This window comes from Trichosurus vulpecula, chromosome 6 (assembly GCF_011100635.1).
Source record: "Trichosurus vulpecula isolate mTriVul1 chromosome 6, mTriVul1.pri, whole genome shotgun sequence".
Taxonomy (NCBI): Eukaryota; Metazoa; Chordata; class Mammalia; order Diprotodontia; family Phalangeridae; genus Trichosurus; species Trichosurus vulpecula.
Window position 1 is genome coordinate 235,310,919 of NC_050578.1, and position 72,089 is coordinate 235,383,007.

General features: G+C 39.4%; 2 protein-coding genes across 2 annotated transcripts; one reads left to right on the forward strand and one right to left on the reverse strand.

Moving 5' to 3' along the window:
- Positions 1–39,424: 39,424 nt before the first annotated feature.
- FANCF (FA complementation group F) lies at positions 39,425–40,880 on the reverse strand. The gene has a single exon (XM_036765603.1). The coding sequence runs from the start codon at positions 40,878–40,880 to the stop codon at positions 39,699–39,701; it is 1,182 nt and encodes a 393-aa protein (XP_036621498.1). The 3' UTR covers positions 39,425–39,698.
- A 2,116-nt stretch (positions 40,881–42,996) lies between these two features.
- Positions 42,997–43,416, forward strand: LOC118854938 (60S ribosomal protein L21-like). The gene has a single exon (XM_036765117.1). The coding sequence runs from the start codon at positions 42,997–42,999 to the stop codon at positions 43,414–43,416; it is 420 nt and encodes a 139-aa protein (XP_036621012.1).
- The last annotated feature ends 28,673 nt before the right edge of the window (positions 43,417–72,089 follow it).

A 72,089-nucleotide genomic window follows, 5' to 3' on the forward strand; every position in this document is an offset into this window, starting at 1 on the left:
AGTTGGAGGATCATAGGATATGGAGCTGAAAAGCACCAGCTTAGGCTTATCTAGTCCAACATCCTCATTTGGCTGATTGACCTCAGAGACTGAAAGTGACCTGCCCAATTAGGCACTGGAACCTGGATTCAAAATCAGGTCCTTCCATTTCAAATGTAGTATTTATTCCAGGTCACCATGTTACCTCCCCACATACTTCACTTTAAATTGATATATGTCCATTTTGAACCAGGAACAAAGGTCCAAGACTTAGGCATATCTCATTCTCTATCAATGAAGTTAGACTCTGCCACTAAATGTAGAACAAGAAGGTCCATAGTTTCCTTTATCGCCCAACCATGTTGTAATCCACTTCAGAATTTGAAGAGGTCCTTTTTTGACAGTAATTTAGCTGGGACCCAAACTATTCATAAGGCTGTTGTGAGTGGTGTAGTGCCGTGGAAAGAATGATGAATATGAAGCCAGAGGATCCAAATTGAATTCTTACCTTGGATGCTTACTCCCCTCTGTGTGACTGTGGGGAAATCATTTAAAGTCCTCGGGCCTCGGTTTTATCTTCTGTAAGATGAGCTTTAAAGAGATGTTTCTAAGACTGATGAAACTTGAACATCATCAGGGCCATTCAAAATAGTTTTGAGATGCTTTCTCATGCCTTTCGGAGAGGGAGGAGCATGTGTTCCTGTGCCTGCACTCTTCTTCACTGGATTATGTATGTAGCCTTGGATAAAATCACCTAATTTAAACATTAGAGGATATGCGGAGGATTCTTTTTAAACTTTCAAAGCCCTTTGGTATTAACTTTTGATCCTCTAAATCCTAGGATTTAGGTAGGGCAGATATTATCATTTCCATTTGGCAGATGAGGAAATAGAGGTACAAGTAATTTAAGAAATTTAGGATCCAAGGATTAAGGATTTTGAGCTAGAAGGGACCTGGGAGAATATCTAGTTCAACTCCTCATTTTTCATGTCACCAGCTCATTTACTGAGAGTTAGAAGGAACCTCATTGATCATCTGGCATCTCCCTCTCCTCTCTCCCCATTTTACAGATGAGGAAACAGACCGAGAGAGGTTGAGTGAGTTGTCCAGGGTCTCACAGGCATTATGTCAGGACTTCCTGACTCTAAGCCCAACACTCCTACTCACTGTGCTGCCTAGCTGCTAGGATTCAGACCGAGACCCTCGGTCTCCAACAAACCTTGGCGCCTCTCTGAAAAGGGTCCAAATTTAGCAGGCCAAGATAATATGTGGTGAGCCTCTGGCTCTCTTTATATATCTTTCATCTTTCCCATTCAACTCACATCATTCCGGCTTCATAAATCCAACACAGAGGGGCTGTACTGGGATGTTCTACCCCAGTCCTGTCCCTGTAGGCATTGCCCTAACCTCCACAAGCCCTCTCCCATTAACATGGATCCATTTGTCTTAAAATCTTTTTCCTCATGGACCTTCTCTATTAATGAGATGATGTGGTAATTCATCTTAATGAATTAATGTGACCTTTCTTGGGTCAAGTTAAGTCAACAAACATTTGTTAAGACACTATGGTAAGTGCTGGTGACACAAAGAAAGAACCAAAACCATCCCTGCTCTCAAGAAGATCATGATATAATGGGGGAAAGAACATCCCAACAGCTATGTACTGGTGAGATATATACATGACAATGAGATAATCTCAGAGGGAAAGCACTGAGATTAAGGAGAGCTGAAAAAGGCTTTGTGGACGTTAGAACTTTTAGCTAAGATTTGAAGGAAGTCAGGGAAGCCTGAAGGTGGACATGAGGAGGGAAGAAGAGTGTCCAGGCATGAAAGACAGCTAGTGAAAAGGTTGGGAGTCAGGAGATGGATCATCTTGTCCTAAGAAAAAAGCAAAGAGGCCCCTACCATGGACGACAGTTTTTATTTTTATAGGGACCTTGTAGTGCCATATTGCAAAAGAATACATCTAATGGTATAACTTCAGAGACCAAGGCATGACAGTGAGGAATTTTTAAATTTTGTTTTGTTTTGTTTGCAGGTCAATATACCCCCTTTTAAAATCACACCAATGAACAAGCAAAGCCTAAAGTGGGTCTTTCATGCAAATGTCTACGGTAATATCTGAAAAACTACTAGGCTTCCATCTATTCCCTATATGAGAGGCCACAGAGGAAAAAGAATGTCCAAAAGCTATACAGGAAACTCCTATTCAGAGAGACCCACAGCCTTGAAAAATCTCTTCATAGCCCTCAGTGAGGATGCATGTGTCTTTGAAGTTGTTTGTTAAATCTCAGGCCTACTCTTGCCAAGTCATTTGGTATTTCTTTTTCCTTAAAAAATTGGTAGTAAATGTATGAAGCCCATACATGGCTGGAGGATCTGCTGGAATAGTTCAAAGTACAAAACTAAGGAAAAAACAAAGGAGTATGTGTGTGGAGTAGTGCTGGGTTATGATGTGGGCTCCATGTTGGAAGATGAGGTTATTCATAGGAGTACAAGGAACAAGCAAAGGCTAGAGATGAACCAAAAGGAACGTTCTATTAAAGAGAAAGAGGAAGTATGAATGAAACACAGCAATGACATGTAAAATGTTTGCCATCTACGTATCTATGAGCGTAGTGCTGCAAGGTGGTCAGCCTGGTATGGTGAAAGAGTCCCATACAGGGAGTCCAAAGAGTTGGGTTGAAGTCATGGCTATGCTGCAAACTACCTTGTTAACCTTAAGCAAATGGAAAATAAGCACTGGGAAGGAAAATTTAGTAAGTGGTTACAGAACTGATTAAAATTCAGTATACCATGCCAGATGTGAGAATGTTTAAATGATGAGTCAAAATACAAATTAGTAGACACTATTGTTTCTTACAACATTAAAAAAATAAAACTCAATCCACCCACGTAAAATACTGATTAAAGGAATTATTTCTAATTTTCATTGTTCCATACCCTTCTTCTCCTACCCTCTACTCCACCCAACTGGGCACCACTAAATACCAGGACTGGATCTCCTCTTTCTTTATATGATGCTTCTGTGGCAGATGGCATGGTGCCTATTACATAGAGCTCTGGAATCTAGCAAAGAGTTTGGCCTAAGCATCCACATGGAAAAAAGCCCAAGTGTATGGATAATATCTCTTGGTCAGACAATGGTATGCAGGCCATAGGGAGGCCCAAATTGCCTATACTCTGTAGCTTGGATAGATGCTATGGACCAACCATGAACTGGTCCCAGCTGAATAAAAGAAGTGCGAAATGGATCACATTTGGGTAATTGCTGGGTGCTTTTAAAACTCGCAAGCTTCTCCCAAAAATAAAGTTCTGTTTATTTGTTTTTGTTTTGTTTAACCTCAAAGTTCTTCTAAATGACGCCACATGGCTATATGGAATCCTATAGTCTTTGAAGATTTAAAGATTGAGGTGACTCAACAAACAATGGAACCCTCTGTAGTGGCCAGAGCTTGGGATCAACAAGGATTTATTAAGGAGAAGCAATGTAAAAGATACTATAAGAGAAATGCATGCCCAGAAGAAGTGGGATGGTCTTGTTGGGAGATGGAAGAATAACCAATGGATAGTTCATGTGCATTCTATTGGCATATAAGCAATGTCTAGAGCCTTAGAGGAAGGCTTCTAGCCAAATTGTATGAGGGTGGGTGGGGGGATGGAAAGGGTAAATGGCAGTCTGGAAGATTTATGGGAAGACATGGTCAAGATCTACCTATGATTGGGGCAGCTAGGTAGCATAGCGGATAGAGCACTAACTCTTAAGTCAGAAGGACCTGAGTTCAAATCTGGCCTCAGACACTTACCAGCTATGTGACCCTGGGCAAACCATTTGACCCCGATTGCCTCAAAAAAAATCTACATAGAGCCAGAAAGATCTGAGTTCAAATTTGACCCCCAGACACTTAATAGCTACGTGAATCTTGGACAAGTCACTCAACTTCTGTTTGCTTCATCTATAAAATGGAGAGGAGAGTAATAGCACCTACCTCCCAGAGTTGCTGTGAGAATTACATGAGATAATATTTGTAAAAGGCCTGGCACATAGTGGGAGCTGCTAGCTATTATCCTTATTATTATTATATCACATCAATGAGATTGCAGATCCATAGAAGTTGCAAAATATACATAAATATATATTCAACACACATTTTATTTTCCATATAAACTTTCAAAATGTGATTTCCAAAATGCCACCAAAAAGTAGAGAGCCTAGTATTTGACAATGATAGTTCATATTCGTATAGTGATTGATGTTTTGTGACTTACTTTACATATATTGTCCAGCTTGACTTCTGTTACAGGTCAGGGATTATTTCAGAGCAGATACTTAAATGATTGTTGATTGAATAACTGATCTTCACAAAAATCTATTATTCTCATTTTACAGCTGAGGAAACTGAGGCACAGAGGAGTTTCATATAATCATAGATTTAGAATTGGAGGGACCTCAGAAACCAATCAGTATGACACTCTCATTTTATTGATGAAAGAAGTGAGGCTCAGAGAAGCTTGATACGATTATAGATTTTGAGCCTTAAGGGACCTCAAATATCTTCATTTTATAAATGAGAAAGTTGACGCCTCAAGAGCTTAATCGCTTTGCCCAAATTCACCCAGGTAGTAAGCATCAAAGGTAAGATTTGAACCCAAGTCTTCTAACTCAAGATTCAGTGTTCCTTCTACTGTATCATGTTGGTTAAGTGTCTTGTGTAGATTCATAGAGCTAAAAGAAGCCTCTGATGTGGGATTGGGACTCGGGGCTTCCTGACTAAATGCAACATTCTCTCTACTATGTTACACCCTCTACATCTAGGGAGCAATAACCACCCCCAAAAAATTATAAAAAGATCCCAATTCACACACATCTGCCAAACATAGGAACCTGCAGTCAAAGAATTACAAAATTTTAGAATTTCAAAGGCCACCTCATCCAACTCTGAAACAGTAAGGTAATAAACACAACATCAATGATGATCATGAATATGCCTATGTAGTTCTGTATCTCAAGGCATGAGAGACTCTCCATAGAGAAGGTAAAAGAAGTATAACATTTATTCAGACACCAGGAAACCACATCCCATAACCAAATGTTCAGCTCCCATAGCCAGTCAGCCCACTTTATCATAAGAGCAAGGAACTTAGAACACCATATGACAGCCTGTAACCTGGCCATCCCAAAACCTCTCTGACCCCCTGCTGGGGTCTTCTCCAAAACAAACTCACAGTACAGCTAAGTCAGCCTGTTCAGTTCTAACAATCACGAAGGTGGCCATTAGCAGCCATTGGCAGTCATAACTGCGCTCTCTCTCTCTCTTTCTCTCTCTCTCTCTCTCTCTCTCTCTCTCTCTCTCTCTCTCTCTCTCTCTCTCTCTCTCTCTTTCCTGTGACATAACTTCTTTTTCCTATCAGGAAGCTCCTCCTACCACATATAACTTAGGCTTCCTGTAACATAAGCAGGTCACATGGCCTATCAATGGGTGGGAAAGATCTTCAAATCTAATTGTTACTACAAACGCATACCCAAAAAGGAACCACCCTATAATATACCCAGCAAATGGTCATTGAGCTTCTACTTCAAAACCTTCAAGAAGGGAGAACCAATTGCCCTTCAAGGCAGCCTTTCCTGCTTCTGAAAATCTCTAACTGTTGGGAAGTTTGTCTTGACATCAAGCATAAATCTGCTTCTTTGCAGCTTCCATCCTTTGCTCATGGTTCTTTCATCTGGGTCCAAACACAACAAGTGTGATCTCTCTTTAACACAACAAACTTTCAAGTGTTTGATGACTGCCAAGTTGTTCCCCTACTCGGGTCTTCTCTTCTCCAGAGTAAATAACTCAAATCCTATAGCCAACACATATGGATGACCTTTATCACTCCCATGCTCTCCTTGGGACACTCTCCAATTTATCAATGTCTTCAATAAAGAGTGGCACTCAGAACTGAACACAATACTCAATATACTGTCTAATAGTGTTGAATATTGAGGGAAGGGAAGTTAGGTAGTGACATAGTGCTTAGAGTGCCTGGCCTGGAGGCAGGAAGACTCCTCTTCCTGAGTTCAAATCCAGCCTCAGACACGTACTGGGTAGGTGATTCTGGGCAAGTCACTTAACCCAGTTTGCCTCAGTTTCCTCATCTGTAAAATGAGCTGGAGAAGGAAATGACAAACCACTCCATCCTCTCTGCCAAGAAAAACCCAAATGGGGTCACATGGAATTAGACATGAATAAACTAACTGAACCACTATCAACGAAATGGCACCACCTTATTCCTGAAAGCTATGTCTCTCTAAATTCTGGTGCTTTGTCACATTTGGACTCATATTGACCTTGCAGCTCCACCAAAACCCACAAACCTTTTTCAGAGTATGGCTGTCTAATAATGCCTCTCCCATTTTGTATTTGCAAAGTTAATTTTCTTAACCCAAATGAGAGACTTTACATTTTTCATCTCATTAGGTTTAGCTCAATGCTCCAGCCTTTCAAGATGTTTTTGGATTCTATCACCTGGCATGTTAGCTATCCCTCTTAGCTTTGTTGTTATCTGCAGATGTGATGAGCATTTCATATGCACCTTTATTTAAGACATTGATAAAAATCTTAAACAGCATTGGGCCAAGCACAGATCTCAGAGGCGACCTACCGGAGGCCTCCTGCCATGATGACATTGAACCCAGAATCCATCTCATTTCATTATTGCCTTGCTCACAGCTTTTCATCTTTTTGACAAGAATAGTGTGAGATACTTCATGAAACACTTTGCTAAGACCCCAGTAAACACGGGCTGTGAAAAAAAGTAAATGAAGCATTTTCTATTCACTGAGTTGTAGGACTAAACTCGGGATAAGAAGGCCTGAGCTTGACTGGGGGGTAATGGGAAGAATTCTGGATCTGGAAGCAAAAAAGCTGAGTCTGACTCTTAGCTCTATGATGTGCCACTTTTAGGACTTAGGCAAATCACTGAAATGTTCTAGGTTTCATTTTCTTCATCTTTAAAGGGAGCTCATAGAAAATGATTTTTAAGGATTTACCCAGCTCTAAATCCTGTGAATCTCTTGCCTGAAAATGACTTGTTGGAGGTACACTAGTGAATAATTTACTCTCTGGACCTCAGTTCTATTATCTTTAAGAGATGGATAATAACACTTTCAATACCTACTTTATTGCGAGAAAAGTAATTTGTGACTTAGGGAATACTGTGAGAAAATAATTTTGATAACTTTTATGTGCCACAAAAATGTGAGCTATTTCCTATGGATTGTGTTAGATATCCTCTCAAGTGATTTCTGACCCTGAGATTCTATGATACTATGAAAGCAAAGGAGTCATTAAGTACAAGTTATGTAATCTTTAACTACCAGAAGGCACTACTGACCACTAACACTATCCTATTCCCAATATGATCTAGGTACTGCAAAGTTATGTACTTATACTGACCTTTATGTGATTTCACTGAACAAGAGGCAGGGTGGGAAGGAGAGAGAGAGGGAGAGAGAGAGAGAGAGAGAGAGAGAAAGAGAGAGAAAGAGAGAGAGAGAGAGAGAGAGAGAGAGAGAGAGAGAGAGAGAGAGAGAACTCTTTAGTATTTATTTTGATGTGTATACACTGGCAGTTTTTTCTGTCCCATCTTTTAACTAGTTACTAATTAATTTTACTAATTAATTTTAATTAATCTCTCCCCCTTTCATTAGACATATAAGACATATACATGGCAACACATCCTTACTGGTCTTTGTTTGCTCCGCTCCATCTTTGGCCAGGAGGCTATCGTACCAGTATTCTAAACCATGGTCAAGAAATGATGAATCTCAGCAGCCAAGGTATTGGTGACCATGGAGATTTCAAAGATAGAGAAAAGGAGGTGAGCAAATGGAAATGAAAACATACATCTTTAAAAATATTTGTTAATTGGAAACATAATAAACTCATCATATAAATTCATACATGTTAACATAAATAACAGATTCTATAAAAATAATTATATTTTCCAAAACAAAACAATTTTGTGAGAAGAGCGGCATTGTTTTACATATTTCTGCAAATGTCTGCAATGTCTGAATTAATAGAAGATAGCTGGATTATTAGAACTCCTTCTGCATTCAATCAGTTGTTATGTATTGTTTTAAAAAAAGTTGAAGTACCTGAAGAAAAACTAGCCTGACAGTTATGTAGCTGAAAAACAGAGGAGTATGTGAACAGGTAAATAACATATAAATGTTATTATGAAAATAATTTTGACCTCATGGACCCACTGAAAGAATCTTGGGGATCCCAGGTGTCCTCAGATGGCACTTTGAGAAAGATTTGTCTATATAATAGCAAACATGTGAAAGAGAAATGAAAAAAAATCAATCTATCATCTGGTTTTTGGTGTTGCACAACCAGAACATGGAGCATGATAGAGTGAAACAGAACATTGGGCTTGGAGTCAGTAAGGCCTGACTCTCATACTTTCCAGCTGTGTAACTAAGCCTCATTTTCTCTGTCTGTAATATAAGGATGATAGTACTTGAAGTATTTATGTCACAGGAAAGCAATGTGTAATACTTGAAATGCTATGTCACTGTGAATTATTGTTATGACAAAACAGCCAATTACTGAATATTGCACTTGTCATTAAGATGACACTGATTTACTCACTTATATTAGGTACTTATTAGTGCATACTATTTAACCAAATAATAGTAATGAAGGCTTCCTTTTTTCTTTCCTTCATATCAATGCTGTATTTTATCTGTAGAGATGCTCGTGATAACTGAAGGGAACATTACAAGAAGTACATTAACCAAGAAAATGCTTTCTTTGTAACTAAAACATAATTTTCTTTGTTAGGCATGGTGTGGTGCCAGCCATACAGAAGGATAGTTAATGATTCACACATTTGTTTGTTTGCTTGTGTTTTTTTAAATATCTTTACTACATTAAAGTAATTTTTTAAAGGAACTTGACTTATAGCTTTGAAGCCAGGAAATTCAGACTTGAGAGCAAAACATCATCTTTAACTCACCCAGTTGTGCCTAATTATTATAGACCATGTGTCATGTTGGATCATCTGCTGCTGTGAGGCCCTAGTAGGGAAACATATAGTTTGTAATACAACAGTACAAAAGGCAGAGTTAAATACCAAGTTTCTGTTCTAAATCTGCATATTCTGGCTTGTGTCATTTTAAAACTAGACCAAATCATTGCTTCTTATCACATTTTGTGCTTGTCTCCTTTTTCCATAATTCTCTACAGTGAAAAATAGAAGACTTTTGAATAAAGTAAGTAGGAATCACATTCATATATTATATTTACCTTCCAAGTATAAATTGCTGGCATGATGCTTAAAATGTATGAATATTAATTCTGAAAAGATAACAAATTGAGATTTCATTAAAGTAATATCATTAGTTATAAGAAAATAAATAACTGGATAAATATATTCTGTATGCTAAATAATCAACAAATTTGTGGCCAAGGGTCCTGTCTATACTTCTCATGTCAAAACTAATCATTTGTTTGAGTGTCTATCTAAATTAAAGCCATTGCTGTTATTGTTCTATCATTATTCTAAGTATAGATCTATTATAATATTAGTAGAAGGAACTCTTTAAGAGAAAACCCTCTGCCAGTGTAGACCGTCAACTATTTTGAAACCTAAAGTTCTAGGGAGTTGCCTGGGGTGCTCTGACCTTAAGGGACTAGTCCAAGGCTTTAAATATCAGTATACCATCTCTTCAAATGATGCTCAACTCTATATTTCCATCCTCAACTGTCTCCCTAAGTTTCAGTTTTTCATTTCCAACATTTTCAATTGGATGACCACAGACTCAACAGAGGAAAACATAATTCCTCACCTTCCCTCCCAAACCTTCTCTTTCTTTATTAATGACAAAGGTATTCTCCTAGTGACCCAGGGTCAAAACCTCAGAATCATCTTTAATCGCCATCCCCCAATCCCCACATCTAGTTATAGTTTCCAAGCTGGGTTCAACCTCTGCAAAATTTCTCGAATCTATGCCTTCTTTCCCACTCTCACTTCCACCATCTGAGTTCATCTCTCATCTAAATAACTTCTTTATTATTCCTCTTGACTCCATTCTTTCTGGTCTTAAATCTATACTGAAAATCATTGCCCTAGTTATTTTTTTAATGTGCAGATCTGTTCATCCTTCCTTTCAGAATTCTATTGACTAGAGGAACAAATACCCACTTCTTACCCCAGTAGCCAAGCTCCACTGTAAGCTAAGTCCAACACACCTTACATAAAATTGCAATCTCAGAGCTAAAAGGGAACTCAGAAGTCACCAGGCCCAAACAAAAATAGCCTCTGAGACATCTTGAATAAAGGAATGAAAAAGCATTTATTAAGGTCATCCAGATTACCTAGTTATATAGAATCTACCTTTTTACTATTCCATCCTTAAATAGCTACAACCCTTAGAAGGTTATTCTTTACATCAAACCTAAATCTGTCTCAATACAACTTTCATCCATTGCTACTAAATAAGCCTCCTTGGACAAAGCAGCACAAATCTAAAACCTCCTGTACATGGAAGCCCTCCAAATACTTTCAATATGCTTAGCTCCTACCTATGTCTTCTCTTTTCCAGGCCAATTCTCCCTGGTTCCTTCAACCAGTCCTCTCATGGTATATAAATAATTGGTAGGCACTGGACATGGTGAACTCCAACACCATCACAGAGGATGAATTGACCACATTTTAACAGACAGGAAAAGATATATAGAAGACATGGAAGTTATCTCTAAGTCAGCTGTCTGTGAATAGTCAGACCATCAAATCATCAGAACTAAGGTCTTAATTAATAATAAAGGAAAAGGAATAGTAATAAGGTAAATCAAAGCATACAATTAATATTTAACCATGAATTTTATAAACAAACTTTTGAAAATGAAAAATGAAAAATGGACAACAGAAATTACTTCGACACATTGCAATAATCCAACCCAGTAGTTAAATGAATTAAATTTAATTAAGGGCTTCAAAAAGCCCCCAAAGCACCTAAGTCAGCATTTACTTGCCAAATAGAGGGAGTAACACAGTAACACAGCTTACAATAAAATCTAATTAGTAAAATCCTACAAAGAAGGAAGATGGAAGGCTATAAGCAGAATTTTCTTATAAAGCAGAGAACAGTGGAGGGTAAAACCATTCTAAATAAAATTTGGCAAGATATGCGAAGGAATCTCAAGGGCTTTAGAGGAGGCAAAAAGGAAGGAGACTATGAACAGAAAGCAAATGGAAAAGATTTGTAAAAACCATTACAACAAATATTTTCTCCATCAAATGTAGTGTAATCACTACATGTAGACCCTATGGGTGGTATATCCAGCTCTCTTTGGCACCCCCCTTCATTCCAAGAGGCTGAAAAGGTGGCTGTGATAGCCACCCATAAATTACACTCAGAAAGCTCCCTGACTCCTGGTGACAAATGGTTCTTCCCATCTTACCAAAGAACTCTACTGGTAGTGAAAATAGGAAGGCTTTGGGGACAAGCCATTCATCAAAGACCTTCAAGTTTTCTCAGATTCCACATTTAAGGTTACCTCATATACAGTCACAAGAAATATATCCAATGCCACATAATCATTTTTCTTTCCTAGAAAAAAACACTATACAGAAAATGACTCAGGAGAAAGCTATGTGTAAATTTAGAGTGGAAAAAAAGATTTCATTGCTTTTTTGGTTGGGGGGGGAATAGAATTTCAGGCAAGCTTCCCAATAACATATTCAGGTTTGTTTTAGTTTGGTTTGGTGCTGTATGTGTATATGTGCACACAAAGTTAATGTCTGCACTGTACTCAAGATTTTAAAATACTATTAGTCACCCTGGGAAACTAAATGTAGGCATTCTTTTTCAGATTGATAGGTACATTAGGAACACAATTAAGCCATGGTTGTGCAAATCCACTGTATCATTTACTTTAGTAAATATCTTCCTAAAAGATAAAGTGTAAAAGGTTCAGCATCAATCTCCTAAAATGTACTTCATATCCAAGGTAATCTGGGGTGTTTGTCATTTTAAAACAAACAGAGAAGTAGCAGGCTGATTTTAATTAATGAATGTACAAATTCACCAAAGGTCTGGAAAGGGAAACATTACTTTTCATGATAAGGACCCCAAGGAAATATGACTTGGTAGAATTCAGACATCATTTATTATCGAGGTCATAAATATTCGAGTGAAATTATAGTCAATACTAAATGTTTTACCCAAGTCTATCTGGCACCTAGGGGAGTATACAGCACAGAAAATGCTTGGTAAACAGTAAAAGACTAAATGAATTTGAATATGATTTCTAACACTTAACACAATGTATTTCACAGAATAATAGGCACTTAATAAATATTTGTGGAATTAATTAATTAAAACTATAACCTTGTAGAAGGTAGTATGGTAGAGTAGTAAGAGGACTATGTGTAAAGTCATGGGTGTCAGGTTCAAATCCCACCTTTGATATTACTTTCTGTGACCTTGGAGAAATCACCCAACTTCCCTTGGCCTCAGATTTCTCATCTGTACAAAATAAGAAAGAGTGTTTGATATAGAAGGACTCTGAAGGCTCTTCTAGCTCTTGCTCTCTGATGCTATTATATGAAGGGAAGAAACCTTTATCCTTTATGAAAAGAAGATGATGGTGCTCAAAATGGGATATGAACCCAGTTCATTGACTCTGGATCCAGGGTTCTTGCGATTTATAGTTACCACTGAATCCTGTGCAATGATCCTTGTTATAGAGTGCAATGCTACAGTTACCTAGACTTTGAGGCCATCCTCCATTCTGATGTGCTCTTCTGTTGGTAACACAGAGCACCCAGCTATATAATTAAATATGTTTTTTCCCTCCAAAATCTTAGCATCACATAGAAATAGCCACAGAGACAGTCTTCTAGGATCATATTGGTTATATGAACTTGAAAAGGAAAATCCACTTTTTTTCTTAACAAATAAATGAATATTTTTATGTTTACCCATAAGTGGACTCTTGGATGTTCTTTATAGGTTATAATATACATACACACACATTTATGGGTTTTTTCTGTCAGTATTGTAGGAAATAGTACTAAAAGAGATAAAATATTGATTGTGGAGCTTATGATTTAGTGTTAGGATAAAAGTGTCTCAGTGATAAGAAAATACCTTTTCGTGGTTGGTCTAATTCTACTATATCTGATTTGTTACATAAGTGAGGATTTTTTTATGCCTAGCTGGTAAAATGTCATAAATCACTAAGACAAAGATTAGTTAGTCCTTAAATTAGAAATAATTGCATAAGTCAACTCTCCACTTTCTGTATGCAACTCTGCTTAGTTTGAACTCCACAAACTGTGATGCTTCTGCAATGGGCACCCTCTGGTAGCTCTCATTATGCTCCCTCCACTTTCCAGTTTCCTTTTGGGTGTCGTCTTTCTCCATTAGAGTGGAAGGTCCTTGAGGGCAGGGACTGTCTTTCTTTTTATTGTTCATATCCCCAGAGCTTAGCATATGGTATATGTTTACTGAATTGAACCAAAGGCTAAAATTTTTCATTTTCTTGTCAAATCAATCAATAGGAATCATGTGAGAACTATTTATAAGGAAATTCTCCATATCTCCCTCAAAAAATCTTCTGTTTTCCATTACTATTAAACATTATTATCATTATTAACTTAGAGGTACTATATTCTTTTTAAAATTGAAATCTTTCTATTTCAGTACAGTTCTACAGGTCATCTAGGAAGGGTTGGAAGGGACCTTCGTGATTATCTAGTCCACTCTGCACCCCAACATCCTTATTGTGCAGATGAGGAAATTGAAGGCCAGAGACATTAAGGGACTCTCCTTAGCATCATGCAGACAATGAGAAGCCGAACTGGAATTTAAACCTCAATGTTATGAGTTCCAGACCTGTGCTCTTTCTACTATGTCATTTTCTTCCTTTCATTTCAACTGGTCAATTAGTAGGCAAATACTAATTAAGTAGCTATGTTCCAGGGACTGTGCTGAGTATTGGTGATGCAAAGACAAAAATGATGCCATTCCTGCCCTTGAACTTAGATTTTATGCAGACAAAATTTATGCAATACAAGTTTATAGGGAGAAAATATAGACACACATACACACGTACATATGTGTGTATACCTCCCCTTTAGGCTACTCCCTTGACTTAGACTCACTGAGAATGACTACCCCATGGTCTTTGGGCTGCGTTCCTAAAATGATAGCTCCCAAGTCCTCACTGATACATTTATTTTCAATAGTCAGCAAGAAGATACACTTAACTTAAAGCAAAGACATTTACTTATACGGTATAGTGAAAAAAAAGCTACAAAAAAATCTGCCCATCAACCTGGTGCATCTTCTCTCACAAAAGCACAGTAATTTAACTAAATCTAGCACGTGCAGTAGAAAGAGAGCTGAATTTGAAGTCTAAAGGGTCTTGGTTCCCAGGGTCAAATCCCATCTCTGTTACTATCTGTGTAATCTTGAGCAAGTCATAATCTCTCTGGGTCTCACTCTCATCTGTGAAATGAGGAGACTGCACTAGAAGTCTGCAAAGTTAAAAAAAACCTGCCAGTTTTATATCTATGCCCCATAATTCCAACTCAACAAACCCCAAATCTTTCCTTGGAAGCTTCTTTTCATTTGGGGTTCTTTTAATTTTGTTTAGCATTCTAAGAAGATGGGGGTGCTCTTAAATATAACTATCCTTATACTGATAATTATGTTTCCATGACAATAGTTCCTCATTTCCCCATGTTTTATTATTCAAATTAACAGCTCAAACTTAGACTTATGATCTGACCCATCTTTACAGTTGCAGCATTCTATTTGGGGAGCAGTATGAAAAAAGTCTGGAAAAGTATACATGAGCTATACTGTGGAATATCTTGAATGTTGAACTGAACAGGCTTGGCACCCAATCCTATAGACCAGGAATCTCAAAACCAATATTCTTCTGCCACATTAAGATGCTTGCAGTGGATCAAAGCTCCCCTTTATTCAAAGTAATGTATTATCAGATGAACAAATCTTTCTCATGGTCAGAGGGAAAATGTCAGGAAAAGATAGAAACAGAGGGAGATGTGACTTGATACATTTGGGTTATATAATTTCTTTATTCTACACTAGAATCTTTGAACTCTTTCTAGATGTAACTTGAGTTCCAAAGCCTGTTGGGAATGGGACCCTCAACTCATTGTTGGAGATCAATGTCTTGTGCCAGCATGAGGAGTGACATGGTGGGCTTGTTGAGAGGAGAGAGAGGAAAGCTTTGGTCTTTTCACTTACGGCAGTTTCTTTAGGCTCTTAAGTCCCTTTAGATCCTGTAGTCAACTCAGGCACTTGTGTCTTCCAATTTTGAGAAAGGAGGTGGAAGATAGGAACCTCACTTCATGTTGCTGAAGGAAAAGACTGGGAAGAAGCCAATATGAGAGGAGTTGGCAGTCTCTATCCTTCTCTATTCCCAATTTGCCACATGAGAGACTTTGGGGAACCTCCTCTTGGGTGAGAGACTCTCTCTTGGCAGAACTGAGTTACCTTACTCCCTTAGAGTAGATCAGTTCTTTTACTATGTATTGTCTGGTATGTATTTTCCTCTGTATACTTTCTCTGATTTCTGTTTTGCTATTGATTTGAATAAATAAGGTTGTTTTGTTTTGTTTTGCTCCCTGCTATGTGTATTCCTGGTGGAACTGGCATTAGGTGGGAAAGGGGTCAAGCCTTAGACATAAAGCTTGGGTTATCCTTTGCCCAATCAATAAACAATGATCAGAGTTGATGGATAAAATTCCAGCATAGTGATTCCTCTTTCTCAGGTGACCAAAGTGGCCAAGCTTCTGATGCCAACCTCTTGTTTCCCTCCTAGCAGGAAATAAAATCTCCTTTGGAGAAGGGTGGGGGAAGAAGAGCTAGAGATGACTATTTTGTCTTCTTCAGAGCCAAACAATGATATCTCCATGTGACATGTGGGAGGACAGGATTTGCCACATAGATATTGAAGAGGTGAGCTTACACTAGCTTTTATTCTAAGGTCATTGAGTTATTTTTCAATGATAAAATTATATCATTAATGCATCACCTCATTAGCAAAAAATGCTTTCTCCAACAAAAAAAATATGAAGCTATATATAAAGGATTGTTGGCTTAGCTTCTCAGAGACTGTGGGCTGTGCCATCCATATTAATTTTGCTGAGATAAAGCACAGTATATTAGTGGAGTTAGCAGAATGAAATGTACCTTTGGTTTAGAATGAGAAAATACAGTCTCAAGGAACAAGAAAGTCCATTGCTAGAGTCCTGGTGAGGCACATAAATAATTCAAGATATTTCTAATCCCCTTCATATTTCAAGGAGAGAAATAGCCACCAGGTAACAAGAAATTCTGCATGCATCTCTCTGACAGGTATGACATGAATGTTATTATTTTTCTGTATTTCTCTAGGGCAGGTCATGCTTTCAGTTCACCAGAGTAATATACCTCTAATTCCAGAGGTTTCATCATTCTTTCAGTTTTAAACATTTCATTGCAACTCAGCGTCTAATTTTTCAACTGGTTTGCTATAAAGGTAATTACTTTTCATCATTCTTTTGTTCCAAAGGACTAGGGATCTGGTTTAGGTAAGGCTCGATGATACAGGCTAGTGCTGTCATCAGAAGCAAATAATAGGGTCTTCATGATTCTCTCTCAGTGCAAGTAGACAGGTGGTGTTTCCTGGATATTGCTGGAGAAATCCTTCCTCCTACTTCATTGATACTCTGTCTGGTTCATGTAAAATGATTGTTCTGCAATTTCCTTTCCCTAAAGTCCTCACTTTGTTGTTGTTGAGTTTTTTTCAGTTGTGTCTGGCTCTTTGTGACCCCATTTGGGGTTTTCTAGATAGAGATACTAGAGTGCTTTGCCATTTCCTTCTCTAGCTCATTTTACAAGCGAAGAAACTGAGACTTGACCAGGGTCACCCAACTAGTAACCGTCTGAGGACAGATTTGAATTCCAATGAGTCTTCCTGACTCCAGGTCTAGTACTCTATCCCCTGTGCCACCTAGCTGCTCTACTTCTTACTTTAGTGAGAAAATTAATCATATATGGCAAATAGTATGCAAACAGAATTCTGAAACATGGGGAAAAAAGAAAATGACTTTTAAAAAGACTATCGGGTATGAACATTCTCATCCATCTCTCTCATCACCTTAATTAATACAAATGTATATATATAATTATACTAACATACAATTGTTCTTTTTCTATGTGTGTGTATATATACATACACATACATGTATACATACATACATATATACGCACATATATATACATATATGTTTGTGTAATTTTTCCCTTATTGTCTTCTACAATCTCAGATAAAAGCACCCATATCTTCCTCATTAAGCTCTCTTTTGCTGTGGTCTGGCTCTTTCTTTTAGGTCTTGCACTCACACATCCTCTCCTTGCATTTTACTCTTTTTTTTCTGGAAGCATGCATAAGATTATCTTGTAACAATTTAACAACAACAATAATCTTAACTTGCCCCTGAACTTCCATTGTTTCCTTTCTTTCACGGAAAACTCCCAAGAGCAGTTTATGGCTTATCACTTTCCATTACCACTCCTTTACCTCTGAAAATGTGTTTCCTACCCCCTTCTACACCACTGAAATTATTCTCTTGAGCAATTAATGATTCCATGTTGCTTTTTGTTAATATATCTGTTCACTTGTTGTTCCTCCAATAGACTTCAAATTACTTGAAGGCAAGGAGTATTTTATTTTTGTCTTTGATCAAATGTTATAATATAAATAAAACACTATAAACATTAGGTCTTATTACTACTATTTTTATCACCATCACCTAGTATAGTGTGTAGCACATATTAGGGATTTAATAAATGATTGGCAAATTGAATTTTATTTAATTGAATTTTTGACACTCAGGGGGAGCTCGCAAATGAGGTAAGGGACCTCCAGCCCCAGGGCACTCCCAATCTCAGGCCAAAGATGATGTCTGCCCACTGAGTACACCAGCTTACACTAATGGCATATGGACAAAGTCCTCCAGTTTCTGCAGCAGTAGACTGGAAGCAGAGGCCCTGAACTTCCCAGAGGGGCTCTTCTCAGTTTGCTGTCTCTTTTGGTTGGGAATGATTTGGCAAGGCTCATGTGCAAAAAATCATTAGTATTTTTTCTTTCCATTGCATTCCCCGCACTTTACCCCAGACCCACCTTAAATGTCTCCAGTCCTTGAAATGGGAAAATCCTTCTCTTGAGCAAATTATGTATGCAACCAAGAAGCTGACATCATTGATGGCCACTAAGATTTATGTAAGCATTTTAAGTAACATGAACGATGGAAGTTACAAAGGAAGTCAGAGAAATCAAAACCCCTTGCCCAGCTGGGCTCAGTTTGGCTAGCCTGCACTGACGTCAAGGCAAAGGAGCAAGAAGTAAAGGAATTCTTGATTGGAGGTAGGAGAACTTGCTTCTCCCTGGGTTAATAGCAAGAGGAAGGAAAGAGCTGTTGGCTAACTTGGTGAATCCCTCACCACTATGGCTATAGACCATCATTCAGTCCTCTCAGCTCACAGAAGGTCAGCACCACAGGCTCCACCTACGACATGGTTCACGATCTTAACATCGTCATCATACCCCTTTCTCAGTCACTATAGACAGTTACTTCACAATAGCACATGACCTCTTCTGGCACCCCTGTGGCCTAGAGAGTATGCTCAAGTGGGATGCTTCCCAAGTTTTGGTGGGTATACCCAAGTTCAAAGTCAGGAGCACCTGGGTATAATAGGTAGTCTGCCTCCAGATTGAGCGTAAAGGAACCTGGGGAATTTGTACAAGTCTCTTGATACCAAGAAAGTTACTTCTCGAGTTGTGAGTTTCCACCGAAAGGCTTGTGAGTATGGCAAGGCAGCTCACAAATTGATTCATCAGTCCACATCTTCCTCCTTGTCCTTGTTATATTTGACACTGTTGGTCATCACCATCACTAATCCCTCCTCCTACCACCATCCTCTTGAAGCACTGGTTTTGTGACACACTCTGTTCTCCAGGGTTTACTCATATTTCTGAAAATTCTTTTCTCCCTCACCTTCAATAGCCTTCTTCCCCTTTCTTCCTGGTAATGCTATGACTCTTCCAAAAGCCTCTGACTTGCTTCCTCTGTGTATTCTCCCTTAGAGCACACACCCACTCTTATTGCTACAGCTATTAACTCTGCTGTTGACATTTCTCTATGTCCTTTTAGTTTGGCATTGTTTCCAAATTTGAAGTTGTCTATAGGATGTCAAACTCAATAGTCAGAACCTTGATCTCTCCCTCATTTATCCCACTATATTCACTCCTCTCAAACTTCTTTATTTCTTCAACAGCATCATTACCTTATTAGAATCAGAGAATTTCCGGGTTGAAAGGGCCCATGGAAATCATGTCTACCTTTTCATCAAATGCAATAATTTCTACTGTATCCCTGATGATTGTTATTCAGTCTTCACCTGAATTCATCCATCAATGGATAACTCACTGCCTCATAAGGCAGCCTGTTCCATTAGTGGAGAGATCTAATTATGAGAAAGTTCTTTCTTTATTCAACTCAATTATTCTTCCTTCTAGGTTTTCTTAACCTCCACAAATGGGTACTGCCCTCAGGAACAACACAAAGCAAGCTTACACCTTCCAGATGAAAACATTTCCAATATTTAATGACAGTTATCATAACATCTATGTCTTTTATCAAGTGAATCAGTCCTATTTCCCACAATCATTTATATGATATAGATCTCTCCACTGTTTTACTGGTTACTGGGTTTCATTTTTATCTTTACTTTGTCAATGTCTCTCCTATTGTCTGATCAACACAGATGAGTACTCTGTTCACAAATGCCTACCTTCCTGGACTGGCCTTTCTTTGGAATCCCCCACATCTAGAATTTTCTATTCTAGATAGATTATTATGATTTCTGAGTGGATTGCTATTTTCCTGCCCATGATCTCAGGCCTTGGAAACCAAGCAAACCAACCTGAGAAGGACATTTCGCTTCCTTATATGATTTCTGACCTGCTCTGATCCTGAAGCCGCTCTGACCCCAAGCTGAGCAAGCCACATGAGCCCATTCATTGGAATGAAGCCCAATCATACTGGGTTGGGCACCGTGAGAAGCTCCTTGCCCTATTGTGAACCCCTTCTTCTTTCCTTTGTCTGAGGTTGATCTTGTTCAGGGCTCTCTAGTGATATGCATGGTGCATTCTTTCCTTGACCCTTCCTAGTTCCAGCTTTGCAGGTGTTAACACTGGCCCTAACATTAGGGAGCAGATAGGCTGCCCTACTTTGGAGGTATCTGTCTGTGCCCCAATAGGAAGATTAGGCAGGTTTCAGGGGGTCCCCCAGTACTCTTCCTTTAAGTCCATGCTTCCTGCTCCTTTGAGTGTCTCGAGTTGAGCCACATGGGCTTCTTTTGAACATAAACACACAAAGGAAAAGGTCTCCTTAATTTCCACTTAGTCTCAGCAACAAGACCTTGACAGGAGTGCCATCCTTTCTTTTAAGGTTCCCATTACTTTAACATCCTCAACCAGTACGTTGTTGTTGTTTACTGTTATTGGTCAGAATGAAGTCTAGAGTCATAGTTCTCTACCTTCTTTTAGTAGTTAATTCTAAAACACTTTTGGCAGACAGACATGCAGTATTTACTTTCATATTATAAATGGGAAAACTGAGACCAAGGGATTTTTTCTCCAAGTTGTACAGATATGGTGTTAAGAAGAGAAGTCCTAGGACCACTACTACATAGTATATTGCTGCATCATTCAGTAGGTTTTAAGCTAATTTGGCCACAGGAAGATTTGGTTCTTGAAAGCTATTTAAAGGAGCCATAATTCGGGTTCAGAGAGGGAAGGGTGGGGCAAACATGATCTTAGGATGCAGTAAGAATGGAAGTGTTCAGGACTAGGGAGGTGACAGTTGTTCAATTGTGTCCAACTCTTTGTGACCCCACTCAGGGTTTTCTTGGCAAAGATAGTGGAGTAGTTTGCCATTCCTTTGCCAGCTCACTTTACAGATGAGCAAACTGAGGCAAACATCAGTAAGGGACTTACCAGGGTCAGCTAGGAAGTGTCTAAGGCCAGATTTGAACTCACAAAGATGAGCTTTCCTGACTCCAGGCCCAACACTCTATCTACTGCACCACCTAACTCCCCAAGGTGACAGTACCTCTAAAATTGTATCTGTCCGTATTGTGTTCTATTCTAAGCACTCCATTTGAAGAAAGGTATAAACTGGAAAGGTCTCTGAAGAGGGCAGTCATGATTGGTGAAAGGTATCAAGATTATACTATTTAAGGATCACTTAAAAAAAGTTGTAATGTTTCATCAGAGAAGAGTAGACCTAAAGAGATCTGATAGCCGTGCTCAAGTATTTGAATGGCTATCATGCGGTCTGCTTGCTCCTAGAACTGAATTGGAGAAAGGAAATGGAAGTTTCAAAGAGACAGAGCTAGGTTCACTGTAAGGACAAACTTCCTCACACTGACAATCTTAACCTGGGTTAACAGATTCCTCTTTCAGGGGGTCCATGGAAAAGAGGGAACCTATTTTGGATGGGAAAAACTATATCATTTTTTTCACTAATCTTTAGTATCCTGTGTAATCCTACACTTTTATGCATTTAAAAACACTATTCTAAAGACGTGTACATAGGCTGCCAAAGGTCCATGACATAAAAAAGATTAAGAGCCCCTGTTCCTCACATTTAGAACAATCCAAATGTGGAATGAGCTTTCTTGGGAGACAGTAGTTTTCACCTCACTCTAAATCTTCATGTAAGACTGTGTGGCCACTTCTCAGTTGTTGAGAAGATTTCTGTTTAGGTTATGGCATGGATTAGATGGTCTCTGGGGTTTCCTCCAGTTCTGAGATTATGTGATTATGTGATACCCCCAGGATAAAGGAGACTGGGGACATTTTAGAACAAAATTAAAGAAACTAAGTCCATTTTTTCAGGCTGAAAATTTTCCAAATGTAACAAGCATATTTGAAGATTCTGGATCCAGAACTGAATTGTAAGAGATTGGACTAGGTTGTCTTTAGGAAACCAGACAGTGCTTTCAATGATCCCAAACTGCATGTGCTGCTGAAGCCCAATTCTTCAACACTAATATCCTCCCAGGGATGCTTTATGGCTATGAGTAATGGAAGACAAGGATCTTGGAAGAATTAAAGTTACAAATAATCCAAAGGATAATGGAAAGACACATGGCTGGAATAAACAAGCTGCAGCATGTTACCGACGATTTGCATGTAAGCAGTGACATAAAAGACATTATCAAGGACATGTGTGATCAGAAAAGGAGGTTGGTTAAGCACATATGGAGAATCAGGAACAACAGATGAACAGCCTGAGTGGGATCTTCTCACCCCAAGGTACTGAAAGAACAAGATGAAAGACTAAGGATGAAGGTCACCAACACATTGAGCTGATTTTTCTATGCCTCCAGTGATTTTCTTTGAAACTCCCCTTTAGCCTTTTCAAGACTGACTTAAAGCTTAACCAGGTATGCTCAACTCTTCCTAGGAACAACTCGAATAATTGGTTATGTTATATTGCCCAGTTCATCTTGGCCCCCATCCAGGGATAGGTCAAAGTATGACTGAGAAACTATGGGAGAGGGGGAAGGGAGAGGAGAGAAAGAGAGAGAGTGACAGAGACAGACAGACAGACAGACAGAGTTGGAGATAAAGAATTTATCAAGCACTCTTGTGCCAGGTGTTATGCCAAGCACCGGAGATGCCAATATAAGCAAGCACAACAGTCTTGCCCTCAAAACCTTCCATTCTAATGCAGGAAGACAATACATAAAGGAAAATAAGAGGGGGTGCTGCTTACAGTGCATTAGAACCAATAGGCCAGCACCAAAGGAGTCATTGAAGACTTCGGTGGAAGGAGGGAGAGATGAAGTAGTATTGGATTCCCATGGGGAGAGTTGACCAGATCAGTATTTATGACAGTCCCTAGACATGAAGGGACATGCCATTGTGAGAAATGACATAAACCACAATTCAAGTCAGGTAAGGAACCCAAGTTGCTCAGGATAATTAATTGAAGAGCCAAAGACAGGAAAAGGAAGCCAAGAACCAGAAGGGCAATTTTAATGCTGGGAAGATTGTAGAGAGATCAAGAGGCATTGTATGAGAAATAGAGGTTTGACAAAGTGTATAGCAGTGAATATTATTCATCAAATCCTCATTCTATTATGCAGGCCTGTGAGCAAGTAAGCACATGTGTCCAAACTCCTTTTTGCCCTGCTGGGCTTGCAAAGCTACAGGGCTCCTTCCATTCCCTCAGAAGGTCTTCTTGGACCTTGAGGTCATGACTTGGAGAGATAGAATTAATAGAAAGCCTCTATTAACTCTGGAGCATGTAACTATATGCTGGCTGACTTGTCCTCTCCTCAGAACCTTACCTTTCCAAGTACACTAAAGAATGGAGCTAGCCCTTTAGCCTCTGTGATGAAGAACTTAAGGAGGTATTCTTTTTCCCCCTCCACCAATAGCAGGACCTTGGGGGCTGAGTTTAGGGTCATGGTCAGCCCTTCAAAACAAGGACCATTGGAACACAAGGGTATGAGGCCATGGTTTGATGGTACAGTTGAGTTTGGGGGACCGAAGAGGGGGTGTTAGTAGACCTTGCCCCTAAACACATTGGTATGTTTGCATTCTTGGGGAGTAACAACATATGTAATGGAAATAGCAGTCACTAAAAAAAAAGACTTTGAAGTGACAGGTTTAGCCAGACAAATGGTCAACTCCCAGGCACTCCTTGTATTTTGCCTCCATATCTAGCACTGATATTCCAGATTTAATCTAAACTCCTCTACCCAGTTTTTCTACTTATCTCAGCTCCTAGAATTTCAGCACTCTGAAAACACCCCTCCATTTGCCAGGTCTGGCTTTTTTAGGGGTCACCTCTTAATTTGTATCCCTTCATCTCTCTTCCCCACTCTATGGGAATTATTCTTGTTCCCACCTAGATTTTTTTCCTAATCATCAGCCCTGTCTGATACATATATTATCTGGCTCCCCAAAGTGATAAATTCCAGCTGATGAAGGCAGTCCAATCCAATAAACATTTATTAAGTGTCTGTTATGAGTCAGGCACTATGCTAAATGCTAGGGATATAATTAATAAAAAGATAGTCCCCTAAGGAGCTTAGAGTCTAATGAGGGGAGACAACACACAAAAGGAGGCAGGAAAGGTTGAGGGGAACTAGGGGGGACCTGGCACAGAGGCATCCTGTTCCGTGGAAAGCAGGTAGAGCAAGACAGAAACTGGAGTGAGCTGAGAGTCCAATTTCTTCCACCTGCAAAAGAAGGCATGGGGAGGAGTGTGGTACTCCATCCTCCAGCCCTCCAAGAAGAGGGGAAAGGAGTCTGTTGGAGGTGGTGTCAATCAAGGCTTAAGTTAGCAGCACAGTGATGAGATTGGAAGTGATGAGCTTATCCTGGGAGAAGCATCTTGTTCCATGGTGTTAAAACCTGAAAGAGGAGATGGTAGAGCTGCTTATTTCGAGGCAAAGTCCTCAAGAGGAGATGCCAGAGAGAGAGACACTAACCATTAGGACACCCCTACTTAGGGCCTATCAAGGCTAGGAGGCACTTTATTGACTCTGAGGGCAATAGGCTTCTTGATTAGACAACACATGAATTGAGGAACATCACTCCAGAGCCTCCTGCAGGAAGTACCAGGCAGGCAGTATTAGCCATGGCTAATTTTAGACTCAAGTGGTAGGAGGTGTTGAGGTGGACGTATACATAGCTCCCATGGTTCCTGGTGCAGTACAGGTTGTAGAACATTTCCTGCTCTTCTGCTCAAAAACCTTCAATGATTTTGATATTTAAATCCTTCCTTTCACAATTTGACCCCTTATGTAAACACCCCATGTTCTGTGCTCAAACCTATCATTCCAGTAAGACTTCATATTACTCCTATTCATGCTATTTCTCAGGCAAATCAGCCTTCTCGAGGTTCCCAGAATACGGAAGAACAATTTCTATCTTCAAACATTGTCCCATGACCAGAACGATCTCCCTCCTCATCTCTGCCTTTTAGAATTCCTATTTCTATTCAAGGTTGAGCTCGAATGCTTCTTCCTTCACCAGGCCTTTTCTGGTTCCCTCAGTGGTTAGTACTCCCTGTCTCCCCCACCCAAGGGAAAACGTATTCACTTTTTATATATTTTTATTTACTTATCTATATGCATCATTTACTCCCCAGAATATTCCAGCTACTCAAGGGCAGGGACTGTTTTCATGTTTGTCTCTCTAAGTCCATCCCTAGCACAATGCCAGGCACAAAATGAGTGCTCAATAACTGATTGTTCCTGGAGACTCCTCATATGGAAGGACATGGTGACCTTCATGGTGCCCCACCCAGTGGAGTAGATTACTAGGGTTTCCTATCCACCTTCCCTTCCCCATCCTGACTGAAAATAGTCCCCTTTGGATAAAATTCTCTGGGCTAGTCAGTGATGACCAGCTGTGATTAAGGCTATGCTGGTTCTAAAGAAGGTATCAAAAAGTCTCCTCAATCTCCTGGAACAACAAAGAAAAACCTACATACTGTCTCTGGCCATTTGATTGCAGGGATATGGAGAGTTGAATATTTACCTGATGAATGGTGAACATTATAGTTCAGAAAGTTGAAACAAAATGAGGCCACTGATCAATAGTGATGTGGAATAGACTGTGAGGTCAGAAAATTTCCTTCAAGAATAGGGTCCTAGAAGTATTGAAAGTCCAGCCTAGGGAAGGAGCTAAACCATCTCAGCTGCCCAGGAGATAATCATACACTCTTCTACAGACTGTTAAGTAGTGACACAACTTCAGGATGACCTACTAGTAATGTGCTTATAGCAGCAGCATGACTCCAGCTGTCCCAGGGTGGCCAGCCAGCACATTTCAAAATGGCATCACATCCCCAATATGAGGGCAACCCTGTGATAAAATTCAGTGTTATCACCCATGATGGAGAGGTAAGTTAACAGAGGCTGCAAATGGCCCAATGGCAACTCCAGGGGATTCTTATCTCAAGCATGTACTTAGAAAGACAGAACATAGTAGCAGGAGAAGCATCAAAGTTATGAACCCCAGATATCTCAGGAGGCAGTGTATAAATCTTAGATAAGCTCTCCTAGCCTGCTGCTGAGTTGTCCTAGCAAAGACAGAGGACTTTCCATCAATTTTTACAAAGAGGAATGTACAGATGGGAGCAGAGGGGCAGGAGCCTGTTGGAGACTGGGTCTCTCTCCATCATGCTTGTTTAGAGAGAGGACAGATGGGCCTGAGTATACAGGCATTTCATATTTAATGCTGCCAGATCAGCCATGGGGGCAAAATTAATAGTTGGTAGGAGGGCCAGAGAGTGATTGATCTGCCTGTTGTCCTGGTTCTGTTTTTCACAACAGGACATCTGCTCAGATTGTGATGTCTTGGAAAGTAGGTGACAGCAAAGCTAAATAAACAGGCATATGTGGAGAACCAGGAAGGGGACAGGAAAGTTGAATAACTTGCCTATTGAATGTCAGTGGACAGTGAATCTGACAATGATCAAATGCCAGGGACCTGATGATGCAAGGGTTATTCATGTAGTGGACACTTCTGCCAGTCTGGTTAAGCCTATGGACCCCTTCTCAGAATAATGATTTGTGGTTTATATTCATAATCAAAGGAAATACTAAATTTTCAGGAGAGATTAGTGAAAATCAGAATATTTTATAGCTTTTCTCTCTCTATTTTTTTTAAGTTCATAGACCCCCTGAAATCCCACCAATGAGGCTATCCCTAAAATGTTAAATGTATTTGTCTCCAGAATGATTTTTGCAGGCCTAGATATAACAGGATCGGGATGGATGTAAACAAACTCTTCAAGTCACTGGAAAAATTCCCTATTGTCAACTGATCTAAAGTGGCACCATTGAGATGGAGACCCTAGAGATGAAGCATCAGTAATATTCTGTGAAGCCAGGAAATTAACTCTTTCACTGGAATGGAGCATCCCTTACTACAGGACAGCTTCCACCTTGGATACATCTCTCCAATGGAATAGCACATGCCCTAGTAACACCATTTCCTTCTTGGCTGGAACTACAGGCATGTACCACCCTACCTAGCCCAAAAAGTATTTACTAAACATCAGCTAAGTGCAAGACACTGTGTTAGGTGCTGGAGATCCAAAGATAAAACCTGCTACCCCTCTCCCCCATAGTACCGATGCTTTATTGGCTAGTACTACAAAATCCAGCAATCACACAGGACTTGGGGAAGATCATATTATAGTAGCTGCCCTCAAGGAATTTACAATTTACTGGCAGGAGCATAATGTAAACATATTGGTATATATGTGATATGTGAAAGAGACAGAGAATAACTAAGTGAACCAAAAAAGGCTTGCTGTAGGAGATGATACAAGCTGAGCTTTTAAGCGAGCTAGGGACACTAATATGTGAATCTGGGGTCTTGCCCTCCAAACATGGGGGACAGACTGTACCAAATCATAAAGATGGAAAATGGAATGTCAAGTCCTGGGATCAGCAAATGGCCAGTTTGTCTGCTTTCAGGAACATCGCCAACAATGAGAATGAGGCCCAGAGAAGTCAATCAAGCAATTAATCACCAAACATTTCTTAAGCATCTTACTATGTGCCGGGCAGTGTTGTAGCTGCTACAGATGAGTAGACAGAAATAAAACTATCCTGCTGTTCAGAAACTTAAGTCCTATTGGAGAGACAAGCAGACATATAAGTTTAGATAAAATATCCAAAATAAATACAAAGTATTTTAGGCAGTTAGAGTGCTGGCAACTGTAGGGGAGGGTGGGAATCAGGACAAACTTCATGTAGAAAGTGGCACTTGAGCTAAGTGTTGAAGGAAATAAGGGATTCTACTGGCAGATGTGAGGAAAGAGTGCATGCCTGGAGCGGGGATGGCAAGTGGAAGGGTGGGGAAAGTGGCCTTGTCATGACCACTTGTGGAGCACTCAAGAATGAGGATTTTTTTTATATACGAGTTGTACTAGATGGCCACTGAGATCCTTTCCAACTCTTACATTCTGTGTTTCTGTGAAGTGAAAGTGAAGAATAAGTGATGGGCAGTTATTTCCTTCAATGCTATCTAAACCATATGAAAAGAACAAGAGGAAGGCTTCCAGCATGTCAGGTACATTCACCTGGGAAGGACATATACAAAAGTCACACATGGGGGACAGCACAGGTGAGTTAAGGTCTCTATCACAGGAGGGAGTAGTATGCACATAGATGAGATCTCAAATGAACAGCAGTACTGGAATTCTAAAGAAATACAAAAAATGACAGTTAAGATAGTGCTGGGATACCCCCCATTATCACTCTTTTAAATTTTTTTTTAATCATAAGGCAATCTTAAGTCAAATTTCTGCCACTAACTGGATTTGTGACCTTCATCAAATAAGTTCTCTAGGTCTTCGATTCCTCATCTATAAAATAAAGATTCCCATGACACATGATGATCTACTGAAGAAACTGCCCATTTTGGCCTATGCAAAAAAGGGAGAGTGGGGACAGAAAAGAAGCTCTAATCAGATTAGTTAATCAATCAATCCATAAGCAAGCCTTTATTAAGCACCTACTGTCCTAGGTACTGTGCTCCTTGCCAAGTTGGGGGTAAGGGATGACTTGAGGAGAATAAAGTTTTGAACAACAAAGTCTTATGGTGGGGTGTAATAGAGATAGAGGCCTCTTGATACTAGATTCATAAGACTTTAGGCAAATATATACTTTACTAGTCCTTATTAGATATATTCTATCCCAGTAGTCCAGAAATTAAAATCTCTTTCTCAGATACCTTCTTCTTAGCCAGTTACTCAATTTCCAAAACTGTCTTTTTCTTCGGGATTACTTGCCTACAGTTAGCCACAAGAATGAAAACACCTTTGGTTTCTTACCCTGGATTTCCTAATGTCTAGCCATGGTCCTAGGCATTTCTTCGCAATATCATTTGTTGCAGCGTGGGTCTCCAGAAGTGTATATCAGTTGTCAGATCTGACAATGCTTGGAAGACTTTGCCTCGTATCCCAGATACACTCCCCAGCAGGACAGAAGTCCTCTAAATTGTTATTGTCAGGTCAACAGAGGACCACAACCAAACTCTACTTGGGTGTCCTTCCTCATTCCCTTTCTAGATTATCTTTTTAAATGACAACTGTGAATGCACATCCCTCATTCACTGAAGTGCTGCATCTGCTTCCCTTTGAGAGGGTCCTTTTCCTCCCTCTTTTGAGGAAAAAGCCTCAAAACTGCTGCTTGGAGCAAAATTGCTCTATGTCTTCACTTTCCCTTCCTCTTCAGTGTCATATTCTCCTACTCTGAAAATAGGTCAGGGATCTATCTCTTCTACCTCTAAGATCCATTTTCTCTTCTGTTTTTAACTTTGAAGTCATTCTATTTATTTTTTTCAAGAAATATTTCATTTTCCCTGCCAACCTAAAGAATGAAGAAGCATTCCTCCAGTTCCTTTGTCTTCTGGGAGGCATATTAACCTAAATTAGTGTGTATACAATAATTCATTGACTATGGAAGAAATACAATCGTCATACATTCCAGTTATGTCATCGCAAGATTTGCTTTGCCACCTCTCCCCCCATCCCTGTATCTACATTTAAAAAATACAGTCACAATACTTTTAATCTAACAGGCCAAATCCTGGGTAAGCAAAGTCTTAACTTTAAATCCAAAAAGAACTTAGCTTCCACTACAGGCAGTAACTTTATTTTGTGTAAAGTCCAGTTTGTCTAATCCTATTTGGTGACCTTGAGTGGTCCTGGCTTTGTTTTAGACAGACATCTGCTACTCTTCTGCCTTTTTCTTGAACTGGGTGACTCCTTTTCCATTCTAGCCTTTCCCTTACTCCAGGTACTATCTGCTTTTTTTATCTGAATCAGTCAATAAGCGCGTACTATATATCAGGCACTGTGCTAAGCATTAGAAATAGAAAAGAAGGCGAAAATGGTCCCTGCCCTCAAAGAGCTGACATTCTAATGGACGAGACATGTAAATTATTAGGTGTATAAGATATATTCAGAGAAGATGGGATGAATGAAATTTTCTTAATTGCTCACATTCTAATGGAAGAGACATGTAAATTATTAGGTATATAAGATATATTCAGAGAAGATGGAATGAATGAAGTTCTCTTAGGTGCTATGCACAAAGCACAATGCTAAGCACTGGAGATACTAATAGAAAATTAGCCCCTGCTCTCAAGGGGTTCACATTCTAATGGAGGAGACAGCACAGATGGAAGGTTTAAGCCACAAGTCAGACAGAAAGTCAGATGATCCTTAGAGAACAACAGCAAAGCTTTTTTTTAAATGTCATTTCCATGAATAAAATCATGCCAGCTTGAGGCTGTACCATTTGACAATGCCAAGAGTTTTGGGAAAAAACACTTTTCTAGGTCTTTAATAGATGTGACTGTAGCACCTGCTATATTTTTCAGGCTACGCCATCCAAAGTTGCTTCCCAGGATAATGGCCACAAGCACTGGGCTGGAAGCATTGTTATGCTCAAGGCTCTTGGGTTCAGGATCATAGGCCATTTCCATCAGGGTTCAAGAGGAGATGGTGGTGGTGGTGGTGGTGGTTTGACTTGCCTGGCACATACTACCTTGCATCTCCCCACCAAGTGCCCTGCTGGCTTCCTTGTCCTGTGAGTGGTAGATGGCGGGGATGGCTGCTTCCTCCTTCCTACGAATTACTTTCCTGTATAATTGCCTTGAGGGTTCAGCTAGAAGCAGGACCCATATAGGTCTGAGAGTGCTGCTATCACCAGGGCTCCTGGGGCTTACCTGTCTGTTGGTGGCAGTTGACCAATAGGGGCTGTTGGTGGTTATGACCTCTTTTTCAAGGGTAGACGCCTTCTCCACAAAGATCTCTTTCTTCAATAATGGCTGTGAAAGCTAGGCTAGAATCAGTCAGTGGCAGGTTGGGAAGGGAGTGATGATGCTATTCCCAACAGTCTTTGGGTATAGGGTCCTGGGCTTCCTCTATCAGGGTTGGAGGGGAGATGATGGGCAAAGTGGTGGTGGTTTGACTCAGCTGGCAAACACAGCCTCCTGTTACCCTCCTAGGACACTATTGGAATTTTCTCCTTATGTTACTGCACTCTATATTCCTCTTAAATATTTATCATACTTTCATATCGATTGTTTACTATTCTGTTGAAAGGCAGCTTGGTGTAGTGCTTAGATAGCTGATAAGAACTGGGTCAAAGTCTCCTCTGGGACACATGCTGAGATGAAACACACCTAATCCTCTAAGGGTATCCCTAGAACCTTCACATAGATGGTTTGTCCCTGAATGAGAGGCCAGACAACACTTGCTATGCAGAAAAGATCAAAGCTGATTTGAAAAGGGAGGGGATTAGCTGCTAGATTTGGGGGAGAGAGGGGGTTCGTCTTGGTAATTAAGGTGGGATTTTTTTTACTGTTTTCCCTTTTGGAGCACTGAAGTAATCAAGTGGCTTTGTTTCTTTGATTAAATCCAGGAGTGTTGGATGACCTGCTTAAGAAACAAAAAAGCCTAGTTCACATGGTTTTGAGTTGCATGGTTGTGACGTCCTTTGACCCTGAACACGGTATATAAACTCAGAGGTTAAGTGTTTTGCTTGAGGCTCTCACTCACTGGAAGAGTGTTGTGTGATTTGATCAGACAAGACTCTGTGCAGCCATTGTTAAGGAGCCCCCAGGCTTAAAAATCCAGATGTTGGTGCTTCCCTGGTAACTATGTACTAAGATGTTGGAAAGAAAGCTAGAAGCCTGTTTACTGGTTTGTGCCATTTGATCTGTTGATATTTTCTATTTGTAATTTCTGTTTATATTTGCTCTGAAGTTCAGGGTTCTGGCTTTTCCCCTGAATTAAATGAATGATATATGTGTGTTTAGTTAAAGTAAGATTGTTAACCCCTTAAAGTTGCTTTCCTTAGAAAAGCAGATCAAGGAACCTGTGATGGCAGCTCTTCTGTGTGCTGGTGTTGCTGGTCTTACACAGCCACAGTAGCAGTAAGCCACATTGTTGTTACAGGGTTGGGCTGGTTTTTAAAAAGAATCTTATAGAATTGAGTTGACATCCCTCCCCAAAGTACCTTGAGCTTCTGGAAGATTTTCTGAGGTCCCGCATGCAGGAAGGGGTGTGTGTATGAAACCCCAGGTGCTACATAAGGAAGAACATGTCACTCATTGTCTTGCTGAAAAATTTTCAAAACTCCCTATGTATTACTAATATCAAATTCTTTACTATGCTCTTCAAGGACACAACTTGACTATATAATATGGATCTAACATGCTTTTATGACCTCATTTACACATGCTCAAGACTCCAACAGTAAAACACCACAATTCCACAAACAGTCCATGCTTGCCGACCTCCCTACTTATGCTCGGTATATCTCCTATTCCAGAAATGCCTTCTTCTCAATCACTAATTGTTGAATCCTATTTTTCCTTCAAAACCCAGAGGATACCAACTTCTCTTAATTTCCTTCTCAACAACTCTCCCTCTCTCTCCTATCGTGACTCTTTCTTGATACGTCTCCTCCACACTTCAGACTTCATATTATAGTTCTCTATCTCAGATAAATTACAAATTATTTGAGAACACGGAATAATGCCTTATCTATCTCGGTAATGCCCTGAGCCTCTAGTGAGTATTGATAGCCATTACAGGGCACAGTATGTAGGAATGGCTTTATAAATATTTGTTCAATGAATCTTGAATGATGGAAAGTCAAGAAGGCAATCCTAGTTACAGCGTTGCAATTAAAATTCTCTTCTTTGAAGGCATGGACGCAGGATGACCGTATTGTTTTTAACAAATGAAAATATGCAAGATCGTCGTCATTTCGACTACAGACATGGCATTCTTGATCATAGTTCATTTGATAGAGAATTTGGCCTCTGTCTGAATATGGTTAAATATCCAAAAGCTCCTTATGACAAGAAGAATCAGCATTCCATCCTCAGACCTACCTGCCTTTAGCTCTCTGTGGAGCTAGTTTTGCGAATCACCATTTGGGGCGGGAATTAATATCATCTTCAAAGTAGAATTATGTAATAAGTTAGAAGTAAAGATGGAACCTTTCAGACTATCTTTTGTTTTTAAGCAGACAGGAAGTTTTCAAAACCATCCCAGTGATGTACGTGTATATGCATGTATATTGACATATCAATATTTACACATTTATATATGCATATATATGCATACAAACATATACATATATGTATATATATGCTCATGTATGTACACACATACATCTCTGTGTACAAAATAAGTGGATCTTTCACTTCTCTTGGCCTCCCCATCTCTGTTTATATGGCATAGTGGATACCGCTTTGGACTTGGAGCCAGGAAGACCTGAGTTTGAATCCTTTCTCAGATATTTACTGAGGAATGTGACCCTGGGCAACATAAGAGTCTGCCTGCCTCAATCTCTTCATCTGTAAAGTGTGGATGATGGTAGCACTTACCTCCCAGGGTTACTGAAAGAATCGAATAAGATAATGTTTGTAAAGTGCTTGACAAAACTCAAAGCAAAATATAAAGATTATTATCATTTACATACATATACAAATATCCTATATTCATATATGTATACACATTACAAGTGTTACATATTCTTAAGCTGAAACAAAAATGTCCTTTCACTGATATTATTTGTATTAATGCCACTGGATTATAGATATTGAATACTTTTAACTGGTTATAGAAATAATATCCTTCAAATATCTTAAGTAGAACCATAATGATAACAATGAACTAGCTATGGTACTACTGGGACCAGTTTGCTGGCACGATGTACAGGGTCCAGTGTTTTCCATTGATAATTAGGAAGTGGCGCATGCTCTCTTAGTTTTGGTTACTATAGGAATTCCAGATGCAAGCTAAGTCTGCTGACTAGTGAGGTATACCATGTACCTTCTGTAAATTGCTCTTGTTAGTCACTTGCAATTTATTTTACGTTTCCAACAACAATCTCAAACTGGCGCTGTCACTGACACATGTTTTTGCAATTACTGAGAAAGCAGACAGAGAACAATGAGTGCATTTTTTTCCTTGGGGCTGTTAGGGTTTATATAAACTACAGAATGTTTCTGAAAGTTACAGGAGGGATGGGGATATGATCTGCTGTGTTTTTCTGCATTAGTCAAATAAAAAACAGAAATATTTTTCAGCTCATGTCTAGAATATTTGTAAAATTACCAGATATGACTTCTGGAAAAATAAATACATTTGACATTTTGTAATCTGTATTGCCTGTCCTTTTCTATTGTTTATCTTTTCTATTATCTATGTATCTATAATCTATATATTACACAACAGAAAAGGCTATATAATATGTATCATCTAACATATAATGTAATATATCAAACAACTGAAAAGGAAAGGCAATATGTATATATAAACAATAACATATATAACAATAACATGTGACTATGTGTGCATGCATGTATATACATACCCATACATACATTCCTACATAGTCACAATAGGTTTGTTTGAAAGGCGATGTGGAATATTGTATAGATGGTCAGTCATAGCGTCAGGAAGACAATTCCTAGTCCTCCTAGCTGAGTCACTATTACAAGTCACTTAACCTTTTAGTGTCCCCAGCAAGTCTCTAAATGACTAGACAATATAGGAGAGTTGGTTCTCTCTATCACTGGATGGAGTATTCACACAAAGAGTTTCACTGATAAACCACAGGTCCATCCAGACCTTCCCACTGAAAATACTATGTTCAACTTGAACTTTAAAATTAGTTATTGATTTAGGGATGATTAAGCAGGCTCAGTGTGAAGACAGCGACTGTCATTTTCAGGAGATTCATAGTGCATTCATGATACAATGCATGCAGATGTTGAAGTCTTACCATTCATAAATAAAGGCCTGGCATTGGAATAAATATCTTATAAATATTTGTTAATTATATGGAGAATGACTGAAATGCTTATGAATAGCTGTCTTCCACACAGCTTGCAATGCAAAATGATGTGAAATATTTATACATTGTAAATGCAACAATAAAAAATTGAGAATGAAATAATAGATTTACATATTTATATGCCATTTGCAAAATGTTTCCAGGCATATTCTCCAAAGCCACCAAGGACGATTTAGATACATAACTTAAAATCAGCATCTCTATTCCAGAATCTGTTAACATTGTCATTTTTACTAAAATGTATTGCATGATGCTTTGCAGTATAAATGTATTTCTTTAAAGGTTATATGGTATAAAAGCCTGGATTTCTTCAGTGTGAGCAGGAACAAAAACAAATATGCTTTTAGAACAAATTCATTTGAAATGTCAAAGTACGAAATCCAAAATCCAAATATTGTAATACATCTCTAGCCTGTATGCATTTCACAGAATTTATTTCACATTACATTTTATCCACAGTACAAATTAAAGTGTCAGGTATATATAAATATACTGTGTATACGTATTCATTCTTGCTCCTTATATTCTTGAGCCTTTCCGCCCTTGCTGCATGAAACATATCCCAAGAAATGATGGCTGATCACTCATGGGACCGAAAGAATAAAATTACAATAAGACTTCAAAACCCTAGATACCTTCCTGCACTCAACCTTTACCTCAATATTAAGAGTAATGAAGCTCCCAGAGACAGTTGTACACACATTAATTATCAGTACTAGGATGATTTAAACTCATTTCCCTAGGGCACACCATCTTTTCTAAGCTGAGAGGGCACTCCTCCCCCACCATGACAATTAGCATCTGACAAATGACTTGGTTGTCACACTTCGGACTTAGTGATTGATCATGCCCAATTAACTCCTAGAAGAAATCAATGACTCCTTCCCAGACAATTTACATTAATTAATTTTTAAAATTCTGAATGCCCTGGCTTCCCATATTGCCAGGGAGGGCAGGCTTTCCCTGTATAACTAGCCTGTATGTTTTGATATGGTGTGTGTTTCTGAGCTCCCTCAGCTGATGGCAAAGCTACCATATAACTCACAGGGAAAACCAATGAAAAGAGGTACACTAACCACAACAGTTGAACTCTGAGTTAAAGCTTGATCCAAATCCAATGGAGTTGCTGTATGCATTTTCAAATACAGTAATGCCTGAGAGATTACAGTCTAACAACATTCTCCATTATCATAAGTGGAAATAAATATAGGAAATGTGGTTGCAGGGCATGAGGTTCTTTTTCCCTCCTTTCCAATTCAACAAGCATTTATTAAATACCATGTGAAAGTCAGTGTACTAAGCTTAGGAGACACAAAAATAAAAGTCAAGAAGTTTACTTACCACCAGAAGGGGTGGATTATAGGTAAACAGATGTGTAAATGGAAATGCAGACAGATCTAGGAGAGATTAGCATTTCCCAGGTATCTTCATACAATGAGATAGCATGCCCCACCCAGCACAGTAAGGTATATAAGAGTTTATGCTTTAGCTCACTAGTGAGCGATCTAGGTAGCTAGCTATATAAATCACAGCACAGAACTCTCTGTATAAAACAGAATATGGCTAGGGCAGGGCTGTGTTGAAGTTTTCTCATCACTTTATTGCATAATTTTTTTTTCCATTTAAAGAAATAGAACCCTGAAGATGCTTCCCAAACAATATATAAGACTCAGGATTGTGTTTGCTCATAAATTAGGTGAGTTGAACCAAATTAGAAAAAATCATAAGAGTTCTAAGAAGAAGCAAGAGTATAAAATCATACCTTTCAAAGGTAAGGGAAATTGGGGCTTCTTAGCAGCCTCATGCCATGCCATAGCAGTTCCTTACTCTCTGACTGGCTAGTTTCCCTGCCCAAGACAATGAATGAGATGTATGTTTGGAGAACTGGGCATGTGTGACCAGTACTTTACTCAGAAATGTGACAAATAAGAGGGTTTTTAAACCCTTAGGGCAATGCTGTGGTCAGCCACTCCTGGGTGAAGGGACTTAAAAATAGTATACACAGATTTTGTTATCCCCTGAAAAAAATGTTCCAGCTCTAAAACTCGGGGTTAAATATGGGAAACAATTTAAAAAAAAGGGGGGGGAAGCTAGATGGTACAGTGAGTAGAGCACTGGCACTGGAGTCAGGAGGACCTGAGTTCAAATCTGGCCTTAGACACTTGACACACTTACTAGCTGTGTGACCTTGGGCAAGTCACTTAACCTCAATTGCCTTGCCTACCCCCTCCAAAAAATAAAAAAAAAATATTGGAAACAAGAAGAGGTGAGCTAGGTGGTGAAAAAGCCTAGTATGCCTCTCCTAATTGAGAAAAGATTCCTAATACTGTGCCTGGGCAGCAGTCAGACACTCAGAGAATGTTAGAACTGGAAAGGACCTTGGACATTGGAGAGTCCAGCTTTGCTCATATTACAGATGATGAAATGGAAGACCAGAGAGGTGATTTCCCTCAGGCGCAATGAGAGTTTAAGTCAGCTGTGGAACTTGGACCCAAGTCTTCTGACTCTCAGGCTGGGGGATCTTTCCATAGAGTCACCTATGTACAGAGCAGCACAAACTAGACTTACTGTTGGATTTGGCATGTAGGAAAAATGAGAAAGAAATGGACTAATCAGAACCTGGAGAAGAATCACAGACCAGGAGGAACGCTGCCATCTTTTTGTCCACAGACCATTTTATCTAAAGTGGAGGCCTCAAAACATCCCTTTGAGATTGTCTTATTTCATACACTTCCCTGAACTACTCAGTCATGTGGGAGAAAGGGGACCAGACTTGGCATCAGGCCTGGAATCAAATTATGGCTTGGAAAAACCCCCAAATCCTTTAAAGATAGGATATTTATCCCTTAACTCACATTTTTGTCATTCTTTATTATAATTTCTGCAGTAAAAGGTAGAGATCACATATTACAAATTTTGAGGCCTGTTAGTGAAGAGGACAAAATTTGTCAGTGGAGTATGAAAATATAAAACCTATAAATCAGAGCCTCAGTCATCTGGCACAGTTTACGTAGTGAATCTCATGACTCAGCTGGCATGTTGACTGAGGATAACAAAGGTTAACCACTATTCCAAAAGAAGAATAGCAGATACACATTTTTGCTCAAAATAAAGTTAAGCTATTGAGCAGTCCACGGATAAGAGCCAAATTGCATATACTTCATTAGCATTTCTTGAGGCAAAATATAAAAATGTAACAAGCATGCAATATATTACATCAGACATTTAGTCTGATTCAGCTTTTCAAACTAAATAAATTGGGACTTTTTGCCTACTCCACTCTGTGTTATATAGTTTGCTGGCCCATCACCACCAGCTTTCTGGGTTTAGGTCATCTATATGACAAAGGAGAAGAAAAATAACTCCCTTGATCACAATGCTGATGATTATGTCTTTCACAACTCCTAAAATTATATTCTCAGAAAAGTTGGCCATGCACGTATCATCAAAAATATTTGCTTATTATGCGACATATGAGTACATCACCATACGAGGTGGCTGTCCCTCTGAATTATGTGACATAACTGGATAGAGCAGCACTGAGTGAATCCACAGCCAGGAATTAGTTCCTGATTTATGATGGTCCACATAACAATGGCTGGCTGCAGAGGATCCCCTTCCACCTCTGCATTCCTGATGTAAGCCACTGCTGATCAATGGCCCACCACCACAGAATGTTCTCTCTCTCTACTTAATCCTTTCCATTTCTATTCCTACCCCAAACATATAACTCCACGGGAATTGTCGTGTAGTAGAAAGAAGACTAAGTTTAGTCAGTACCTGAGCTTGAATCTCAACTCTATTATACTCGCTATGTAACTTTCCGCCTGTCATTTGACCTTTCAAGTCATTTGACCTTTCTGTGGCTGTTTCATTTTCAGTCAATGAGGGACTTGTACCAAATTTTATATAATGTCCCTCCGGCTCTAAAATGTATGATCTATGGATAGAAGTGATCGAGTTTATTACTAGCCCTTCCTAATTTAAGAGAGAGGACTGTATACCTTGTTAGAACAGATCATAATACCAATTGCTTTGGCTTAACTTTTTCTTTGTCAAAAAGGAGTGTTCAATTGGGTAAGGGAGAAGAGGCACTTCCAGAAATGAAGGAAGTATCAATACAGAAAGCATCAATGAGAAATTAAACAAAAAAACCTTTCGTGAACACCTTTCTTTACTAAGCTCATCCTCCCCACAAGCACTACTGAAAATGTATTCTATTTGAAAAATCAGAATTGCTGTAACTTCTAGGGTTGGCCCAAAGGATATAGGTTTAATTGAAATCCTTTCTTCAGAGGGATTCTTTAAAAAACAAAATCAACGATGTAATGGAAAACATTTAAATAACTGCAGAAGGCACAGCCCATTTAAAAGTCATTTCAGACAGACCATTTTTTGACAAAGATTATATAGTAACAGTCAAAGGCATTTCTAATTTAATAAGGAGTGAAAAACTAAGGCTTTTATTTTATTTTTCTGGAGTGTTGGAGACGTTTGCACTTTGTGTATACGGAGGATGTGTATCTTCAAGCTGAACGTCCAGTGTTAGTTCTTGTAAACAGTGAGAACAGCCCCTTTAGCTGAAAGGCCGAAGGCCACTCTGAGGCTGAAGGGGCAGTCTGGATCTGGGGGCCTTTTCTCCCCATGTGTCCATGCAGGCCCAATGTCCAGTTTCAGGTTTCAGTTCTTGTAAACAGCATTGAGAGCTCCAAGGCTAAGGCCTGGAGCCCAAGTGTGGGATCTGGGGCATCTCTCCCGGGGTCTCAGCATCCTCACCCCTCCCTGGGGGCTCCTCCCCTCCAATGTACTGCAGCAGGTCAGTCCACACGCTGAGGCCTGGGGCTTCGAAGCCTCCATCCTGAGCCCTGCGGGTGTCCAGCACGGTCCGAGCCTGGTTTCTTAGAGGGGCTGGGGACTGGCAGAAGCATCGAAAGCAGTCCCGGAGGCGCTCCCAGGTTGGTCCCTCCGGGTCAGCCTCGACCCAGGTGCCCCGAACTAGGTCGAAGTGCAGACAGCAGCCCCAGCCCGAGAGCAGGTCCAGGCAGGCTTCAGCCAGCAACGGGTGGCGGTCGGCCACAGAGGCGAGGAGTGGCGCGGGCAGGAGGCGGCAGAGGGCCGCCAGCGGGGCAGGCCGCGCCAGGAGCCAGGCCAGCAGGGGCGTGGCCGCACTGGGCCCGAGGTCAGACTGGCTCCCGGGATCTTCTTCGTCTTCATCCCCGTCCGGCCTGGGCGTGGGCTGCAGCAGCAGCGCTTCGGCCACCACATCCAGCCAGCGGGGCCGGGGCAGCTGCACCCACAGGCGGTCCAAGAGTAGGGCGTCGGCCCCGGCTTCCGCTCTGGCCTCTTCACGGAGCCGCAGGAGCAGCAGCTCGGCCTCAGTTCTCCGAAGTACAGGCTCAGCCCGGGCCGGGTCGGGGCCGAGCAGCGGCAGCAGAAGCTGGGAGGCGGCCCTGCGGCGGGCCAGCTCGGCCAGGCGGCCTGGCAGCCCGGCCTCGTCCTCTGGGTCCTCGGGATCCTCTAACTCCTCGGGCCTCAGGTGCCGGAGCAGCTCATGCAGCGCGGGGCCCTGCAGCGCGGCGTTCTCGAGCAGCCCCAGCGCCAGCAGCTGGTCCCCGCACCCCAGGCCCTCGAAGCTCCGCAGCGATGCCGGCTCCGGCCCAGAGCAGGGCCCCGCGTGCCCATCCGGCCCAGGCCGCGGCTGCAGCCGGCGAAGCCCCTCCTCCAGCGCCGCCCGCACCGGGCCGCGGCGGCGGAAGCGTCCGTGTACGTGACGCAGGTAGCGGGCCCAGCGCAGGGAGCGGCGCACGGCTACGCGCCCCCAACTGCCCGCGTGGCGCGTGCGGGACACGGCCAGCACCTCAGCGAAACGCTCCAGCTGTTCCAGCAGCCTCTCCATCACCGCGGCGCGCCAGAAATGACGCAAAGCGCCCGCCTTCTGCCTCTCTTCTCCTTCCAGTAAGTCCGCAAAATCCCCATCCCTATTGGCGTACGCGCCTGTCAATCAGGCGCCATCTTTACTGTGGGCAAGTAGAGGCGGGAAATAGAAACCTCCCGTGGACGCTCTGAGCAACCTGTTTCCAGAGGAGCCTGGTCTCCATCTTAAATAGGGAAAAGAAAGAACGCTACCCCATGGGCGCTCCGCTGGAATAAGCCCGAGGACTCTTGTTTACCCCCTCCTGATTTATTCAGCCATCAAATTAACTTGACTAGATATTTCGTTTCTCTTTGCAAATGAGTACTAAAGACGTGCATAGACTGGACTGAAATATAAAGCTGTGGGAACATAATTACATATGTGTACAGGATAATGACATGACTTTCAGATTACATATGTATATGTGAATATAAACATACATATACATGTCCATATGTAGTATGAGTATGGATATGTACACACATGTACACATATACATATGTATATGTTTAGGTATGTAGTACACATATATCAAAATACATTTTCTATAGGAGAGAAGTTAGGAAGTGCAGAAACCAAGCAGATAAGTATTTAAATGCCCACGAGTCAGCACAGTACCTGGCACATAGAAGGGCCATAATAAGTGTTTATGGACTGACTTCTGTGTCAGATTTTTGTGGCTACAAAGGAAAAAAAAATGAAACAGATTATAAGCTCCTTGAGGGCAGGACCTATCAAAGAAGACAAAGTATAGATTGAGAAAGGAAATGAATAGACATTGGACCTGTTTTCTTGGATATAGGAGTTTTGGGGAAAGTATTCCAGTAGATTGAAATAGATGGTCGACTTGCAATCATGTAGTTCAGTCTTACAGAGGAAAGTTTTATTTCAAAGTCTTTATTAAAAAATTAGAAAATAATGTTTACCCGCTAAGTGGTTAAGTAGCCTCTAGGGAGAGGGAAGCTACTATATATTGAAAATGTTCCTGCCATTTTGAAACAGCTCTTAAGATCATTGTTGCTAGCACAAGGTTCAAGGGGATCTGTGGATAAAACAGAAGAAAACGGGCTAAGACGTACTAAAAGTGAGCTGTAGATTTCAGTTTTCTAGGCTGTAGTCACTTGCTATCTCTTTGTCTCAAAAAAATTTTTTTTGACTTTATTGTAAACTTAATCATCAACAACCAAGCATTTCAAGATACAGAAAAGAACAAGAAAGAGGATTGTATATGAGAATGTAATTTTGTGTTATGTGCAGTTAAAAAAAATTTCTATCTCTTGGTCTGAAATTTAACAAAGTAGTAACAAAATTAGTATTTTTTTTCCTTCTGAGTTAAAAAAGTGCTTTACTGATGCCTTTTAAAAAATATGTATACCAGCATCTAACTTATTCCACTCTCTCAGCACCCTGAGTGGAAGCCCTTCCTTTTAACAAATATGTATGTATAGTCAAACAAAACATACTAACATGTTTGGCCTATGTTTCCAGAAACACATAGGTCAAAGGTTCAGGCATTATCACCCTACCTTAAAGGGAAAGCTAGCCATGTCCCTGAACAAATCCAGGCTGAGCTCACTCTTATATCTTCACCAACACACAGGAATTAGAATCTAGAATTCTCTAAGATCTTTGAAAGTAGGGATTGTTTTATTCTTTGCATTTGTGTCCCCAGTACTAAGAAAGTAGTCATTTAATAAATACTTCTTGATTGTTCAGTTGCCAGTTTGAGGGGCTTTAAGTAGCTAAGATGTGTTAGAAGGTGAGGAAGTTGATAAACATTCTTTTTATCTTACTGAGGGGGCGCAAGAGGTTTTATATTTGGAGTTAAGAAGGAAACTCAGGTGTGCAGGACTTTTAAATGGAGGCCACCACCTTGAATGGAAATACTTCAGCAAGAAAGGAGGTCTGAGGAAATCCTTCTGTCGACCTTTAGCACTATTCAGTTTACTGCAAAAAAGCTAAAGGGAAAGTTTTACGGAAGAAAGGTATGGATTCCAGGTACACGGGGCTCGTGTGGCTCTTGCTTCGGAATGTGTTATTTCGTTTCCAGGGAAGCTCGGGAAAGAGCGTTTGAGTGAGTTGCCAAAATGACGAACACATGGTGTTCATCCCTTTGACTATGTACATGCGAATATACAAGAAAGGTGATATTGTAGATACCAAGGGTATGGGCACAGTTCAGCAAGGAATGCCTCACAAACGTTACCGCAGTAAGACTGGACGAGTCTATAATGTTACTCAACATGTTGTAGGCATTGTTGTAAACAAACAGGTTAAGGGCAAGATTCTAGCCAAGAGAATTAATGTGCGTATTGAGCATATTAAGCATTCTAAGAGCCCAGATAGCTTCCTGAAGCGTGTAAAGGAAAATGATCAGAAGAAGAAGGAAGCCAAAGAAAAAGGCACTCGGGTTCAACTGAAACAGCAGCCTGCTCCACCCAGAGAAGCACACTTTGTGAGAACCAATGGCAAGGAACCTGAGCTGTTGGAACCAATCCCCTACGAATTCATGGCATAAATGACTGGATTATGAAAAAAAAAAGAAGAAGAAAGGTATGGACACAAGCCATCAGAGTCTTTTCCTACACAGCCTCATTAACCTAGTAGGACACTAGACCAACAGACATTCAGTTCTCCAAGCAAGTGGATACTTTTACTGGCATTTAAAGAGACTGGATAATTCCTGGGGAAAAAAAAAAAAAAGAAGTATAAAGGGTGGTCTGTTGGGAGATTCTGTAAAGAATATGGGATTTTTAACTCAGTAAGGCTGAGATAAGAAAAGAGAATCAAATGTTGAACTTTCTTTGGGAAAGAATTTCTTCCCATCTTCTAATGTTGTTTGGGAAACAAGATTGTAATTTTATGGGGAGGGTGGGGGAAAGTGGGAGAGGAGTATTTAAAGGCACTGGGAAGTAATTAAAATTCCAGTGCTTATCATTTTGAGAAGTTAAATGCTATCATTGTCATTTCTCAAGATGATGGCTATGATGAGAGGATATTACAGGTGTGAAGAGAGGTGACATTGGAGAAGTAGTGATGACAATTGTAGCCAGGAAGATGCATTTCCCCTTCCTACATGGAGCATTCTATCACAGCACTGATAGAACTATGAATATGCTGGCATAGTTCTGAATCGCAAAATATAACAGACTCTCCATATAGAAGACAGAACCAAAACATTTATTCAGACACCAGAAAGCCAAATCCCAACACCAGAAAACTGAATCCATCATAGCAACAAAGAAGTTAATACACATCATCACTGCAGGGAGCACCATCATCCCAAAGCCTTTCCACTGCTCTGGCCTTGCCTTCCACAAATGAAAACTCAGAGCTAGCTGCCTGCTTGCCTGCTTCCTCTCTCTCCCTCTGCTCTAACTACTCTGACCAATGTCCTCCATTCTGCTTCACCCTTCCTGTTCCATCCTTCAGCAAGCTCCTCCCACCGCAAGCTTCATGTAACTTAGGCTTCCATGTGGCATAAGCAGGTCACATGGACCTATTAATGGATGGGAAGATCTTCAAATTTACATTACCATCACAAGCATGCTCAATGTTACCATTCCTGGTTCTGGTTACCAGGTGGTACTTTGGGGCCTACTTCTTATCAGGTGCTGTCCTATTGCTGAAAGGACCTTGTATGATATCGCAAACCCTAAGTGTTTCCTTGGTCATTCCCATCTCTGTGATAGCAGTGGAGGGGATGGCAAGGAAGGGTTGTTAGAGAAGAGGGAAGCAGCATTTTAGATCTATTGAAAGAACAATTTCCCACTTAATCTTTTGGTTTTTTGACTCTGCTGTGTGGCAAGTAGTATATTTGATCTCTAAACTTCTGCGGGGGTTTTGAGGGAGCTCCTCTTCACACCAAGACCCATAGACAACCTTGCACCTGGGGTCTTGGCTGTTCTTTTTGCTTAATGTTTCCTTTCCTGAGTAGGTGACCCAACATGACTTAGATGTCTACAGGCTTGAAGATGACCTTGAAAATTTGATAGGTTGAGAAGTCCAGTGGGTGGATTAGTAAATCGTGGCAGTGGCAAAGGTAACCTAGAGACAGGAAAGCTTTTGTATCAGAGAGGGCAGCCAACAATACAAGGATTGACCCAAATCTGGCCTTTTTAATCAAGAAAGTATGTTGGGAGTGGTTTAGACAGTATCAATGGCAAATTAAATGTTAAAATGCTTATTTAGCAATCCTGCAGACTGCTTTGAGTTCTGATGAGCACAGAGTATTAGTCTCCACACAGATTGTAGCAGGGAGCATAAGTTAAGTTACAGAATCCTGTTTTAAGTTTGTTTTTGTCAAATGTATATTTGTGAATGACCTATATTAAGCATTTCTTTTCTACGTAAGAATAATTTAACTCACATATCTGATTCATAGTATACATTAGAGTGCCTTGAGTGCAGCAATTGTTTTTTACCCTTCTTTGTATCCCCAGTGTTTAGCCCAGTGCCAGATACATACTGGGTACTTAATAAATGATTATTGGTTAACTGGATGACTGACTACATCAAGTGCCTTCTTTTTTACCCTTTAGGTTTTTTTTTTTTTATGGATAAGAACTTTCCCATTTAATGGAACTTTAGAATGTCTGCACTTGAAAGCCTAATGCATTCTTTTTTTTTTTTACATTTTTTTAAAAATTTATTTAACATATTTAGTTTTCAGCATTGATTTTCACAAGAGTTTGGATTACAAATTTTCTCCCCATTTCTACCCTCCCCCCCCACTCCAAGATGGTGTATATTCTCGTTGCCCTGTTCACCAGTCAGCGCTCCCCTCTGTCACCCCACTCCCCTCCCATTCCCTTTTCCCTTCCTTTCTTGTAGGGCAAGATAAATTTTTACGCCCCATTGCCTGTGTATCTTATTTTCTTTTTGCATGCAAAAACATTTTTGTTTGTTTTTGAACATCTGTTTTTAAAACTTTGAGTTCCAAATTCTCTCCCCTCTTCCCTTCCCACCCACCCTCCCTAAGAAGTCAAGCAATTCAACATATGCCACATGTGTATCATTATGTATAACCCTTCCACAATCCTCATGTTGTGAAAGACTAACTATATTTTGCTCCTTCCCAACCCATCCCCCTTTATTGAATTTTCTCCCTTGACCCTGTCCCCTTTTGAAAGTGTTTGTTTTTGACTACCTCCACCCCCATCTGCCCTCCGCTCCATCATCCCCCCCCCATTTTTTTTATCTTCTTCCCTCTTCTTTCCTGTGGGGTAAGATTCCCAATTGGGTATGTATGGTATTCCCTCCTTAGGCCAAATCTGGTGGGAGCAATGTTCACTCGTTCCCCCCTCATCCGTACTCTCCCCTCCTCCCACAGAACTGCTTCCTCTTGCCACCTTTATGGGAGATAATCCATCCCATTCTATCTCTCCTTATCTCCCTCTCTCAGTATGTTCCTCTCTCATCCCTTAATTTGATTTTATTTCTTTTAGATATCTTCCCTTCATCTTCAACTCACCCTGTGTCTGCTCTCTCCCTCTCTCCCTCTCTCTCTCTCTCTCTCTCTCTCTCTCTCTCTCTCTCTATATATATATATATATATACATACATACACATACATACATATACACATAGATATATACATACATACACATTCACCCATATATATACATAAACATATATGTATGCATATTCCCTTCAGCTACCCTAATACTCAGGTCTCATGAATCATACACATCATCTTTCCATGTAGGAATGTCAACAAAACAGTTCACATTTAGTAAGTCCCTTGCAATTTCTTTTTCTTGTTCTTTTTCTTGATTACCTTTTCATGCTTCTCTTGATTCTTGTGTTTGAAAGTCAAATTTTCTATTCAGTTCTGGTCTTTTCACTGAGAAAGCTTGAAAGTCCTCTATTTTATTGAAAATCCATATTTTGCCTTGGAGCATGATACTCAGTTTTGCTGGGTAGGTGATTCTAGGTTTTAATCCTAGCTCCATTGACCTCCGGAATATCGTATTCCAAGCCCTTCGATCTCTTAATGTAGAGGCTGCCAGATCTTGGGTTATTCTGATTGGGTTTCCACAATACTCAAATTGTTTCTTTCTGGCTGCTTGCAGTATTTTCTCCTTGATCTGGGAGCTCTGGAATTTGGCGACAATATTCCTGGGAGATTTCTTTTTGGTATCTACTTGAGGAGGTGATCGATGGATTCTTTCAATTTCTATTTTGCCCTGTGACTCTAGAATATCAGGGCAGTTCTCCTTGATAATTTCTTGAAAGATGATATCTAGGCTCTTTTTTTGATCATGGTTTTCAGGTAGTCCAATAATTTTTAAATTATCTCTCCTGGATCTATTTTCCAGGTCAGTGGTTTTTCCAATGAGATATTTCACATTATCTTCCATTTTTTCATTCCTTTGGTTCTGTTTTATAATATCTTGATTTCTCATAAAATCACTAGCTTCCACTTGCTCCAATCTAATTTTTACAGTCGTATTTTCTTCAGTGGTCTTTTGGACCTCCTTTTCCATTTGGCAAATTCTGCCTTTCAAGGCATTCTTCTCCTCATTGGCTTTTTGGAGCTCTTTTGCCATTTGAGTTAGTCTGTTTTTTAAGGTGTCGTTTTCTTCAGTGTATTTTTCGGTATTTTTTTGGGTCTCCTTTAGCAAGTCATTGACTTGTTTTTCATGGTTTTCTCTCATCCTTCTCATTTCTCTTCCCAATTTTTCCTCTACTTCTCTAACTTGCTTTTCCAAATCCTTTTTGAGCTCTTCCATGGCCTGGGACCAGTTCATGTTTTTCTTGGAGGCTGTTGGTGTAGGCTCTTGCACTTTATTGACTTCTTTAGGCTGTATGTTTTGGTCTTCTTTGTCAGCAAAGAAAGAATGCAAAATCTGAGACTGAATCTCGGTGCGTTTTCACTGCCTGGCCATATTCCCAGCCAACTAACTTGACCTTTGAGTTTTTCAGCGGGGTATGACTGCTTGTAGACTAGAGAGTTCTATGTTCCACGTTTGGGGGGGAGGTGCCAGCTCTGCCACACCAGCACTGCTCCTTACCCAACCCCCAGTCTGGACTGGGCTTAGATCTTCAACAGGCCGTGCACTCCTGCTGTGATCCTCCACTTAATTCCTCCCACCAGGTGGGCCTGGAGCCGGAAGTAACAACAGCTGTAGTTGCTCCACCTCCGCTGCCCCCGTGGCTGGAAACCGAACCACGAACTCTTTCTACTCCCGCAGCTTTTCCCACTAACCTTCTCCGCAGTCTTTGGTGTTTGTGGGTTAAGGAGTCTGGTAACTGCCGCAGCTCACTGTTTCAGGGCGCTAGGACCCCCTCCGCCTGGCTTCTGGTCTGGATGGTCCACGCCACCCACGCTGGACTCTGCTCCACTCCGTTCCCAGCTCCCAGCTCCCAGCTCCATGTGGGATAGACCTCACCCAGAGACCATCCAGGCTGTCCTGGGCTGGAGCCCTGCTTCCGTTTGCTGTTTTGTGGGTTCTGCCGTTCTAGAATTGGTTCAGAGCCATTTTTATAGGTTTTTGGAGGGACTCCGTACGGAGCTCATACTAGTTCCTGCTTACCAGCCGCCATCTTGGCTCCGCCCCCACCCTTTAGGTTTTTTTGATGACTTAAAAAAATAAGTAAAACAACTCCCCTCCCCCACTCCCTAGCTCCAACTTACAAGTGTGAGAACCAGAAATCTAACTCTTTGGGAACAGCAGCATTTCCTCAAGGTTAGACAGTGAAAAGACTTTTCAATGTGTCCTGAAGGGGAAAAGTGAGTAGTTGAGTATAGATAATAGGGACCCTTTGTTCTATCAGGCTTGCTGTGGAACTCTTCTTCCTACACAAGCATCATATTGTGCTTGTAGACTGGTTGCTAGTCCCACAGGTTGTAGTATTGCAGTACACTATGACAAATAATGGAAGAGGAAAGATCAGATTTTGTCAAGTATATCTTGCCTGAATCATGAACAGCTTGAAATCATTGTGTTTTAGAAGGAAGCTGCCTAGGAGGAACACTGACCAACCTAATATGGAATTTTAAAGAAATCTAGGGGATCAGTTTTTAAGATACCTTAAAGAGAAGATTCCAAAAGAATGGGGAAAAATACTGATTCATATGTCCAATTTTTTCATTTTTCTACAGTCTTTATGAGAATTGTCTCTCCATGCATGCATGTAGGGTACTTTTGGGGAAAGCATGACAAGGCAATAGGCTTTTTGTAGATATGTTTCCTTCCTTCCTTTCTTCCTTCCTTCCTCCCTCCCTCCCTCCTTCTCTCCTTTTCTTTTTTTCAACAATATCTTCACAGTAACACCATTGATTTAGAAATATTGAGAAAATGTATTTCAATTGAGTTCTCCTAATAGAATGTAAACTCCTTGAGGTTACAAATTGTTTCATTTTTTTTTCTATTTGTATCCCCAGCACAGGGCCTCATGCATTCAAGGCACTTAATAAATGTTTGTTTATTCACTAATTGATAGTTAACTAGAAAAAAATGACTTGGTGAATGAAACAAAATGTATCCTTGGGGGTCTTCTAAAACAAAATATCTTTTATGTGCAACAGGAACATATGTTAAATTTATTCAAGAGTCTAGGGATAGACACAATAATCCTTTGAGAATCCATTCTTCTCAACCTCTCTGCAGCTCCCTCTCTGTCTCTTTCCCGCAGCTCTCTCTCTCTCTCTCTCTCTCTCTCTCTCTCTCTCTCTCTCTCTCTCTCTCTCTCTCTCTCTCTCTCTCTCTCTCTCTCTCTCTCTCTCCCTCTCGTTTTATGACACTGTTCCTTCTTGGTTCTTCTTACACGATAGATCATTCCTTAGGCTCCTCTTCTGGATCCATATTATACTCACTAAAGAGGGCAGATGATACCCCAATGCTCTGGCCTGCTTCTCTTTTTTGTGTATACTCTCTCACTTGGTGACTTCATCAACTCCCAGGAGCTTACTTATCATCTCTCATCAGATATCTCTCAGATCTGTGTATTCAGCCCCAATTTTTCTCCTACTTTCCAGCCCTGCTTCTTCAACTCCTTCTTGGACATTACAAACCAGATGTCAGGCAGCTAACGTGGGAATTTGTTTTGCTTGATTTATTATTTACTAAAAAGATTTTATTTTTCTTTTTTCTCATTTGGGGAAAGAGGTGGGGCAGGGCGGGGGGGGGGGGGAAGGGAACTACCCTGCAGAAAGTGTTGACCCAAAAGGGGAAATAAAGAAATAAAAACAAAGGGACGAATAGAGGCTCATTGAAACATATTTTTGAAATGCACAGAACAGAAGCAAGGTCAGAAGTATTCTCAGCAAGCAGGAAAGTTTTGAATTTATTATATACTTAAAAAGAAAGACAAGCTATACCTAAGAGATTAGCCCTCTCTGTTCTACTGTGCATATGAGAGTACTCATTTTAATTGAAGTTTATTAAGTTCAGAATTTTTAAAAATGAAGAAAAAGCCAAACTACACCATGTAACTATCTAAAATTCAACCTAACACAATTCATCTCATCCCACAAACCCAATTCTTTCCTAAACTTTCCTTTTTCTTTCAAAAGTACCAATGGCCAAAGTTCACAACTCTGTTGTCATTCTAGACCCTTCCCTTTGCATCATCCAAGCTAAAGCTTGTCAGTCCTTCTTCTGAAATATTTCTAGTATCTATCTCCTGCATACCAACAGTCACCACCTAGTGTAGGTCCATATCACCTTTCACCAACACTATTTCAGTAGCTTGCTAATTAGTCTCTCTCCCTCAGATCTCTCCCTTCTCCTATATCCCCCTTCACATGACTGTCAAAGTGATTTTTCAAAAGAACAGGTTCTACTATATGTCTCCCTATTCAGTGAATTTCAGTGGCTCCCTATTACCTCCAGGATAAAATGCACTCTTCTTTGTTTGACCTTTAAAGTACTTTACACCCTAGCCCTGTTCTACCTTTCCAGTCTTATTTTATATTATTCCCTTCACCTACTATATTCCTTTTTTTTTTTGGTCTTTTTTGTTTGTTTGATTTTTTAAAAATATTTATTTTATTTTTAATTTATGGAATTGAACCAGCATTCCCGCTATTCCTTACATGTAATAACTAACCTTAATTTTAATTTTTTCATTCCTGCCTCATCAAATCAAGAGTTTCCTTCAAAGCTCAGCTCAAATGCCACCTTCCAGATGAAACCTTTCCCAATTCCCTCAGTTGCTAGTGACTTCCTTGTCTCGATTACTTTGAATTTGTTTTGTATATATTTATATTTGTACAGGCTATTTTCCCCAGTAAATTATAAACTTCTTAAGGGCAGAGACTGGTTTAATTTTATATTTGCATCCCCCATGGCTAGCATTATATATATAGGGATAGGTATGTGTATGTATGTACGTGTGTGTGTGTGTGTGTGTGTGTGTGTGTGTGTGTGTGTGTGTAGAAAAGGATATGAGCCCAACAGGAAGAATAAGGGATAACAGGTAGCTAGCCTAAGTGCTACACTGATATCCAGAAAATTAAAAGACCTCTAGTAAATCAGGTAGATTGTCAATAGAGGCTTTGTGAAAAGACATGGAAAAAGTTGACATGAGATGAGAAGGTATAGACTCATTCTGATTTGAATTTATAAAAAGAGGACCAATGCTGTTTAGGTAATAGAGTCATGAAATATAAAGTACGTAAACTAAGATGAAGGAAGGTAGTGAGATGACTGGAGGTATGGTCCTGGAATCAGAAGACCAGAGTTCAGTTCTGGCCTCAGACACTTACTAGTTGTGTGACCCTGAGCAAGTCACTTAATCTGTCTGCCCTCAGTTTCCTCATCTATAAAAGGAGCGTCCCAATAGCACCAACTCACAGGGTTACTGTGAGAATCAAATAAGATACTATTTGTAAAGTGTTTAGGACAGTGCTGGGCACTTAATTAACCCTTAATAAATGCTTATTCCCTTCCCCCTTTAAGAGTTATAGTCATCATTGAATTTTAATTGTTTCAATTTTATGTTTCCGCATTTTATAGTATAATAACACCTGAACGTCTTTATTGTTATTATCCCATAGTTATTAGTACTTTTCTGTATAAGTCAGTGCTAGGAAGGTAGAGGATTGAGTACAATATCTTTCACACTGTCTGTTGTTTCCATTTTCAAGTCTCCAAAGCTTTTATATGAATTCTTTCAGCACATTTTTCATTATTCTCTTGACCTTACTTTTCTGGATGGCTGAGGTTTCCAGACATATAACCTGAAATGTCCTAGGAGAATTTACATAAAAACAATAAAGTCTAGGAAATGGAAACCACAGAATGTGTGTATGCATACGTGTGTGTGTATATATATGTATATATATATATACACATGTATATATATGCACACATGTAATCTGGGTATGCATTAATATTTTTCAGCCTCTTAAAAGTTTCTACTTTTAAAAGGATTGAATTTTCTTTGTTAATGTACTTGCGCTAGGCAGCACATACGATTTTTTTAAGTGATGACAGGAATCAAGAAATTTGACATTTTTCTCATAACTTGGCATGGGAATCTGAGATTATAGACAAGCTTTGCATGTTAATCTCATTAAAGGTAAGAGGGTGTTTTCCCAAGACTCTTAGTATTTCAAATGGAATAATCTATAAAAAGCAAAACAAGTGATAGCAATAAACTGAGAGTACAGAAGAGATATGTTAATAACTTCTAGAAATCTTACCTGGGAATGTTTTTATCAGTGGATTCTAAATAGAAAAGGTAGCAAATTTTCCTCATCTAAAAATCAAATCTGACTGCTGAAATGTACTGGCAAAGATTTCAGTCAGAATTTTCATGGATATTTATGTTATTAAAGCTTCAGGAGAGGGGACTTGAAACCAACAATATCCCATTTTGTAGCATAAAAGTTTCTGAAATTGCACATTTTTAAAACAGACTATTCTAAGATCTTAGTCAAACTTTTCAGTTTATTTTCAAATTTTCACTCTCACAAATAAAGTAAAGCACTTTAATGCCCTTCTCTAACAACTGAGAAGAATAGAGTTCATTTGCAATTCTATGTAATGAATGATCCAAGTTTTAAATGACCTCTAAGGGTCTTTCAAGTTCTATAATTTTATGATTCTAATTAGGTCTTTTACACTTTTCTAGATTTAAGCTTACCATGATGCCTATTTTTCTCTCAGTGTGCTCTAAGCGCAAGTTATCTTTTATTACCCATAATACCTTCCAAGTGTCCTCATGTTACTCTGTTGCCTATGGCTTTAAATAAACTAAATCAAACACTTGAATTTAAGCAGTTCCATTATTTTCAGGTTTAAGTCTACAATCATGGGAGTTAGAGCTAGAAGAGGTCTTGGAGATCATCTAGTTCAACTCCTTTCATTTTAGAGATGAGGAAATGGAAGCCCAGAAAGGTTATGACTTGCCCACAGCAGCATCAGAACCTCTGTCTCTAAACTCAGTTCTGTTGCCTTTTGACGATCTTATTAAAATCTTGAAGAAGGGTACTATCATAATCATAATTAGAAAATGAAAGGAAATCAAAAGAAATTCTAATACAAAGTGAGAGGAAATTCACAGTATAAAAATAGAAAAAGGAAAATCCTTTGGGGAATGCCAGGATATGGGAGTGGAGAAGCACAGGACATTTGGGTAAATGTTTTTTTTATTATTTTATTTGTCTCTTGCAAAATGTCAAATGCAGAACAGAAACTAAGTCACATTATATATTGCAAATATAGTTAAGACAGATTCTCCCATTGTTTATTCAATGAAATAACTTATATCTTTATGACAGCTCCTTTCTTCCTAGGCCAGCTGGGAATCTGGCCCAGGAATTGGTAGTGTGGTAGCATTCCCAAAGGATTTAAACTAGATATTCAATTAAACAGGTATTTATTAAATAGGGACAGTATAGTATATAGTACAAGAATTAGGATACCTGGGTTTAAGTTCTACCTCTCATATGTACAAGCTGCATGAACCTAGAAAAGTCTCTTAACCAATCAGTGCCCAAGGCAATTCTCTAAGGCTCTAAGTTATAGACGAATTAATAAGCACAAATTAAGTGCCTGTATAGCCTGTATATGGAGTGTGACTGGCTCAGTTATCCAGTCTGACCTTATACCAGCAGGTCTTGTGCCGTTTAACAAGTCTAAGAGACATAATTTCTATGTAATCAGTCATTTTATTAACAATGCTAGCATTTTAATAAGAGAAGTCAGTGGCACTCTAGAATGCCAAAGACCCCTCCTGGTTGTAGACTTACAGTTTATATGCCCTTGGAAGAGCCAACATTCCAGGGGGTGGCAATAAACTCTGATTGGTTAGCAATTAATGAAAAAAATGAATATTATAATGAGGGACTCATTCTAGTGAGGGTCTTGGGGGTATATGACTTGGATCACCCAAGTCTTGGTCAAAGAGACTTATCAATTTCCATATCACTTGTGTGACAAAATGGAAAATCCACATTTTCCCAGACATTTCTGAGTAAACACAATGAGCATCCATTAGCCTAAACTTAGAATTTCTTTTACTGTCTGATTAGATCTTAGCCTGGGTAAGTCTTTGCCCAAGATTTCCCACACTGGTTGATTTCTGGATGAGGAAGTAGAAAAAGGGAAAAACCTTGATACTGATTCAATATTTAGCTGTTAATACAAGAAATACTTTTCTCTCAGACTGGTGGACAATCATCATGTGGCTGTAACTCAGACTTCCTCAGGGACCTGGGGATAATCCTTTTCTGGAGGAGAGGGGGAGAAAGGCACTCCTGTTATTCACTACAGTAGCTCATCAGTCCCCACTAAGGTGCTTCTCATTTACACAACATCAGTTAACATGATACCACTAGGTCTTAAACCTAAAATATTTAAATAAAAAGGCAAAAGAAATAATAATTGTAAAAAAAGTGCTCAATATAATGTGAAGGAAAGTATAGTCAATGGGTCATAGTCCACATATAAACCTGGGTCACCCTCTCCCACCTCCCTCCCAATCCTTGTAGGAGAGTGGGCACATACTTGCAGCAATAGGGAGGGACATGAGTGAAGAAAGTGTGTGTGTTTAGTGCAACTCACAACCCTTAACTGCATGTCTTGAAGTCCTTGGACCCTTCAGGATCTTAATCTTCAACACTGCTTCTCTGCTAGCTGCTCCTCTTCTGGACTTCACTACTCAACTGATGGACAAATCCACTCTTTTTCTAGTCTCAAAATAATGAAATAGTGACAAGCTCTTTTAACTCAAAATCGTCCTTAAAAGGACACTGTGAAAATTTTATACTATTATAGTGATAAGTAATTACCTTTAAGCCAGAGGATTTGAAAGAACCTTGGACCGGATCTCTGGGTAATATCAATTTCAGTGAGGTCTTCATTGCACAGGATTCAGCTTTGTCCAATTAGATCTCAGCATCTGATTAGAGCAAAACAGAATTGCTGGCTAAACTTGCCTTTTCCCATCTGTTTTCCCTCTCAAATAGAAAAGGACAGAAAAGATTAACCAGATTTTTTTTTAGAGACTTCACATCTCTCAAACCATAGATGGCGTTAAAGAGCGATAACTCAAAGAGCTGCAGAACTCAGCTCACCTCCAATCAGAAGGCTCCCAGCCTTTTCTTCAGCCAGTCTGTAAAGAGATGCTTTTCTTCCAGTTAGCAGCTTCCCAAATGTAGTTGCTGAAGTCTTTCTTTAGCCGACTTCTGCTGATGGTGCCTTCTTAACTTCTATCACCTTTTTAACTGTTCCTTTCCTGGAGTCCTTCATTGCTCCTAATGACTCAGTCAGATCCTCTTGATGACCAATGATTCACCCTTCCTTGGTAGGTAAAACTTATTAAATCTCCCTCTGTCAGTTGTGAAGCCAACAGTCCTTACTGAGTCTTCCCATAGTCTCCAAACAATTATGCGATTTACCAATTTGTGGATTTTAGCCTATAAAGTTCTAAAAAGTCATATGCAAATGAACTAAGGGATCACAAGACCCATAGCTTCTATTATTTCTCTGCCCTCAACAGACCCTCTTAGTTCACTATGTGGTCCTGCTAAAATGTTATATCTCTCAATTTATCAGATACATTTTCTTCAGTAGATTTTAACAGGTTCCTTCATACACAGTCCTTTTTATGTCTCTTTCAGTCACCAAACGATTCACATACAAATGAGGAAATATTTTATATCCTTCACAATGTGATTAAATAATCTTTTAACAATGTTGTTAATTTTTTGTCCATTGTAGCAACCAAACTGTTCACATTAGGAAGGTTACTATTTGTCAGATGTTAGACAAAGTGCTGGAGAAAAAAATGGCAAATCACTCCAGTATCTTTGCCAAGAAAACGCCATGGATAATATTGGCATGCTATGGTCCATGGGGTCATGAAGAGTCAGACACAACAACAATGCTAAAGTGCTGAGATACAAAGACAAAAATAAAATAGAATCTTTCCAGAAGGTGCTTACATCCTATCGGGGAAACCATGTATACACATATAAATAAGTAGAATATATGTATGTATTGCATGTGTGTGTGTGTGTGTGTGTGTGTGTGTGTGTGTATTTAGGTAATAGAAATCACTAGCAGCAGAGGGGAAAGGGAATCAGGAAATACCTTATGTAATGGGGATCCTCTGATGGAGCCTAGGGATTTTAAAGGTAGAGTGGAAGAGGAAATGAATTACAGCTCCAGGCGGCATCCTGTGAAAAAGCCTAGAGATAGTAGACAGATTGTCATGGGTAAAGGACAGTAAATAGGTAATTTGGCTAGAATGCAGAGTGAATGGAGGCAAGGAGGTATAAGGAATCATGAAAGGTAGGCTAGAGCCAGGATGATTTGGTGACCTACATCTGTAGATGAAGTTTTCACTAGGAGTTCTCTACACTGATGAAATCCTAAATCTGGGAAAACAGACATGCAATATGAAAAGTTCTCTGCTAGATTCTAGGCATGTAAAGATAAAATAATATAATAACTACCTTGAAGAAGTTTACATTCTACTGGTGAAGGAATACAGTAGGTTCTGAGGTGGGTATTAGTGAGCAATATGAACAAAGTAAAGACCAAGCCAAAGTACTCTAGGAAAATCTGAGCATGGAGTCTACGCTTTCTTCCTGGAGAGTCATGGTGGATCCGTCCAGTGTCTAGACAGTTGTAGCTATGGGACTGGAGGTCTAGCAAGAGATTAGGGCTAGAGATAAAGATGTAGAAGTCATTTATGTAGAGGTAATATTTGATGCAGTTGGAATGGGGAAGATCAGCAAGTGGGAGAATAGAGAAGTAGATGATAATAGAACCATGAATAGCTCCTTTAGGGTTATCCATGCTGAGGAATGGACCACTAAAGGAAACTGACGAGTAGTGCATTAGGTAAAAGGATAATCAAGAGATAGAAGTGTACCAAACCCCAAGAGAGGGATAAGTATAATGAGGAAGCTGATGGCAAATTGTATCTAGGGTTGTAGAGAGGCCAGAGAAAATAAGAGCTGAGGAAAAATTCAATGGATTCAATGATGAGGCAATTGGTGACTTCTGACAGATGGATTTGCAGATCTGTGGAATCAAAGTTCAGGCTGCAAGAACTTCAGAAACAGCAGCTAGGTGGCGCAGTGAGTAGGGCACTGGCCCTGGAGTCAGGAGGACCTGAGTTCAAATCCAACCTCAGACACTTGACACACTAGCTGTATGACCTTTGGGCAAATCACTTAACCCCAATTGTCCTACCTTCTCCTCCCCCCCCTCCGAAAAAAAGAAAAAAAAACGTGTAGGTAGAAAGGAAATGTAGGGTATGAGTTCAGAATTTCTAACAGTTTAGACATGAAAAGAATAAGAGCTATAGGATGATAGTTGGAGGTCAAGGGAAGGTAGCTGTGTTTCATTTTGTTGTTGCTATTTGAGAATGAGGAAAACCTGTGTATGTTTCTAGGCATCTGGAAAGGAGTCAAAGGATGGGGAGAAATTGAAGATGATAGGGATTGTTCTACAAGGCAAGTTTCCAAAGGAGATGAGAAAATGGGAGCCAGGACACAAATAGACAGATAAGCTTTGGAATAGAGGACAAGCTTAAGCCCAAACTAGTATAATAGGGGTGAAGATGTAAACAAGTTTCAAGAGATGGAGTAGAAGACATGAGGAAGCTCAAAGCAGGGTGCCAAAATTTTCTCAGTAAAGTAAATGACAGCATTATCTGCTAAGAAAGATAGGTTGTGGTGCCTTTATGGGTTTGAAGAGAAAGCGGCAGGTTTTAAATACTTGTAAAAACTATAATAGTCAACTAGAGATGAAGGAAGAGATTGCCATTGTAGCAGGGAATGGGAGAGACATTAAGAGATGCAGAGTGTTCTAGGTCTGTATCCCAAGAGATAAAAAAAGGACCTATATGTACGAAAATATTGAGAGTAGCTCTTTTCTGGTGACAAAGAATTTGAAATTGAGAGGATATCCATCAATTGGGAAATGACTGAACAAGTTTTGGTATATGATTGTGATGGCATACTATTGTGCTATAAGAAATGATAAGCTAGATGCTCTCAGAAAAACCTGGTAAGACTTACATGAACTGACACAAAGTGAAATTGGTAGAACCAGGGAAACATTGTATACAGTAACAGCAATATTGTAAGATGATAAACTGTGAATGACTTAACTATTCTCAGAAATATAATGATCCAAGAAAATTCTGAACAATTTATGATGAAAAATGCTATCCATCCCCAAATAAAGAATTGAAGGAGTTTAAATACAGATTGAAGCATACCTTTTTATTTCCTTTATTTTGGGGAGTTATTATTTTGGTCTGTGTTTTCTTTTACAACATGACTAATATGGCAATATGTTTTGCATCAATGTATATGTATAACTTATATCAATTGTTTGCCTTCTCAATGAGGGGTGTGGGGAAGGAGAAAGAGAATTTGGAGCTCAATTTTTAAAAATGAATGTTGAAAATTCTTTTTACATGTAATTGGAGGAAAATAAAATACTAAATAAAATTTTTAGATTAAAAAAGAAAAACATGCAGAGTGTCCAGAACCAGAGTCACAGTAATTCCATCATACCCTGCCCTGGCCAAACCATATCTGTAGTATTATGGCCAATTTTGGGACCACTTTTTAGGAAAAACAGACAAGCTAAAGCACATTTAATTGAGGGCAATCTGAATGGTAAGAAGCTTAGATATCATGCCATATGAACTTGGAGGAGACATGAGAGCTGTTTTCAAATATTTAAAAGGATTTCATGTGGAAAAGAGATTAGAGTTGTTCTGTTTAGCTCCAGAGGTTAGAAATAGGAGCAATGGAGAGAAATTTCCAAAGAACAAATTTAGACTTGATACAAGAAAAACTTCCTAACAATTAGTGGTGTCCACAATTGGAACAGTGTATCCTAGAAGGTAGCTCTCACCCTATGTCCCAGAAGAGTTCTTCATGCAAAAGCTAGATGACAACTTGTTTTGGATTTTGTAGGAGGGAATCTCATTCAGGTCAGAACTGGACTAGATGGCCTTTAAAGTTCCTTATAGCTTAGCTTCTATGCTTCTCTTAGGAAGGGGTAAGTTTTAATATGTGGGAGACAGAGTTTTGGGACTTCTAATAGCATTCAAAAGCTATGGAGTAAAAGTAGACAAGACTAAAAGGCATGAACCAGGGAGTGGCCCAGAGTTGGTGTGTTTAAGTGTATCATTGAGGGTAGCTAGGTGGCTAAATAGATAGAGCACCTGGGCTGGAGTCAGGAGGACCAGAGTTCAAATATGGTCTCATAAACTTACTAGTTGTGTGAATCTGGGTAAATCGCTTAACCCCGTTTGCCTCTCTAAAATGAGCTGGATAAGGAAATGGCAAACCATTCCAGGATCTTTGCCAAGGAAGCCCCAAATGGGGTCATGAAGAGGAGGACATGACTGAGAAGACTGAACAACACAACATTTGCCACTCAGCTGATCTCCTGAACCTCTCCATTGTCTCCAGTAACTTATCCTCAGCAAGACTGAATTCACTCTGAAACTCATTCTGCTTCAGTCCACCCCGGTCCTGGGACACCTCTCTCTCTCTGATTGGAGAGGATGGAAGGTGAACATTGGAGAGATCCTCCCAGTTCCTTCATTTGAAGAGGAGCCCAGTTTCATTCCATCTTCATTTTCAACCACTCCAACCATTTCCTAACCATCCAACCAGGAATTCATCATGCCCCCAAGCTGGACACCTTTTGTCCTCCTCTTTACAGCTTCTTTTTTATGTACTATCTTCCTCCCTTTGGACTCTGAGCTCTTTGAGGGTAGGGTCTGTCTTTTTTCTTTCATATCATAGGTGCTTAATAAATGTTCATTGACTATCACCTATTGACTACCAGAAAAATTATTCATAAAGTATGGGCAAATCCACAAAACACCTTGCATATATTTTATTATTCATCATCAAAACGTTAGCCAGGGGAATATAAAAAACAGCAAAAATCATAGGTGTAGAGTTGAAATATATACTAGAAGTCTATAGTTTCCTCATTTTATGGATATAGACATGGAAGCCCAGAGAGCTAAGTAATTTGCTCAATGTCACATATGTTACAGAGTGGCAGGGGCAAGATTTGAATCTAGGTGCTCTGACTCTAAAACCAGTAACCTTTTCACTAAACCATGCAAATAAGCTATGACTACTAAATCGATCTATAATATATATGTATATATGTATGAATATTTATGGAACTGTTCCTGACTTCCAGAAGCATATACAAAAATATAAGTATTGCTTATCATTAATTGACTAAGGAATAGTAGAGATAATAACTAAAAATTTGAATCATACACATTCTTTTTGACCGAATTTGATTCCCGTATTTTAATAAAGCTTCTTCAGATCATTCAAGCTAGACTGTAATAGGAATTCAGAGATGGAAGAGGTCAGTATTGGCTGGAGTTTTCAGGAAGGCTTCATTAATGAAATCTGAGTAGGACCTTAACAGCTATTTGTTTCAAATTTTTTGTCATGGCAATCAAAGCTCTCCATAGCTTGTCCCTCATCCACTTTTTCAGCATTATCTTTGATTCCAGGGCTTCTTAATCTTTTTTGTGTCATGAACCCCTTTGGCAGCCTGGTGAAACTTAAGGACTCCTTCTAAGAAGAATGTTTTTAAATAATTGAAGGAAATGCTAAATTAGTGTTAGAGGTTTGTGAAAATAAATATGTATTTTCCCCATCTAAGTTCATAGACTCCCTGAAATTTATCCACCAACCATTGGTGGGGGGGGTCTGTGGGTCCCGTGTTAAGAACTCCTGTTGTAATTATTTCCCACATGAGCTCTATGCTACAGCTGAATTGGTATCTTCACTGCACCTCCCCATAGAACACACAAACACATCCACACATATACACTGGGAAAGGAGTACAAGATGGCTGTATATGGTCACCTTATTTATTTAACTTTTATGTAGAATACATCATGAAAAATGCCAGGCTGGATGAATCAAAAGCTGGAATTAAGGTTGACAGGAGAAATATCAACAATCTCAGATATGCAGATGCTACCACTCTGAAGGCTGAAAGTGAAGAAAAATTAAGAAGTCGCTTGGTAGGGGTGAAAGAGGAGAGAGTAAAAGCTGGCTTGAAGCTTAACATTAAAAAAACCCTTAGATCTTTACAGCTGATCCCATCACTTCCTGGCAAATAGAGGGAGAAGAAATGGAAGCAATGTCATATTTTATATTCATGGGTGCATAGGTCACTGTAGACGGCAACTGCAACCATGAGTTTTTAAAAGATGCTTGCTCTTTGGAAAGAAAGCTGTAGGAAATCTGGACAGCATACCGAAAAGCAGAGACATCCCCTTGCTGACAACGGTCCATATAGTCAAAGCTTTGGTTTTTCCAGTAGCAATGTATGACTGAGAGCTGGACTAGAAGGAAAGGTGAGTGCTGGAGAATCAGTGCTTTTGAATTGTGGCATTGGAGAAGGGGTCCCTTGAATAGCAAATAGCAGTCAAATCAGTCAATACTTAAAAAATTAATTCAGGCTTTTCACTGGAAGGTCAGATACTGAAGATGAAGTTTGAATGCTTTGTCCACCTAATATGAAGATGGGACTCATTGGAAAAGACCCTGATGCTCGGAAAGATTGAAGGCAAAAGGAAAAAGGGAGAGTTGAGGGACTGATAGTATCACGGAAACAATGAACATGAACTTTGACGGACTTTGAGAGATAGTGGAGGATAGAAAGGTCTGGCCTGCTATGGTCCATGGGGTCATGAAGGTTACTGAATGACTGAACAACAAAACGAAAATAAAATTAAGATGAAAGAAATGGATTTCAGAGATATTATGAAAATAATTCAAGAGGACTTTGTTAACGAGGAGATACAGGATTCGGGATGTACAGAAAGAGGGATAAGTTAGAGACAAGTGAATTTTTTGTTTGTTTTTGAAAAACCGTGAGAACAATGATATTGACAGCACAGAAGGGAGTCAAGAAATGGAGCTACTTCATGGGGGAAGATGATAAGTTTACAATTTGATTGACTCCTTTAAAAAAACATTCACTTAAAAAACACTTTATTTCTGCCTCTTTTAGTAACCAAACTTCTCACATAGGAAGGGATCAGGGCCACTGTTTGCCAGACACTGTGCTAAGTGCTGAGATATAAAGACAAAAATGAAAGAGAGTCTTTCCTAAAGGAGCTTATTTCCTATGAGGGGAAGCTATATGTGCATATAAGTAGGTGCAAAACATATACAAAGAAATTGAGGTAATAGAAGTTATAAGCATCATGGAGGTAGAGAAGGCAATCAAGAAAGGTCTCATCTGGTAGGAGGGAGTTGAAGTGAATTTTGAAGGAATTCTTTTAAGTATCCTAGAGGTGGAGGTGAGGGGGGGGGCGGAGTCCAGACATGGGGATAGCCAATTAAAAGACCCAGAGATAGGAGAGAAACTGTCATGGGTAAAGGACAGCAAACAGGCCATATGGCTGGATTGGAGAGTTCATGGAGAAGAGAAAGATATAATGAATGAGTAAGGAAATGTGGAGTAATGTAGAGTTTCTTCCTTCATAGAGTCCTCATGGAGTTCCCCCTGGGTTAGCTTTATACTAGGCAAGCAGTCCAGTTGTGTAGGAAGGCCTGGGGCCTCTTTAAATCCATAGCTGGTGCTTCTTTCTTCCATGAGAGGTCATACTTGTTGAGTGAATGGATGAATAAAGCATTTGTTAAGTGCTTACCCTATGAAAACCACTGTGCTAAGGGCTGGGGATACATACAAAAAAAGGAAGATAGTGCCCTCTCTCAGGGAACTCACATTCTAGTAAGGGAGCCAAACACAATAGGTCCAAATTCTAATCTCTGCCTCAATTAAAATTAATGGAAGGGCTGGCAGGCTTCATACATGTCTCAGGCTGCTAGCCCAGGAAAGGAATCAACTCATGCTATCCAGCTGAGAATCATATTTATAATTATCCTTCCCAGAGAGCCTATCTTGATTTCTTTTGTTTTGAGGGACCCAATGATCTGTTGATGGCATCAAAATTTAAAAGCAGAACTTTGTTATTTCATTCTTCTTCTTCTTCTTCTTCTTCTTCTTCTTCTTCTTCTTCTTCTTCTTCTTCTTCTTCTTCTTCTTCTTCTTCTTCTTCTTCTTCTTCTTCTTCTTCTTCTTCCTTCTTCCTTCTTCCTTCTTCCTTCTTCCTTCTTCTCTATCTGAATCAGCCTTCTAATTCTTCCACACAGGGAACTCCTCAAGTAGAAACTCACTCCCTTGAGAGAAATTAGCAACTCCTGCAACTTAGAAGTTATGAAGACTGGCTTCTAGGTATGGAGAGATTGTGTATTTCCCCAGGTCAGGTACAGGACTGGGACCCAAGTCTTCCTGCCTTCCAGGCCTGCCCTCTATCCACTTTGCTACTGTACCTTAACATGGAGTAACATAGAAATTGTACTTTTAGTTGCTTTAGGAAGATGTGTGAATCAAATGTATTTAATACATATTATTCCTTGTCTTGACTGTATGTTTTAGTCTCATCACTTCTTTCAATTATTTCATCCACAAATCAGTACTCACCCACTCAAAAACAAGTACAGTTTTCTTGTAAATGGTCTAACATAGGCTGAATAAAACTGTACTTGAACCAAACTCATCTCTATGATGGAGGGATTGCAGAATGGACATTTCAAAACAATTTATACCTATTTCTTCCAAGCACATCTCTAAGTTCTACAAAGAGTAAAATCTGTAGCTTACTACTTATAGGCATCTCTCCTCATTTTTGGCTTTGAGTGCCTGCTCTTAAATTTGGCTGTATTTTCTGAAACTCGAATCTTTTCACAGTCTCCTTATGTGCTCCAGAAACATGTGTCATTAATGAAAAAAGTTGGGCAACAGTTCTCTCACTATTGTTCATAACTCAGCACATGACAGATACCAGCAAGGAAACAAAGGCTCAGCCAAGACCAATTAGAGTATGCCTAAGGCACAAGGCATGAAATAAAAAGAGATCTGACAAACTAAAGAGATGGTGGGTGAAGGAGGATATTTTTTTCATTTTTGTGAGAGAGAAACCCAATGAATGCAAAAAGAACATTCACTAGCAATGTAGAAAAAGATCCATAATTCAGGTGAATGTAAGAAATTACTGGACTAAAAGAAACGTTAAAAGGCATTTATGCATATAACTTCTGAGACCTGACAAAAACCCACCCAAGGATCACTGTAAACAAAAACAAATCAGCTTCAGATTTGAATTCAAAAGCTACAAGATCCACAATATAGTGAAAAATCTGATGATGAATACTGATATAATTTGTAACTACAGAAGAACATTGAGTAAAGTTATCCATTTGTGAACCCTTAATCTGCCGTGAGACTGTCTATACTCTCTTCTAGTCTTAAAAAGGAGAACTTTCCCTATTATGATCTTCTCTTGAGATTAAGTATTTATACAATATTTTGAGTTGTCTAAGAGAAATTATCAATCAGAGACCAAGGCTAACTGCTCTATTCCTACAGAGAACATGTGATGACAGTGGAGAAAGGCTTTCTAACATTCTGACCTAGCAGTCAGAAAGAGAAGAAATTAGAAGAAAGTTCAGGGTCATAGAAAGGCCCTCCTGAATAGGAAAGACACATAGGGAATGTCTGGCAAAGTTTAAAAAAAAAGAGTGGAGTCCCAGAAATGTAAGGTGAATAAGGAGAGGAGAGAAAAAAGAAGAAAGAAAAAAGCAGGAAACCAAATTAGCATTGGACCTATAGTGAGAAAGATTTGGATTCCAGTCTCGCTTTAGATACTATGTATGCCTATGCAAGTTACTTAATCTCTGTCTGCCTCAGTTTCCTCCTTGGTAAAATAGGATAATGACAACACCTACTTCTTGGGGTTGTTGTGAGGATATGATAAGGTAATATTTGTAAAGTTCTTTACAAATCTTAAAATGTTATATAAATGGCAGCTGTTATTATGTGGCCAAGAAAAAAAGTCCTAGGAAGACAGAAAAGAGATCGAGAAAACTTGATTGAACACTCGCTGGTATTAACCCTTTTTGTCTTGATCTTTGCTTTCTTGCTACGTTTCTTCACACAAATATTAACCTTTCTCTCCTAATATTTTCACTCGCAAGTGGGTATAATTGTATTAATTTGTGTTCTGATAATCTATCACCATCCTCATCCACTTTTATGATGCTTTGGGTTCTAATCTCCATTTACTGAAGAAGAATGAGTAATGCCAACAGTCAGTGGCAAATGAATTGCAATGTGGAGCTAATATTTCTGTAGGGTGGAGGAATCTTCCTCTGAAATCTGTGGCCCACTACCCTAGGTTCTTGGATTACACAGACTGGATTTTATGTTGGTGATCATTGAAGTAGACTGCCACCAAAGCCATATCTCTTTAGCTTATTTTGTTTCCATCCAAAATATAGCATATTTCTAGGTCTTCAAATTTTTTTCGGGAAAAGGACCTCAGGTACTGTGCAAGCACCAAAGGTAAAAATGTATAGTGGGCAACCATTTTTTTTCCACAGGGGAAAGCAAGAAAACACATAAAGGACTTAGAGGAACCTATAATTTTTTAAATTTCCTCTGACTCTAGTGAAATCTATCTTTCTGACAGAGACCTGAATGCTATTCTAGATTGATAGAACCATTCTGAAGTTTGAACTGTCTTCAGAAAGGAAATGAACTTTGGGTTTTTAGAGAGGCATTTTCATACATTCTGGTGAGTCTCACCCTTTCCCTAGGTACCCATATATGTTTCTATGGCTAGAGTACTATCCTTAAGGGCTTGGAAATTTCTTAGAAAAATAGTGCATTTGGGATTGCTAGAGAATAACAATCCTCTTTTCTATTAATGGTACCAAAGGACAAAGGCTAGTTGTGTTTGTTTGCTTTCTTGTTTGTTTTTTTCTCAATTGCATCATGGTTCAGTCCCTTGCTAATCTTCCAGCTGGAGGAACACATGCTTGATCTTTGGCCCAAAAAATCTTGATCCTCTTCCAAAAGGCTGTGGGTTCAAGAAGTCTTAACAGAACTCCAAAAAGTTCAGGTTCAGTAACTTTCACCAATTGCCTATGTGATTTCTTTCTCCTGTGGCCTTGTGGTTGAGAGAATGTACAACTTCATTGCATTTCTCCATGTTCTCCATGACTGGGACCAGAAGCTTGGGTTGCAGGGACTCTTGATACTTTACCGTTACCTCAGTTGCTGCCATCTGATTGGCTGAGAGGCTCTGTCATTGCTTCCCAAAGCCAGTGATCTCTGAGTAATTGTGACTAGTCCCAGTAGGTGGAGGAGGGGGAAAGGGAGGGGCTGTGCTTATACATAAAGTACAAAACTCTCAGATTAGTCTTTTTTTTCTGGAGAAATCAGAACTAAGACTGAATGCCTTACTGATTCCATTTCATAGGCCCACAACAAAGGGGTGCTTTTGATTTACAATAACCAGAGCCAATCAATTCATTTCTAATCACTCAGACTTAATCATTCAACATCAGTTAACTGTGAGTAGATTAAATACCTGGAACTAGGAGACCTCTTCTGTTCTCTTAATGAAGGGCCAATGGGCATGTGCACACTCTCTGTATGAAGACACAAACAGTAACCCACACTAAGGTCCAACTCCCTGTCAACTTACCAGGTTTTCCCTGATCAAACTTTTACACTTCTATGTTGCTTTAAGCAAGTTTCAATGCCAAAACATGCCATTTATGCATAGTCTCTTGAGGGAGTTAGCCATCTTTGTCCATGGAAAGAAGTAAGAAGCAGCTGCTCTGGCTTAATCTAGCTTGTGAATGTGGCCAGAAAATGAATGTGCCTTTAATTTAATGCTTTTTCTATCCTGGGAAAGGCAAAGTATATTCTATTTAGTAAGTCCACAATTGGCAGGAAATAAGAAGTAATGGGGGAGAAATGAGGTGGAAGAAACATTTTTCTTGATTATTCTCTTGATACATAGGTGGAAGGAAATATGCAAAGGGAAAAATGTGTGAGGAAATAGGGATTTTGAAATAATTCGTAAATTCATTGCAACTTTGTAAATGGAAAGAACACCAGCAATGAAACAATTAAAACTTAATTCTATGAAAGTATAATGATCAAGTTTGGTCCAAAGAAGAAATAGGAAAAAGGAGCCTTCCCATGCTTCTTTGCAATGGTGGGGCAACTGTCAGACTATTTATTTTAATATGTTGGTTAGTTTTGTTAAACTTTTTTCATCCTTTAATTTTTTTAATAAGAGATGAATCTGTAAAGGTGAGGGAAGAGGAAAATATACTTAAAGCTACAGTACAGTCTCATAGCTCTAGAATAGATATTTTGGCACCTTTGCTCATGGTATCTATAAACTCTAGGCTGGTTCCTCCAGCTCTGGACTTTCACAGACCAGGATCAATCTCAGGTGATATAAAACAAACAAAGAAACACAAATACAACTTAAACAATAAAATTGCAGATTTGCATTTATTTTATTTTAATTTCTAGCTTAATTGAAGTTAGTCACTGTTTATAAGAACAGTAATAAAGGTAAATAGTAAACCCCAGAAAAGCAAAGGAAATACCAAGTTGCAGAAGAATGTCTACTGCATAGATTTTAATGTGCATTTGGGTGGACACTTTTTAGAGCTTGACCAGCCATATGTATATCTCGGACAAACACTATAGATGGGCAACAAATTGGGCTCAGAGTTACGGAGGAGAAGGGGAGAAGACTAGGTTGCCTTCAGAAAATTACAAGGCTCCTTTAGATACTATAGGCTTCCTATGAAATCAAAGAGCCACCTTTCCAATACTGACACTCTCTAAGTATTGCTGTAAGTCATCAAGACATGGATTACAACTGCTTCCAGAAAATTAAGAATGAGTATTATCCAGAGCAGAATGGAGGAAGAAAAGAAAGGGGAAAAGAGGAGGCGATATTACTGAAATGTATCACCAGTGAGGAACTCTACAGAAGAAAAAGATTAAAAGACATTGTCAAGTAATCGTTTAATGAGAAGAGGGAAGACCTGATTTTTGTGGCAGGAATGAAGGAGGTTATTGCTGTACTGGTACTCTCAAAATATCAAGAGAACATGAGAAGGGAGACTTCTAAAACAATGGGTGGATCCTCTGTGTTGAACTGTTGGGAAAACGTAGACCAGTGCTACATAGCATGGATGGATTGTGATCTGCATCATCAGGAGAAACTCCTGAATTGATGAGCTAAGCTAATAGGTCCAATTGAATATTTCAGAGGGAAAAAAGACTGAGTAAATGTCATACTTTCCAAAATGGGATTTAAAAACATAGTATGGTCTCACATAGCTCTAGAATAGAGATTTTGGGACTCTTGTTCATGACAACTATAATCTCTATCCTAGTTCCTGTGCCTCTGGGCTTCCATACACGAGGTTCAATCTCAGGAGCAGTGCCCCAAATCATATCTCTTTGGATCATTAAAACCTGTTTTCAGAAGCAACATTTTAAATGAGTTAAATGCTTATATTGTTAATTTATTCAATAATCCTTAATTGTTTTGATCAATTCTTATTTTAACCCTGGTCTGATCCTCAGATTTTGATTAAAATTCTACTTCCTAATTCACTTTGAATTCTGTCCTGTAGTTACGTCCTGCCTAGCCAATGGATTTTGGACTTTAGGCCACTTTAGAATATAATGATCCTCAATATGTCAGCTGTCAGTGCCTCCTCTGCATCATATCCATATGCAAATTGTTCACTCTGCTTAAAGTATTAGAGGTAATATAAGGCAATGGCTTTAGTTTTAACTTTCTATGTTCCTGCTCCATACAAGATTTGTGCCATGGCTCCTCTGATTTGCTTTCATTCCCTTTCCCATTATGCAGTTGAAAAAAAAGAGATTACCACTCCTGGTAGTATGAATAATAATTTTTTTTTCAAATCAGATGGTTTTATTTTTACCTGCTTATTTTTAAATTGTTATCTCTTTCTTCCTTTCTCTAATTTTAAGACTGAGCATTCATGACTAATCTCATCAGAAATCTGGCTTAAATCAACACAGATCCCATTAGCAACTAGAACAGTTTGCTTACGTTTTACAAGCTACTTCTAACTTAAACTGTTCCTGAAATGGTTTTCATGTGGGGTAATATCTTATTTTCTCAGAATATTTATTAAAACATAAAATAAATGTAAAAATTGATATAAATAACTTTCAGATGAGGAAACTCCATTTACCAATGCAGTTCAGCACCTTCTCTGCTAGTTATAGTCTTGGAGAGGTGCTTAGAGTAGACCTTAAGTGACTTACTAGGGATATACAATCTGGATGTATCCAGAATGGGACTTGAACTCAAGTCTTCTTGGATCTGACGATAGCTGTCTATCCACCATGTTACTCTAACTCTCAAATTTTTAAAACTAATTTTATCACAGGGACATACAGGTGCTATCTGATACACAAACCAACATATAATCATTACTTTCTATCTTCCTATTGAAAGGATTACTTTGTACTTTGACAGCACATTAGATGGAGTAGGGGATAGGTAAGGTAGTGTATGTAGCCTGGCTCAGGAGGGCTCTCCATGGGGAGAATTTAGTGGCTTCTAGTAGCAGAGTCTCCCATGTGTTTTGGGGTATCCTCAGTAACATTGATTCCTTCTAACCTGAATCTCCTTGATCTGTAGTCTGGCAGACTATGCATTTGTATCATGCAAGAATAGGGACCAGAAAAAAAATAGATTAATTTCAGTCAAATAATATTTGGAACCATTATCCTAAATGTGCCTGAGTATATTTACAAGGTTTTTTGTAAAATTGCCAAGCTTTGTATATTTGTAGTTTGTAGAAAGTCTTTAATTGTTACAGGTTGGGATAGTGAAATATCACTGATATCAGAATAGTAAGACTAGGTTTAAGTCCTGACTTTTACACATACCAGCTATGTGGCTCAGCATCATTTAAGATCACTGATCCTCTTTCCTCATCTTAAATTGGGAATAATGATCTTTGCACCATTGACCTGCAAAATTAGAGGACCAGAGTTCAAAACCTAGTTCTGCCATTTACTGCTCACGTGACCTTGGAAGATCACTTAATTGCTATAGACAGTCATCTATAAAATAAGGGATCTTAGACTAGATGATCTCTAGGGTCCCTTCTAGCTGGAAACTATGATACTTTTTACCCTCTGTACATTATGTTTGGACTGGACTTCTTGGCATCTCCTTGGCAGAAATGTCCTCTTCTGGTTGTCTTCTTTTCTTCTTTCATTTTTGTTTTGTTCAATCATTGCTATCTCCAGAGTTCAGTGTTGTAATTCAATCTAAACTAATCAGCATTTATATTAAATGTTGACAAATATACAAGATATTTTTATTGTAAATTTACAATATTTCAGTGTCATTTTGGATTGAATGGGTTTTTATGGGCCAAACAGGGATGTAGTAGTCCTTCAAAATCGTGGGTCTAGGTTCTCGGTCAAAAGCAGCCAACACCCGGGAGAAAAACGAACTATTAAAACCAACCTGTTGATTTGTCAGTGATTTCTAGCATAGTATCCACTATATTAATATTCAATTTGGGCATCTCAGTATCAGGATGTTTGTGGCATTTTGAAAAAGAGTTCAGAAAGAAGTAAAATGATTAATGAAGGAAAAGAAAGAATGAATGAAATTCAACTTAGATAACAGATCTCATAAAGTAATAAGCATCACATAGGAATTTAAATGTATGCCAGACAGCTAGCATGTTTCATAGAGTGATTTTAATCTAGTCTCTGCAGAACAGATGGAAGACACATGCTCATACATTAGGGAAATTTTGCACCAATATGGTCTTTGCACAGTATGGGGGGAAGTGTCTGTCCTATTGCTGTATAGTATTTGTAAATACTATAAAGTGACCTAGTTCAACCCATACCTGTGTGGGACTCCCTTTTACAGCATTCCAGACAACATTAACTTTCAGACATACTCACTGCTTCTTGAGGCAGCCCATTCAATTTTTGGATAACTTTAACTGTTGAAAAGCTCCTTACAGTCCAAGATCCACTAAACAGAGCTTATAATCCCACTAGAAAATAAAAGGAGAATAATTCTTGATCACTATATTTCAGTGTTATACAGTGTTATACCCCTGACTCTTTTTTCTAGCAACAGGGTTTAGGGTTTACATAGACAAATATGGCAGCTTCCCCCACTTTATTTTCATAATATAATTGAGTAACATGACAATAATATGTATATTGGGTTTTGGTCCAATTATAAGAGCTTCTAGTGCAAAGAACATGTCTAACAACTTTTAAGGACATCAGGCTATCTCACTGTGCACCCTTATGAGTACTCAGATTGAGATGATGGAAAACAAAGTGTTTGGGCCTTAAATGATGACTGACTTCTTATCCATTCCATCCCCCTCATTTAAAATATAGATGGATAGATAGATAGATAGATAGATAGATAGATAGATGATTTAATTGTTGGTGCTCCTTCCTTCCAGTGATATAGTTTGCCAGTGAGGCTGTAGCATAAAGTGGGTGAGGGGAAAAATCTGTAATCAACCTGGAAAATAGGCTGGAGCTATCTTTTAAAGGGCTTTGAATGCCAAAAGGGGAGTTCGTCTTTGATCTTAGAGGTAATAGGAAGGTAATGGAGCACTCTGAGCAAGTGAGTGCTTTGTAGATATCAATCTGGCCACTATGTGGAAGATGGATAGAAGAGGAGAAAGATTTGAGGCAGGGAGACCAAGCAGGAAGATATTATAATAATCCAAATCAGAGGGCATGAAGATCTGATCTAGGTTGGTTCCTTTGTAAGTAGAGAGTT

Bases quoted from the DNA above. Each gene is read 5' to 3' on its own strand.
- FANCF (XM_036765603.1), bottom strand. From the start codon at position 40,880: ATGGAGAGGCTGCTGGAACAGCTGGAGCGTTTCGCTGAGGTGCTGGCC.
- LOC118854938 (XM_036765117.1), top strand. From the start codon at position 42,997: ATGGTGTTCATCCCTTTGACTATGTACATGCGAATATACAAGAAAGGT.